This window comes from Bos indicus, chromosome 9 (assembly GCF_029378745.1).
Source record: "Bos indicus isolate NIAB-ARS_2022 breed Sahiwal x Tharparkar chromosome 9, NIAB-ARS_B.indTharparkar_mat_pri_1.0, whole genome shotgun sequence".
NCBI lineage: Eukaryota > Metazoa > Chordata > Mammalia > Artiodactyla > Bovidae > Bos > Bos indicus.
Window position 1 is genome coordinate 92,842,539 of NC_091768.1, and position 72,089 is coordinate 92,914,627.

The following is a 72,089-nucleotide window of genomic DNA, read 5'->3' on the forward strand; positions in this document are numbered from 1 at the left end:
ATCAAGGCATAGTTGACATACAGTAAAGTACATACTTTATACAGATACATAAAGTGTATGTAGGAGGTTTTGATATATACAGTATATATAGATGGTGACATTATCATCACAATTAAGATAATGAACATCTTTGTCATCTATAGCAACAAAACACATTTGTAACCTGATTTTCCCCTTTTACTTTTCCCTGGTGGCTTAGATGGTAAAGCATCTGTCTACAGTGTGAGAGACCTGGGTTCAATCCCTGGGTTGGGAAGATTCCCTGGAGAAGGAAATGGCAACCCACTCCAGTACTCTTGCCTTGAAAATCCCATGGACGGAGGAGCTTGGTGCAGACTACTATCCATGGGGTCGCAAAGAGTCGGACACGACTGAGCGACTTCACTTTCACTTTCTTCTTTCACTTTCCCCTTTTACATTCTGACTGTAAAGTGCCGGGACCAGCCCTGGCTGATCCAGGGTATTCGAAGCGGGGACGGCGTCGGCGAGGATCAGGAAACAACTGCTTAATTAAATGTTAATTAAGGATATAAAGAGTAATAGAATAAGGATAGCTCAGTAGGAAAATTCAGTGAAGAAAAGAGGCTGAATAATTCAGCCAGAAGGTAAGAGAAAGAACGACATGGTGAGACCAAGTTTCGGTGAACAAGGCCCGCACTTTATTTTCCAAAGTAGTTTTTATACCTTAAGTTATGTATAGAGGATAATGGGGGAAGGGGTAGAGTCATGCAGTAAGCCAGGCTTTCTTCCTGCAAACTTATCATATGTAACAGTTTAGGTGATTTGCATCATCTTCTGGCCCGGAGGCCTGTTAACATTTTAAGACCCTTTCTTCAGAAAACTTATTTTTCTCTAAAGGTGATAAGTCAAGCGCCACCCTCCAAAAGCATTAGATAAAGTTGCATTCCTACAGAGCAAAGGTGTGGTGGGCTATAACAAGAAAAAGAATTAACTCAAGGGTCCCAGGTTACAAACATTAAAGCTACTATTTACACCAATTATATTAATCAATACACTGCCAGGGACACAGCAGGTAAGGGATATGGAGACTTAGCAGCAAACATTGGCCCAACAAGTGAAAAACCCTTCACCAATACAATTTCTAATCAATCTTTTAACTGCTCAAAGGAATCTGTATTTAGACAGGTTAGAACATCTCATGCCTCTCACAGTTGGGAGGCTCTGAGCAATCACATGTGGCCGGAAAAACCTATTCAGGCAGGCTAGAGGACTTCCAAAGGAGTTTGTAGGTTGAAACACTGTCACACCCAGGAATTATTAACTGGAGCTGTAAGTTAACTCTTTTTTCAGAGAGAGGTAGTGGGGGACAGCCCCCCGTAAAGTCAGAGGTGTAGGTGAGAGCACAAAGCAGAAAGTAGGCAGAGATGCTCGAGAATTTCCAGGGGGACTCCTGAGGCTCGATCTCACCTTTGCCTATGCTGAGCCTCCTTCCTCATGACCTTTGTCATGGGTGGAGCTCCTCACGCTGGCTCCCGGCAGTGATAGAATTCCAGTTGAGCTATTCCAGATCCTGAAAGATGATGCTGTGCAAAGTGCTGCACTCAATATGCAATATGCACTCAGTATGTAATATGCCGGCTCCCGGCAGTAAAGCATCTGCCTGCAATGCAGGAGACCCAGGTTTGATCCATGGGTTGGGAAGATCCCTGGAGAAGGAAATGGCAACCCACTCCATGGAAAATCCCACGGACAGAGGACCCTGGTAGTCTACAGTCCATGGGGTCGCAAGGAGTTGGACACAACTGAGTGACTTCACTTTCTTTCTTTCTTTCTTTCTTTCTTTCTTTCCATCCTGTTCCCAACCCACCTTCTCAGTCTAGTCAGCTGTGTGATAGGACTCTTACCCTGGATAGCTGCAAGGCCAGCATACCCTACAAATGTGTTTTGTTTGACTATTACATTGTATTCAATTTTATAAATCAGCTTTTAGTGTTAAAAATTGGCAGGCTTCACATAACAATCCAGATTTCCGCTTTTTGCTTTTAAAATTCAAGCTCTGGAAATTTTTTTGGGGGGTCAGCTGTTCAGATTGCAGACACATGGTTGTCAGCCTCTCATGTTCTTCTGCTCCTTCGGTCCCCATGAGGCTTGCTTTACATGTTGATATTGTTTGTCTGGCCTTTGAATTCACCACTCCTGCCACTCAATTTGTCTCCTCTGTTTTAACACAGGCGCCCAACACTGGCTTATTTTTCAATCCAGTTCCCTTTTTAAAAGCATTTTGTGAATGCTGACTCCGTTCAAAAACTCTATAACCACTTGGAAAATCAAGAAATGAATAATATCTAGTCTGTCTCCTTGAGAATCCCACAATGCAGTGGGAACAACTGAAAAATACATGAACATTTTGGGTAATGAAAACAGCTCAAATAAAAACTCAGAGATTGGGACGTCAGCCAGAGTATTCATAGAACAGTTAAATATACTACTCCTGCCTTAAACACAGTTTTTGTGGAGCTGGGCATTAGGAAGTTAAATATGACATTGTAGAAAGTTTAAATATCAGAACTGAGGAGTTTGGGTTTGTATTGCATAGAGGTAATATGATCAGTTTCTTAGTTGTGTCCAGCTCTTTGAAACCACACGAACTGCAACCTACCAGGCTCCCCTGTCCATGGGATTCTCCAAGCAAGAATACTGTAGTGGGTTGCCATTTCCTTCTCCACATCTCTTGTGTCTTCTGCATTGGAAGGGGGATTCTTTATAACTGAGCCACCTGGGAAGATCATAGGGAGCCATTAAATTACATATTGTAAAGTAAGGACTCAAATTGGTAAGGAATGTTTGGACAGCCACTGTGTGTCAGGGTATCAACTCAGCATTTACACATAGAATTTTAATGTTACCATACATTTTGGTTTCTCAAGCAGATATTTGCTAAAGATAGTTTAAATTAGTGACAGGAAAGGAGAACAGGGCAGCAGAGGATGAGATGTTTAGATAGCATCATAGATTCAATGGACATGACTGTGAGCAAACTCCAGGAGATAGTGAAAGACAAGGAATCTTGGTGTGCTGCAGTCCATGAGGTCGCAAAAAGTTGGACATGACTTAGTGACTGAATAAAAATGACTAGACACCCATGGAAAACGAGCCATCACTGCAACCCAGAAATTTATGTCCCCAAGGATGATTTTGTAGCATGTTTGGGATGTAGTACTGAACACATTTTATTTTTTGAACAAATTTTGTTACATGTGTTTTGATGTTGCATAAAAAGCAACTCTGACCTGGTGACTGCTGGACCACTGAAGATATAGACTATGATACTTACTATTTGAGTGAATCCGGTTGTATTTAAAAGCCAAGCCTGCGAATCAGTAGATAGTGAGAGAAGCAGGGCTAAGACCCACAGGGTGATTGCATTTAGACATTTTTCCTGTCTTCTTCACCACTCTGATGGATGATAATCATTTTCTTTTTCCCTGCAGATAATAAATTTATGCTTTCTTCTATCAGTGTGTAAATGTTTCCAGAGTATTTTTTTTCTCAGATAAGCCTTGATAAAATGATCCTTTGGAGAAAGGTGATAGCATGATCTGCCCTGGCCCTTCAAGGTTGCACCTTTGGGACTGGGTTCTGCCCTACTCACAATACAAGGCAGAGATCAAGCCTTGAGACTCTCTTACCAAGCCGAGCATTCCTCCCATAGCCAGAGAGCCCAAGGTCATAGTCGATGACCAAGTGGGGAAGCAGATGGCAGAATTCCTGCTGAGGGGGCTCTGGGATGGGTCAGGAAGTCAAACAATGTAGCAGCCTGATGTCGCATGCAAGTCGAGATACTGGGCATTCTGATTTGCCATTCTGCTTCTAGTAGGAAGTCAGTGAAGGAATCTTGACCAAGGTTCTAAAGAATCTTCCTGGGCGCAATCTCTCCAAGAGCAGCCAGGCCAAGTCTTGGATGCTAACGCTGTCCAGATGGACCTGCGCATGCTCATTTTGTCCTTGTGTTCTGTGGCTGAGATGGGAATATGTGAAGCTGGGGATGGCAAAGGGATGGGAACTCAAGTATGACATTGTAGGAGGTTTAAATACCAGATGAGTGGTTTGGATTTTTATTGCATATAGGTAGTAGGGAACCATTAAAGATTGTAGAGTGAGGGTCCACCTCCCCCTACCTCTCACCCTGTGGATGTTTCCTGGCACTAAGCTATTTCACTTTGATTTAAAGGGCATTTTTTGACGTAGTTTTAGCTGGATACCTATTAAGTAGGGGGTAAGTTTTAAGTCCTTGACTGGGTCATATCACTGTATGATGGTGCAGTGGTAGAGAACCGGGAGCAACAGCAGCAGACAAAGAATCAAGACATTTTGAGAAGATTTAAAGAGAGCTCTGCTTTCCCAAGAGTTGCCCTTCTCTGGTCCCCGCAACTGACAAGGCGAGTATCATGAGTTTGCAGTGGAGAGGTTCCTGCATGGATGCATCGGTGATCTCACTCTACAGGAAAGAATTTCAATAAAAAAACTGTTAGGGAGAACCCCTAGCAGGAAAAGTTAAAATACTTAGGAACATAATTTTATAGCTGAAGAAACTATGAGCTGAATCTGCTCACAATGATAATTTGAGGTTTAATTAATTAATGACTAAGGTACTTTGGAAACACAAAGGACTATATAAATGCTAAATATTATTAAATGTTAATAGCCATGTTCTCAAATAACACTGATATTAATTTAAATTCCTAAACCTTATTATCAGAACAAAATGCATGCTAATGAGGCTTTCCTAATAAATATTTTGTTTATGATGTATTTGGAGTGGTATTACTGATCTTGCTAGAGCAAGTATAAATTACCGCACATGGCAAACGGGTTGCTGCCTTTTCTTCTTGATAATTAAAATGGAAATGTAGAGAAACATAATGAATACATTAGGCAAGAAAGTTATGTTAGAGCCATCGAGCTTCACTTTATGACCCAGCCAGTGATTTCATTTCTTCTTCAAGTAGTGGTTTTGGTATCTAGTTTGTCCTCCTTTGCCTTCTTAGACTCTCTTAACAGACCTTGATGAAATGTATTCAAATTTTAAAGAAATTGGATGAAGATCAAAATGTTCAAAGACTTTTCTGAAAGTCTCATGCCAGCCTTTGAGATCACTGCAGATATCCCAGCTGGTTGCCATCAAGCTTGGAGACTCCATGTTAATACTGCTTCTTGCCCGGGACAACTGACAGGTCACTCTCATCGTTACACAGATGGGAGGTGGGCTCCCTTGTTTGGCATTTCATGTATTGACTGAGTTATATCACTAGAGCTTGCTTCTTGGGGCATTGACTCATTTGTGCTTTACATGCTTTTTTCAAACTGCTGTGGCCACTTCTGTAAAGGATATAGTTGGCTTAGCCAGAACTGTCTTGAAGTTTGGAAGTCTGAAATTATACACAATCTGGGAACATAGGGAACAGAAAAGTTTTCATTTAATCCTCTCCTTAGTAGTACTGTGCTCTACTCTACATGCTTTATTTAATTCAATCCTCATGAAAACTCTGTAAAGCAGGTAATAATATGATCCCATTTAAAAAAAAGCCTAGTATACACATTTATCTAGCGAGATAGCACTCTAAGGAGTTTTAAAAGCTTAATTTTGAAAATAAATACATATTTACATTCTTTAGCTTTGGTTTAGAGCTATTCATTTAGAATTTACAGTAATATAGCTTCATTATTGCATAAAGGCATTTTACAAATTAAGGATAGTAAACCTTCTCTGTTATTTTGGGGTAAATAATTTCCTCATTTTTCTTCTGAATTTTAAAATTTTCAAAATGTTAAAGTTAAAAAACATGTTTACTCATATCTGATATTTTCCATAATGATCTCTTTCTTCCATTGTTGCTGAATTTAGAAAATCTTTCCCTAACCAAAGATCAGAAAGTTATTCACAAGTAAGTTTTTTCCTAGCTCTTTAATGATTTGAAATTGCTTATAGATTTTTTTCTTGTTTTTATATTTAACCCATTAATTTACCTGAATTTTATTATGATATATAATGTATGGCCAAGCTCCAAATAGATCTTATTTCTTCAAAGGATTAACCATTATTTCTAGAATTTTTGTAAAGCATGATTAGCACTTGCAGAAGAAATTGGGCCCAGCTGTGTACTAATAACTGTGTGAAGTATCTCTCTGCTGCATTTAACCAACACATTTCTGCAACACAGAATAGATCATACTCAAACAAAGACATGCTCTAAGTGGCTGCCCAGCTTGGATGTTTTGCCTGAATCCTCAGGAGGGGTGGGACTATGTTCTCAAGTCATTAGGTCTAATATTTGAATCTCTTGGGTGTGAACAGCAGAAATGGCTGCCCTAAGTGACCAAGAACCTTGGCTTTGTTGATGTTTTCATCATTTTCTTTCAAAGGCCAAGATTTAGAGTCACATATAGAGACAGAGCGCTGGGGGAAGTCTCCAGAGAGTATGTCAGCAACACATCCACCCAGGAGGGGCTGCAGGATAGGTGATCTTTTGTGTCAAATGCCACTTTGTGAAGCCACAATATTGGCTACAGTTTAGTCATACAGAAAATGGACTTGTGTTGCCTAATTGATTTTTTTTCCAAACCGTGGCAATTTTCAAGTTTCTAGGTAATTGCTTGCTGTTGAACTTGAGCAGAAAAAATGCTGATTTCTGGAATTATTACTCAGAGGAGATGAAAAAGAAATTAATGTGCATTACTTCGGGCATCTAGTAACATTGATAACAGCTGACATGCTCTGAAGCTCACTAGTGTCAGTGTGTGTACTGCACATTTTATTGTATTTTCCCACTCAACCTTCACAATAAGTCTGTGAAGTAGTGACTATTAGCGCCTGAAATAATTTATCTTCATTTTACAGATAGCTACCTATGAATTGGAGGATTGGGGATTTGAACTTGATTCCAGAGTCTATGCTGTCACTATACGGTCTATTTAAATTACATACAATAAGTAATTAATAAGATCTTAATAAATGAATAAGTTAATTAGTGAAGAAGTGTGTAAAATAACATCAGTTATAAATTTTTAAAAGCCAGAAGATTACTATAATTACCATAGAAGAATTTACTCATTTAATACAATATATAAAGTCTGTTTCAACAAGTTTAAAAAGTAAAAATATTGTACTGTTTAGTAAAAATACATCTTTGGCTGATAGGATAATTGAATAAACAATAAGTAAACTTCCCAGAATAGGCCATGTGCAATTGTCATAGCTTAATAACATCAATTCTGAAGAAAATAATTCAATTCAATTGGCTCACTTATAGATTTTTTTAAATGTATGTTATGAAAAACTACAAGACAGTGAAGCAACTGTGACTATCCTGATGAATGGCCAGCAAAATTTAGCTCCTCAAAGCAGCTGATCGTTTTTGTTGGATTTTCTCTTATTACATTTATGTATACATTAAAAGAAGTAAAGGATGCCTAAGAAAAATAAAAGCCAAGAAGTCTTCTGGAAGTGGACTATTTATAACCATTCAAATATAGGTGGAAAACTAATCAAAAAGTGGGTGACTTATAATCTTAAAGAAATACATAGAGTTCTACATAATATAAACATTTTGGAGTTTTATTTGCAAAATGTGATATGTAAATAATAATTATGTAAGCAAATAATTTTAAAAATACTTTTCACATAATCATAGAAAAATTATCCAAAGAAAAGGATGTAAAATTTTGACACAATGTCACTACAAGCTTTTAACTTCAACTATTTCCAAAGCATGTAGATTTCACATTAGAAATATAACTTTAAAAACTGAAACATGAAAAAGGGAAATAAGGAGTCATTATTCTATTCTTTATTGCTTGTCTAAACTTATAAATGGAGATTTGTGGTTCAAGGATTAGAAAATAAAGAACATAAATAAATCTGCTAAGGTCCCTAGCATGGTAGGTGATGATAGACATAGAGATATAGATACAGGAAAAATATTAAAGACTGAAAGAAGTGAAGTCGCTCAGTCATGTCTGACTCTTTGTGACCCCATGAACTGTAGCCTACCAGGCTCCTCTGTCCATGGGATTTTCCAGGCAAGAGTACTGGAGTGGGTTGCCATGTCCTTCTCCGGGAGATCTTCCCGACCCAGGGATCGAACCCAGGTCTCCCGCATTGTAGGCAGATGCTTTACCGTCTGAGCCACCAGGAAAGCATCATGATTAATAATGACAGGTAATCTCAAAAGGATGGTGATCAGTTAGTGATGCCACCATCTGACTATCAAGAAAGTAAGTCACAGCATCCTGATTGAAGTCTTTAAGCAGGGCTTAAGAAAAGAATTTTTCCATATTAGCCTAGTATTTTTCTGCAAATACAGCTCCTTGAAGATGTCACAACACTTTAAAGAGGCTACATGGAAAGAAAGGTAAATAATGTGTCTAAGGCAATTGTCATGTTTTATAATCTTGGGCAGATTCTTCTTTGTGCTTTTTTCTGTATTGCCAAAAATGCGTGTAGTGAAAATGTGGTTTTGGCAATTTATTTTTTAAAAGTTTGCCCTTTCATATAAATGATTAATCTTTTACCTTTAGTTTAATCTTTAACTTTAGTTTAAAGTTTAAAAAATTCCTAACCCTAGTCTTTCTAATCAATTATATGTATTCTATTCATTCAAAACATTCTGCTAAAAGTAGGTTCACAGTGTGCCAGATTCATTTGTCCTCTTGGGGCAGAAAGTCCCATAAGACAAAAATCCGGCTACACAGGAATTCTGAGTTTACTTGGGGAGATAGACATAAAGTAATCAGAAAAGAGTAAATGAAATATAAAGAAAGATTCAATGTTGAAATTAACTGTAGCAAAAAATTAAAAAGGGTATAGACAATTCCTTTCGGGTGGCTGAGGGAAGAAAATGCAGTGGAGAGACTCTTAAGCTGGAAAGAATGGGGTGCCAGTCACTGGTGGAGCAGGCATGAGAGATTCCCAAGAGCTGGAACATCACCCTGAACCTGGCGGGAGGAGCAGACAGCGGACATGGAGGAGAAATAAAAACAGAAGAGCCAGATACCGAAGCCACGTACTTAGGTGAAATCAATCACAGAGGGTATTTGAGGCACTAAGGCCACAGAGCTGAGAATGGAAATGTTGGGAACATATGTTTGTAAGTAGAGAAAGAGGAATAGCGAATATAGGAGACTGAAGAGCAATTTTCCAAAATGTAACATTTTTCAAGAATTTCTCTATGGCTTTAGATCAGGGATTAGACAAGTGTGGACTATGGGCCAAATCCAGCTTGTCAACTGTTAAGTTTAAAAAAGAGTTTTGTTGGAAGCCAGCCACACTCATTCATTTGCATATTGTCTATGGCACTTTCATGCTGCAAGGGCAGAGCTGAGTACTTGTGTAGCTGTGATGGAAACTGTGTGACCTACAAAGTCTCAAATATTTATAGCATTTTACAGAAAGCTGGCTGATTCCAACTTTAGACATGACACAATCACTATTTTTTCTTAAATATCAGCTATACAAAGAGTGGAGAGGACAACTTCAAGATCTTATCTGTATCTGTTGATCTTTGCAACCATTAGGAGAACAGAACTGTGATGGCTATACAATAAGTTCATCAATTCCATGGTAGACTGGGAACAAAAACAGGGGAAAAAAAAACAAAAGCACAAGATATTTTATCAAGATGGATGGTGACCTCACTAAATCAATGTCCCATTACATGAAGAATTAAACAGAATCTTATCTTTGGTTGGGTGGCATTCACTCAATTTTGGGCAACTGTACTTAAAGAGGCTCAGACAGTAAAGCGTCTGCCTGCAATGCAGGAGACCCGGTTTCGATTCCTGGGTCAGGAAGATCCCCTGGAGAAGGAAATGGCAATCCACTCCAGCACTCTTGCCTTGAAAATACCATAGAAGGAGGAGCCTGATAGGCTACAGTCCACGGGGTCGCAAAGAGTCAGACACAACTGAGCGACTTCACTTCACTTCTTCATACTTAAAGATGTTAAAACATGGAGGGTGCTATCTGAAGACACTGAATGTCTTAGGGAACATCAGAACAAGAGACTGAGAACAGTTTTAAAATGCCTATATATGAAAATCAGGAAATTGAAAATCTGGTTGTGAAGTTAATACACGTGTGTGCAAAGGCATAAGACAAGAAACTGATTAGCAGATGAAGCTGGTTGCTGTGTGCAAGGGTTAGCAACCACCTTCAATCTCTAATCAGTTTGTCAGGTTGGCAGCTAAATGCTCCAGTAAATTCTCCCAGTCCTCTTCCCCACCATGGTCCCAGGCTTCCATGTAATGCATTTTGACAATTAGGGACTAGAATTTTTTTTTTTTTTATCATGAATGTTGTTAGAAGAAACTATGATTTTTGCTTGTCACTGACAAAATACCTAAAATTTCCTGTTAAAATATCTAAAAGTATTTGGAACAACATTTGTGAAACAAAATAATCTATCTCCTTCGAAAGACACAAAAAAACTCAAGAGAATTCAATGAGCTGGCCTTGAACTTTCAGCCCTTCCTTTCCCACATCTGCTTTGAATATCTATGCTTAGAAGCTGGTGCTTATTGGTTGGGAAGAAGGAATACTAATAAATTCATTCTATTGAAAACTTTATATAATCACATCATCTATCACACCATAAAGGAATAAGTAGAAGGTTTCTTACTATTTCTTCTTGACAAGGCTGGCTATAGAATTTTTGAGATTCAGTGCAAAATGAAAATGCAGGGCCTCTTGTTCAAAATGGAAAAATACCACTAACGGTACTGATATATACTGCTTCTTCCTTTCTTCCATGATCTGTCTCTCCTTTTATCATGGTGTTTTTGTTATTTAATGCTTTTCTAAATAAAGAAAAATTAAAATTTTAAATCATTATCATGTACTGTTTATCTTTACTTTGTATATTACCAGTTGAACATGTAAAAATAAGTGCATTTAATTAGTATGCAGAATCACCAACATTACAAAAATAGTACATGCATATGTATTTTATTCTTATCAGAACAGTGGAAATTCTGCACAAAACTAAAGCAGCTGGTTTCATTTTCACTTTTTTATATGTACACATTCTAATAACATTCTGGTTTCAGCTCAGTGGTGAATAAGGAAGGACTCAAAGGGAAGGAACTCTGGATTTGCACAATCTTTTCTTGTCCTCTGACATCTCCATATGTGATTGGCTCATAGGGAATTAACATGTGTAATAAAGAATACTATAAGAATTCCTGGGTCACTAGAGACAACCATCACCTTCTTTCTGCATTTGAAGCAATCGCTGGTTCACATGAGGGATCCTTGGGATGGTTGGCATCGCCACTCAGTCAAAGCCATCACCGCTGGCCATCCTCCCATGGAGTCTCACACACCTCCCACCGATCGTGAATCCGCTGAGATTCTGTGCTCTGGGGGCCCTGAGTGCTCTATGTCAGCAGCAGGCATGCCTGTCATAGCGTGTGTCCCCTGCTCATGCCCATGCTGTATTATCCCATCGGACCTCACAAAACACAAGTTCCAAGATACAATTATGAAGACTTTTGCAACAGTGACAGCATCACCTTAATCCACTAAGTCCTTCTAAGTGAGGGCTCTGTGCGACTGTTCAGGACACGTGTCCCGAGAAACAGCTGTGCTTCAGGTTTCAATGAGAATCCGACTCAGACTGGCCAGTGTCATGTCATCTCCAGAGCCACTGGCAGCAATTAGGAGCCAATGATGCCTTGACTTCAGATCAATTCTCAGTCCTTAGCTCTGTGTCCACCTTCTCCACATCTTGCTCCAGGCAGCATAGGACACAGCCTCCCTCGGTCTCATAGCTGGCTTGCTGCTCAGTCCTTGCAGCTCTTTCAGAGATACCAAACAGTCCTTTCTAAATTGTTTCTGGCTCAAGTGGCTCTGATGAGGCTGAGACTGAGTCTGTCAAGAATCAACTAGAGGATTTTGGTCCTTAGGCACTCAGTTCCTCCAAAGAGAGATCCAGCCCCATGCCTGCCCCAGCAGCCAAGCAGAGCAAGAGCCCCCTGGGCACTTTGTCACTCCTGTCCCAGCTGGCTCTCATCCTACCAGAACATTGTGTTGCTCTGGTAAACTCACCCTTGCTCAGGCAGGCACAAGGATTCAGCACTCACACCCGCCTCTGCTTTGTGGTCCCCTTGCCCTGTAGTGGGCTTCTCAGGTGGCCCTTCAGTTCAGTCACTGAACTGAATTCACTGAGTTCAGTCACTCAGTTGTTTCTGACTCTTTGTGACCCCATGGACTGTAGCACGCCTGGCCTTCCTGTCCATCACCAACTTTCAGAGTTTACTCAAACTTATGTCCATTGAGTTGGTGATGCCATCCAATCATCTCATCCTCTGTCATCCCCTTCTCCTCTCACCTTCAATCTTTCCCAGCATCAGGATCTTTTCCAATGAGTCAGTTTTCGCATCAGGTGGCCAAAGTATTGGAGTTTCAGTTTCAACATCAGTCCTTCCAATGAACACCCAGGACTGATCTTTAGGTTTGACTGGTTGGATCTCCATGCAGTCCAAGGGACTCTCAAGAGTCTTCTCCAACACCACAGTTCAAAAACATCAATTCTTCCCCACTAAGCTTTCTTTATAGTCCAACTCTTACATCCATACATGACTACTGGAAAAACCATAGCTTTGACTAGATGGACCTTTGTTGGTAAAATAATGTCTTTGCTTTTTAATATGCTGTCTAGGATGGTAATAACTTTTCTTCCAAGGAGCAAACGTCTTTTAATTTCAAGGCTGCAGTCACCATCTTCAGTAATTTTGGTGGCCCTAGTGGTTGAGAAAGTGAAAGTGAAAGTCACTCAGTCATGTCTGACTCTTTGTGACCCCATTGACTTTAGCCCACCAGGCTCCACTGTCCGTGGAATTCTCCAGGTCAGTATACTGGAGTGGGTAGCTGTTCCCTTCTCCAAGTGATCTTTCCTAGCCAGGGATTGAACCCAGATTTCCCACATTGTAGGCGGATTCTTTACTGTCTGAGCCATCAGGGAAACCCACCTACCAATGCAGGAGATGTAAGAGACACCAGTTCAATTCCTGGGTTAGGAAGATCCCTTGGAGTCCTGTAGTGAAATAATGTGTGTGCATAGGTCCTGGAGTCTCCCACAAACAGTCACGTGTGGTTCATTGTTTATTAGGTACATCACAGTCTTTGGGGCTTCCCTGATGGTTCAGTGGTAAAGAATCCACCTGCCAATGCAGAAGACACAGGAGATGCATGTTCCATCTCTGGGTTGGAAAGATCCCCTGGAGGAGGAAATGGCAACCCACTCCCATGTTCTTGCTTGACAAATCCTATGCATAGAGGAGCCTTGTGGGCTACAGTCCATGGGGTCTCAAAGAGTTGGGAACAACTGAACAGAGGCCTTGAGCCCCCTCTGAGCTTATAACGTCTTATCTTCTGGGTTCTAAGTGTCTAGGATTTATCCACATTGTCACTCCAGAACATGCCATCTCAAAATATGCCACTTTGGCATAAGGATTATTTTGAATTGGAGGCAAATGGAAATCCATAGATGCAGATGTATCTGAGCAGGACCCTGTGGAGCCTTTCCCCATATCCTCTGCCTTAGCGCCTCTCTGAAGTACCTAGGTAATAGTACTTGATGCACATTTCTTGAATTATTTGGCAGATGCACCTCCCCCCTACCAAATGGAAGATATTAACTACTTAATGACCATGAGCACAAAGCCCCAGGCCTGGTGGAGCCTAAGAACTGATGTTAACTCCTGTGACCCCACACTGCAACCTCACCATCATCCAATCAGAGCCTTGAGCCGATCACTCACCTGAGTCGCCTGTGTTATAAAAGTGCTTTGCAAAACCTTTCAGGGGGCTTAAGGCTTTTCAGGACCTAAGCCACCTCCCCTTGCATGATCCTGAAATAGACATTTCTTTGCTCCAAACGCCAACATTTCAGTTTGTTTGGCCTTGCTGTGCTTTGGGTATCAGAACACAGAGAGATGCCTTCCTGGAGCATCCCCTGTCTGACCAAGAAGCAGAAACTTGTGAAAAATGGAGACTGCCGTCAACCTCCTCTCTGGGGAAACTGTATGGCCATGTGAAGAACGCAAAAGAGAGCTGACACCAAGATGGACCTGCACGAACCAACCTTGCTCCCTTTGTTCCCCCCACATTTACCTTCTCACAGTTTGCCATCCTTGGAAGCCTAGAGCTCTTTCCCTTTGTCTTGTCACTTCTCTACGAATTTATTATTTGGAAATGCTGAATAATCTCAAATCCTAACCACCGCTTTGAGTTAGTCATCATGAGGTTTCCCCACATCGGATGATGTGTTCTACAAACATTAATAAACTGTCTTGTACTCACCTGTCATTTGTCAGTCTAATGTTGTAAGGCTCCAGCTGGAGAACCTAAGAAAACAGGGGAAAAATAACCCTTTTCTTCCCCTAAACTGGCTTCCAAATTGCCTAGCCTAGTGCCTTTCAACCACTTCAGTACTCTTGCCTGGGCAGTCCCATGGGAGGAGTCTGGTAGGCTCCATGGGGTTGCTCAGAGTCAGACACGACTCGGTGGCTTCACTTTCACTTTTCACTTTCATGCACTGGAGAAGGAAATGGTAACCCACTCCAGTGTTCTTGCCTGGAGAATCCCAGGGACAGGGGAGCCTGATGGACTTCCGTCTATGGGGTCACACAGAGTCGGACACGACTGAAACGACTTAGCAGCAGCAGCAGTGCCTTTCAATTCCTCCTCATGTGTGTGTGTGTGTGTGTGTGTGTGTGTGATTGCCAGAGCATAAAATAGCAAAACAGGGTGTTCACTCTGAAACGTTGCTGGAATGATCAAACACTTGTTCTGATAACCATAAATCCATCTTCCATGAGTCTCTACCTTAAGTCTTACACAGCATTCATCAACTCTGCAATTCACATGCTTTTCCCTGAAGATTCTCTTGTGATGGTGAAGCGAACTGAGGGCAATGCTAGAAGCAGCTGCCTGGTGAAACTGCTTTGAAGTCTCAAGTTTTAATCTTATAAATTCATGTGAATTTTGCATTCTATCCATAAATAATCCAAATTTGTTTTTATAGAGACCTGCTTTAATTAACCCTGTTAAATTACTTTGACTTTCCTTTCGAACTTTTCAGGAAAGTTGATCCTCAAGATAGGTAATTACTCTGTGGCTTGATGTGTGTGCATGCATGCTAAGTCGCTTCAGTCATATCTGACTCTTCACAGCTCTATGGACTTGAAGCTCACCAGGCTCCTCTGTCCATGGGATTCTCCAGGTAAGAAGACTGGAGTGGGTTGCCATGCCCTCCTGCAGGGGATCTTCCTGACCCAGGGATCAAACCTACATCTCTTACATCTCCTGCGTTGGCAGGCAGGTTCTTTACCGCAAGCACCACCTGGGAAGCCCCTTGGCTTGGCATCACACACCTCAAATTTGTGAACTGTGGATGCACTTTATGTGTTCAATTTTTGATTTGTTTACCAAATATTAATTGAGCACTGGCTTCATAAAGGTAACATGCTGGGCACTGAGGATGCTGGGGTGAACAAACACAGATTCTTTCCCTGGCCTCCCAAAGCACAGGGTCTAGCATGATCCAAGGTGGGGGCCTGAGGCATGGCTAGGACTATTTCACTCAAGTCACAAAATAGGGTACCATTTTGTATTTTCCATAACTGATGCTCATATAAAACAAGAAGGCAGGTCTTCTGAAACCACTTGTTCAGAGGTCTTTCCAATCCTTAGTATTGACCCTACCACTCTTCCAATAAAATATGTCTTCGTGGGTGTGGTTGGGGGGGTGGGCAGCAAGAGTGAAGAGCATTTATTGCTCTGACCAGAGTTTCAATGTGGATTCATGAGTACAAATGAACTCCTTCTCTGGTCAGCTGAACTGAGTTTAATAGCTATGAAATAATTCAGTGCTGACGGGACGAGCCAAATGACCTTGTTCCTTGTATTCCATTTCTGGATTTTTATGAGACTTTTCCACCTCACTGGAGAGTCGTCTTAGTCAGTCAATTTTACATATTTGGTTTGGATCACTTTCCTTAGGTAGATTAAGATCCAAGTGTGCTTTTGTGTTTTTAACTTTATTAATTGCTTGATCGACTTCCATTTCGGAGAGGCTCAGTGAAGTGCCTCCTGCTTGCATCTGTGCTTCTTTGAAAGCTGCTTCTCTGCCATTTCCTTTTCATTGATTAACCCTGCACTTGCCATGCAAATTATACAAATTTTGCACTTTAGCAAGTAAATCACATTTATATTTGAATTCCGTTAGAAACTTCCATGCATGATTGACCTTGTTTATGTTCCTCCTTTCTGATCAAATGTGTCATATCTAAAATCTGTCCCTGACTCAATGGTCTAGCAAAGGAGCCTTATCCTTGCAAAATAATTTCTGAATAATTCAAAATACTAAAAACCTGGCTTAAAACTCAACATTAAAAAAACCAAGATCATGGCATCTGGCCCAATCACTTCATGGTAAAATAGATGGGGAAAAAGCGAAAGCTGTGGCAAATTTTCTTTTCTTGGGCTCCAAAATCACTGCAGACAGTGACTGCAGCCATGAAATTAAAAGACGCTTACTCCTTGGAAGGAAAGTTATGACAAATCTAGACAATGTATTAAAAAGCAGAAACACCACTTTGCCGACAAAAGCCCGTATAGTCGAAGACAAGGTTTTTCCAGTAGTCATGTATGGATGTGAGGGTTGGACCATAAAGAAGGCTGAGTACCGAAGAATTGATGCTTTTGAACTGTGGTGCTGGAGAAGACTCTTGAGAGTCCCTTGGACTGCAAGGAGATCCAACCAGTCCATCCTAAAGGAAATCAACCCTGAATATTCATTAGAAAGATTGATGCTGAAACTGAAATTCCAATATTTTGGCCACCTGATGCAAAGAATGGACTCATTAGAAAAAGACCCAGGTGCTGGGAAAGATTGAGGACAGGAAGAGAAGAGGGTGACAGAGGATAAGATGGTTGGATATCATCACCAACTCAATGCACAGGAGTTTGAGCAACCTCCAGATACGGAAGGACAAGGAAGCCTGGCATACTACCATCCATGGGTCACAAAGAGTTGGACATGACTGAGTGACTGAACAACAACAATTCAAAATAGGAAAAGAATGGGGGAGAAGTATCAAAAAAAAAATCAGACTTTTTTCATTTTAAGAGCAAATGAATTCTTAGAATTGATAAAGGTTTAATTAAGCATTTAGAAATAATCACCAGTAGAGACAGAGACATTACTTTGCCAACAAAGGTCCATCTAGTCAAGGCTATGGTTTTTCCTGTGGTCATGTATGGATGTGAGAGTTGGACTGTGAAGAAAGCTGAGTGCTGAAGAATTGATTTTTTTGAACTGTGGTGTTGGAGAAGACTCTTGAGAGTCCCTTGGACTGCAAGGAGATCCAACCAGTCCAATCTGAAGGAGATCAGCCCTGGGATTTCTTTGGAAGGAATGATGCTAAAGCTGAAACTCCAGTACTTTGGCCACCTCATGCGAAGAGCTGACTCATTGGAAAAGACTCTGATGCTGGGAGGGATTGGGGGCAGGAGGAGAAGGGGACGACAGAGGATGAGATGGCTGGATGGCATCACTGACTCGATGGACATGAGTTTGGGTGAACTCTGGGAGTTGGTGATGGACAGGGAGGCCTGGCGTGCTGCGATTCATGGGGTCGCAAAGAGTCGGACATGACTGAGCGACTGAACTGAGCTGACCTGAACTGAACCAATGAGAAAATAATATATGCAAAAACCATTTGTATATTCCTGATCCTTGTAACTGAAGTAGTGATGTTAACACTTAAAAATTATACACCTTTGAAGGGCAAAAGAGAACAATCAAATAGTTTCAGATGGATTTGGATAATCAGTAGGTCCATGTTATCAATAAGATTTGGCCTCAGTCTTATGTCAAATAAAGTAATATTCTCTGGTATCTATGTGTGTGTGCTTAGTCGCTCAGTTGTGTCAAACTCTTTGCTACCCCATGGACTGTAGCCCACCAGGTTCCTCTGTCTATGAAGATTCTCCAGGCAAGAATACTGGAGTGAGTTGCCATGCCCTCCTCCAGGGAATCTTCCTAACCCAGGGATGAAACCCAGGTCTCCCACAATCTCCTGCAGGCATCTCTCTTTACCATCTGAGCTGCTAGGGAAGCCCTTTTTAAGCAGATAACAAAGGATGAAATTAAGTGAAAATGGACAAATTCTTTCTGGAGAATTATAAATGATGATATTGTATGATTAAACAATCTATCTTTCATTTTGGTATAATATCACTATGTATGTTAAATATATTTTTAATATTCTAAAATAGCACATAATTAAGAATTAATTGATTTACCAAAGCATTTACAATTTTTATATTCTCTTACCAAAGAAATACAAATTACTTTGGAGATCTCTCCTTACAATAATGACTGTTCATTTGAGAAGAAAATCAAAGAACATTTAAAACATAATTGGCATCAGATGATAATTTGAACTTTCTCTAATTCCAGTTATGTAAGGCTAAATGCTTATTATTTCTCATGTCCTACCTCTAATCTCAAATTCTCAACAAAACATGATATCTTAAAAATGACCCAGACTTCCCTTTTCCAATCTGAAACTGAAATTTCAATACTTTGGCCACTGATGGCTACTCTGATCAAACTGTTAGTCCCCAAACACCTCCACATTTCTGCCTTCGTGTTGTGGCTCATGCATTTCCAACTGCCTACAGAAGATTCCCCAGGATCTATGCCTAACTATCCTTCAATCTACTCTTCTATTTCTCAACACCAATACCAGCTTCTTTGTGAAGTTGTCCTTGAAAGTTTTTTACCTCCCATCTTTGAAACACCATATTTGGAATATTCTGGAGTGCAATGTTAACAAAATATATAAACACATGGGTTTTGGAGTCAAGGGCTTCCCTTATTATATTATATATATTACATGTTATAATTATAATTCTTATAATATATTATATATGTTATATATATTCCCTCAGTTGGTAAAGAACCTGCCTGCAATGCAAGAGATCCCAGTTCAAGCCCTGGGTCGGGAAGATCCACTGAATAAGGGATAGGCTACCAGCTCCAGTATTCTAGGGCTTCCCTTATGGCTCAGCTGGTAAAGAATATGCCTGTAATGCAGGAGACCTGGGTTCGATCCCTGGGTTGAGAAGTTACCCTGGAGACGGGAACGGCTACCCACTCCAGTATTCTGGCCCGGAGAATTCCATGGACAGTGTAGTCCAAGGGGTTGCAAATAGTCGGACAGGACTGAGTGACTTCCACTTTGGAGTCAAACTCAGATTTTCATTGTAGCTGAACACTGGCTGTATTTCCTTGGAAGACTACCTCACCTCTAAGACTTCAAGTTCTCATCTGTAGGATAGGAACAACAACACACCTCTTCCTATGGTGAGGGTCAAATGGGGTAACTTATGTGGAACTTCTGGTCCAGTGTCAGGGAAACAGGAAGGACTCCAGATTCATAGATGCTATTAAAGTATTACTATGCCTCAGCTTTAAGCCATGACAAATTGTTTTACTTGGGAGAGGACAAGTCTATTTCCTTAACTAGATGCTTATCATAAGAAAAGTCTTATGTTTCTTTATTTTTATCCACCAAAATGTCTAATACAATGGTATGGCACTTAATAAAAATTTAAGTGATAATTTCTTCTGTGACTACTTTAAATGGCTACTCAAAAAAGAGAAAGAAAAGGGAAAAAGAAACCCAGACATTATTTCTCACATGTGTATTTGTGTGTGTGTGTGTTTGTGTGTGTGTGTGTGTGTGGCAACTTCTGTAATGGAAACTCAGTTAATTTTGCATTCCCATAGGAAAAATATCAGTGCTTATAAAGATTGGTCATTTCACCAATAAACAAGGGAATTAAAAGTGCCAATACTTTTAGATGACTACAGGTTAAAAATAGCTCAAAACAATGTTTCCTAATAATAAATCCTTAACAATTTAATCTAGTCAATGATATTTAGCTCAGTATCAAGTTTTCAGGCTTTTTTTAGCTTTAGAAAAATTATAATTTCTGAGTAACTAAAACTTGAGAAATAAAAGACATCTTGCTAGCATAATTTGTAAAGCATTCAGTGGTTAAAATAAGAAAAATTAGCCTTTGAGTGAAACTTAAAACACATTTGTCAAAAGCTAGCAGCCAAAACACAGGAAAGCAATTTATCCAAAATTAGATTGCTCTGAAATCCTAAGGTTAATGGAATTAAGAGAGGGAAAAGGTGGTGAGATAATTTGGCATCGTTAAAACCCTCAGTATAGATGGGAAATGATCTAAGTTAACTACATGAACATTAACTCATGTCTTAAAATGCTCCAAACAATTGGGAGCTGTTAGAAGTAGAGTGTAGAGTGATTTTCATATCTGTCTTTTAGAAGGATAATGTGAAGCCCATTGAAATACTTTTCTAGTAAAGGTGTTTTTAGCTTACAAATAACTAGACTGAAAATCCAAGTCTACAAGAGAACATGAGTTAATCCTAACACGAATACAAGTCCAATTTGCAGAATTACTTGAAAAAAGTTAGTTTTTTATTTGAGTCCCTGAAATGTATCTCTGAGTACTATTTAGGACTTCAGGAGTGACAGAAGGAAATGATGTAGAAATAAAACTAGGGCATTTGGCCATTAGTCAGTCTCATAAAAACTGCATCAGTTACTTATATTAATAGCATTCATCATTTTATTTATACTAATACATTCATTCATTTGTTCATATTCAAATGTTTAAATGTGTCCTAAGAGGCATTACTATTGCAGCAACTACAATAACAGCTAAATGGAATCATGAATTCTGCTTTCCTTACATGGAAATGAGTTTATGGATTAATGTTTTATGTTCCCTTGGGATGTACTTAGTATTTAATATTTTTAAGTCAAATAATCCTGTTAGAGTATATTTTCTCCACTGGAACTCCTAAGAAACTAGAAAAGTATAAATTAAATATACCAGTATCCAAAGATATAGCACTTATATTTTTTGAAAAGAGATCTTGTTTGGTCATTTATAAATGGTCACCTTTGTAAAGCGAGAAATAGCCTTGTTTAAAAAACCACTGACATTGTTGTTCTATTGTCACATGCTGGTAATTGAAAATGTGTTTCTGTCAGTTCTGGCTAAGATGGAATGTAATTCCATCTAAGATCTTGATCTTAAATTGGTAGCAAGAAAGCCAAAGAGGAAAAGCAAGAAGTCTTTACTTGTTCTTTGCACAAGTAATTTTGCACTGCCCTTTCTGATAATGTGAGTTATTATTCTTACTGACTCTTGGAAGAAAGCAATGCGCTTCTTTTTTTTTAATTTTTTTTTACAGCTCGCAGCTCTGTTTTACTCAATTGATATGGAAGTGGGTCTCCGCCTGGCTTTGGAACACACATTTGTAATGTTTATTTTAAAATAAAATCCAGATTGCTTTGTTAGAACAAGCGTCTACACACAGTAAATAGCTAAATCCTTGCCACAATCTTCTCAGGTTCATTTTTTTTTCCTGCAAGACCGTAGATTTGTTCTAGAACACGTGTAACCTTATAACCTAAAGTATAACAATGATTACAGGGAATTAGTCTTCATCTCAAAATCATGGCTTCAGAATAACTCAGACTGTTACCAGCCTCGACTGGATAACTACCCGAATCTGATGTTTCAGAATGATCACACCCTGAAATGCTTATCTGTATTTCAAGGAATGCAAACAGAATTTTAATTATACTTGTAACACTGCCTGAGGTAATCATATCACAGAAAATACTGAAGAGCTGTTCTGAAATTCCTTTTTTTTTTTTTTTCTATTTGAGGGAATACAGAGGACAGCCAGAAATGAGTAAAATTCTTTCCCAACCATCAGAGAATTGGAAAAATAAACAAACTTATTTGGAAGAGAATATACTCTCTCATCGTTTAAGGAGTCACTTGGAATTGGGATGAATTTATGAGGTCACATAAGTAAATCTTTGCACGAGAGCAACAATTCTATCTTTATGATTCTGGGTAGAGGTCACCCTGACTCTGATTAAACATTTCTAGAAACTGGGAGTTTCCTATTTAGCAAAGCAGTACAATCCAACCCTTTTATAAAGAATTTTAAATGTTCAAGATGGAAGCAAAAAACTTCATCTGCCCTAGTACTTCTTTTTATTGTTCTTCATTCTGTCCTGTGGAGTTAACAGAGTAAATCTAATTAACTCCTGTTTCACACGACAGTCTTTCAAATATTTGAAGACACCTCCCATGACCACTGTTCGTGGTGCAGTGGCTCAGCGCTGTTCATTTTATTTCTTTTGATTTCCTGCGCACTGCAGGGATCCAGGCATGGGGTTGGCTCCCACCTCCTTTGTCTTTTTAACCACAATGAAGGTGTCTTTTAAAAAGCTTATTCTTCTGTTGCCTTTGTATAAGCCCTTCGCTAAATATCATGCCCACTTTAAGCCCTTCAACATATATGATATTTTATATTTAAATATATACAGACTTTGATGTTTAAAGTGTGTAATCATGAGCCATATAAGCAATTGGACTTTTGAACAGAAAAGCTATCTTGATGACACCATGTATGAGACAAGTACACTCACAGTGTAGGTTAAAAACTAGAATCTTAAATGCCATAGTTTGTTGACATTTAAAAATTGGTTCTTGCGGCATACGGCTGTTGGAAATATAAATCTGAAGCTGAACTATCACATGTTCAACTTCTTCAAGGAAATATGATAAATAAGAAGCAGTGCTTATCTGCATACTCATTTATCTGGCTGTTAGTATAAGGAAGCCAGGTAGATATACGTGTAGGTGGATGTCAGATCTGCGGTATGTCATTCTCAAAAATGCAGATAAACATATAGTGTGTGTTTGGAAAGGTTTCTTGGTAAATTTATTTGCTGAGGCATTTTGACATCAACCTGGCTAAATGAATCATCTGAGCCCACAGGTATTCTTCTGAAACCTGACACCTCTCTGTGATAAGGATCAAAGAGAAAAGAGGGCAAGCAGGGGAGGGGGCAGCGGTGGCTTGAACTGGGAAAGGTAAAGAGGAGACTTTCTAAATTTTAAATTGTGACAGGTGGGTGGGCATTCATCAAACTAGTTGATAAATGCATCTCACTGTATATAAACCACACTTTGACTGGAAAATAAAATCTTAAAAGCCAAACAAATATTAAAGGGAACTTTCTGAGACCACCTTAGAGCATCAGGACATGGCTTTGCTTTCCTTGCAAATGAATCTTCATAAGTTGGTGTTTCAGAAGTTAATATCTGAAGACTGAAATACTCAAGACTGGAGGTACCTGGGAAAGAGGAAACTTTAATTTATTAGAGTCCTTCCACACATTCAGAGGATGAAACTTGATTTTGAGGCTGCAGTGGTGCATAAATCCCATAAAGCCAGTCAGCCATTGGCTAATGTCCTGAAATCCCTAAAGCATCAGTTAGAGCCCAAGAAAGAAGTCCCATTTAACTGGGCATCTAAGATGCTTTACTGATAAAGCAGGACCAACAGCTCTGTCTGAAGCATTGCAGCATAGAATTCCCTGAAACTAATGGGATCACCATACTTTTATTAGCCTTTCTTACAAAGTGTACATTTAATGAAGCTCTGGCGAGGAATTAACTTTTTTTTTCCCCTTTGGTGCCCAAAGAACTTCTAACTAGTTAAGGTCACTCCCCTTTAAAAGCATTTTCCACACTACCCCTCAAATGCATCAACAGAGCAGAGATCTCAATTTCTTGCCTCAATAAAATGCTGCAAGTCCCAAATGGGAGAGTTTGATAAACAATGCATGAAGAACACAGAAAATATGCAGAACCCAGGGTTTCCTGGACCAACTGTAAATACAGTCTCGTAAAGATTAATGATTAAAGAAAATGTTCAGTCAGATAAGATAGGAAGAGCAAGGACAACAATTCTCTTCTATATAAAATTGTCACACACAAAAATCCTATGGATGGCACCTACATCTATAATTTTCTCTTTCTTAAGTGATACTTAAAAAACGGACTCAAAACATACTAATATTTAGTATTTTCAAAGTTACTTCCATCAGAATTTTAGAGACTAGAATGTTAATATTAATCTAGAATCATCACAAGAATATGGCTTGCAGTTAAATGTATTACTCTTATGTGGTATCTGCCTTCATTGGGGAGCCAAGGTTGAGGAAATTAAGAAATATCAATTATTGATCATTAAGATATGGATTTAAATGCACAAAATAGAGGAGTTATATGACAAGATCCTTATTTCAAAGATATTGTCTGTTTAGGAGATTAAAGTACACAATCAATTTGAAATGATAATGAGATGAACATAGTGCTAAATAATCTGGTATTAAATATAGATGTAGAGGAGGTAAATTCTAAGAGAGGTGTCAGTAAGGATGAAGGAGACCATTTATCCAGATAGCTTTGGGGTTGCAATGAAGGAATGGGGCTTCTCAGTGTTGAAGAATGGAGGGAGATGTGAATGTTTTAAAGATGAAATGTTGGAGGGTCTTCAGTACCATGGGTCTTACCTGATGTAACAGATAACTTGGGAAGATTGCCAAGTAGGGAAGAAATAGGATGACAGTTGGTGGAGAAGGCAAAGCAGAGTAGAACAAGTCCTGCATTTAAATCCCAATGTCTGGGCAGAGCTTGATGTTTGCATGTCAGCATCAAGCAAAGTGAATGAAGGATGTCGACGACTGTTGTGGTTCAGTCCCTAAGTCACTTCTGACTCTTCGAAATCCCATGGACTGCAGTGCACCAGGCTTCCCTGTCCTTCACCATCTCCTGGAGTTTGCTCAAACTCATGTCCATTGAGTCGGTGATGCCACCCAACCATCTCATCCTCTGATGCCCCCTTCTCTTGCCCAATCTTTCCCAGCATCAGAGTCTTTTTGAATGAACTGGCTCTTTGCATCAGGTGCCCAAAGTATAGGGGCTTCAGCTTTCTCATCAGTCCTTTCAATGAGTATTCAGGGTTGTTTTCCTTTAGGATTGACTGATCCAATCTCCTTACAGTCCACGTGACTCTTGAGTCTTCTCTAGCACCACAGTTCAAAAGCATTCGTTCTTCAGTATTCAGCTTTCTTTGTGGTCTCTCACATCTGTACATGACTAGTGGAAAAACCATAGTTTTGACTACACTGACCTTTGTCAGCAAAGTGATGTCTCTGCTTTTTAATACTCTGTCTAGGTTTGTCATGGCTTTTCTTCTTAAGGAGAAGGTGTCTTTTCATTTCATAGCTGCAGTCACCATCCATAGTGATTTTGGAACTTAAAAAAAATAAAATCTGTCACTGCTTCCTCTTTTTCCCCATCTATTTACCATGAAGTGATGGTGACGGATGCCGTGATCTTAGTTTTTTGAATGTTGAGTTTTAGGCCAGTTTTTTCACCCTTCTATTTTACCCTCATCAAGAGAAGACTATGAATTATTAAGAGTACATACGGTGGTGATGTTTTAACATCCCTTTGGGAATACTATTGTGTTTGCACTTAGCTGCTCGGTCATGTCTGACTCTCTGCTATGCCGTGGACTGTAGCCCACCAGGCTCCTCAATCTATGGGATTTTTCGGGCAAGAATTCAGGAGTGGGATGCTGTTTCCTTCTCTAGGGAATAGTGTTGGCAGGAATTACATGGGTCCAGAGGCAGTTGAGCATTTGTGAATGAGGGAATGAGGAACTGGTCAAATCGATTCATGATTCAAGGTGGAACTGAGGACTTAAATATAGGAACTGAAATTATTTAATTCTGCATATTCCAACATCTGGTTTCTATCTAGTAAGGTAAGTATCTTTCCTGCTTTACTAATCTCAAATATACTTTAGGTCATAAGCTTGTAACTTCAGTAGCTGGTATTTTCTGTAAAAATCCCATTTGTCATAATTTGCTCAATTATTGTCTAGTGAAACATCACACAACTAACACTCCAAAAAGTCCACTGATGACAACTGTGACTATGTCTTACAAAAACATATATTCTAGCAATGTTCTTATAATTAAAAGTAGCTAAAAAGTGGTTTAGCCACCAAATAGCGATTAGTTAATAATGCTCTAGTTTCATTATTTTCATTTGAGGAAGAAAAGTGAGAGAATTTTCAAATGGGAAGGCATGAAGCATATTCTAAGGCTTTTCTACTTGACCAGACAAGAGAATGGAGATTATGACGATATATCCTTATAAAAAGAAAAAGAACATTTTATCCCTGAAGGAAAACTAGCAAAGACTACTTAAAAAAGAAAATTAGGAAAAAGAAATAAAGTCCTCTTTCAAATCCATATAAACTGCAGTGAGGCTGATGGTTGTGAACATAATTTGATGGCCCCTGTATATTTGCACATGTGCTGTCAGTGGCAAAAAAGTCAGGTGTGTACATTTTTTTCTTTATTTCAGAGAACCCTATAAATTTAAGACTGGCAAAGTCTATCACACAAGCTTGCAATAGCAGTAAGTGATAAGAACATGAGAAAAGGAAGGCCTTCCTGTAAAAAGTGCCTTAGAAATTTCTCATTGCACAAAACTGATAAAAACCCAACATGCACAGGACGCCAAGAATGCCAAGGGCTGAAATGAGATTGCTCCCCAAACAGAATGATATCTGGGGGAGTCAGCTTGTATCGAAGGATGCAGTAGGGTGAGCAAGCAGGATAACAGGAAAGTGTACTTAGTGGGAAAAAAGACACACGGAGAACAAATATCTCAGAGCTTTCAGCAGTGCAGCCAGCTCCCAGAGCAATGCTGAGATGCAAACCAATTAGAAGGGTTCCTCGCTAAGGCTCAGCTTTTCTCTTCAAGGACATTTCCAATCATCTGCTCTATACTTCTTAGTGCTTATTCGTATGCCAACCAAGTGAGTTGAATTGTGCCCCCCAAAAGATATGTTAACATTCTAACTGCTGGTAACTGGGAATGTGAGCTTATTTGGAAATAGTCTCTGGTGATGTAATTAATATATAAGGAAAGATCAAGTCCTACTGAAATAGGAAGGCCCTTAATCCGATATGACTGTAGTCTTCATAAGAAGAGAAGAAACAGACACACAGAGAGACACAGAGAGACTCCCACGTGATGATGAAGGCAGAGATTATAGTGATGAGCCAATACACCAAGGGATGTCAAGGATTTCTGGACAAGCATGAAGCTAAGAATAAGGCAGGGAACCAATGCTTCCCTAGAAACTTCAGAGAGCATAACCCTACAGACACATTGGCTTTAGACTTTTGGCCTCCGGACCTGTGAGAGAACACATTTCTATTGTCTGTGGCTTTTTGTTACAGCAGCCTTAAGAAACTAATATGTCAACCATGACTGATTATTAATTGTTTTATGTGTCTTTTTTTTTTAACGAGATGATACACTCCATGAAGCCAGGGTCCTTATACTACACTCTTTTCATTCATCCCACAACCCCAAGTGCCTAGCTCACTTTTACAATAGAAACCAAGCCCTTCATTCGAATTGCAGTTGCTATCAGTGTTCAAGAGCACAAAGTTAAGCCTACTGAACAGGTGGCAAATGGGAGCTAAAACCTGTCGCCTGCTAATTGCCAAATTGATGAAGCCTCTAGAGTGTATTTGTCCTAAAGCAAAATCACTGTATATTTTATTTCATAATTGTTTTCTAATGATTTCTATGTTGCCTATTCCCCTAAAATATTTTACTTTAGTGACACAGCTAACAAGCATGAAAATGGGACAACAAAATGGAAAACGCTGGAGAAAAAAGAAGGATAAGGAAAGGTCTACTTTCAGCCATGAGTTAATTATTACAGTTGAGGGCTAAATACCGCTCTGGGCTTACTGGCAGCCAAGGAAAGAATGGTTTTAAGGTAGGTGATGGAGAAAAGGGAAAACATGAAAAGTAAAATTTTCTCTTAACCTAAAACTAGAGTAAGTCCCCTACATTCAAAAAAGAGTGCATATGTAAGTTCAATTTGTTCGAAAGTCCAACAAAGTTAGCCTAGGGACCCAAGTAACACGATCAGCTATGTAGTACTGTACTGTGATAGGCTTATAATATTTTTCACACAAATGATACATAACAAACAACACAAAAATAAAGAGAAGAGTTTTAATCTTATAGTACAGCACCTTGGAAAATACAGTAGTGCCATACAACAGCTGGTATATAGAGGCTACTGGCATCAAGTGAACAGGAAAGAAAAGTTACTGCCTGGATACGGAGAAGAGGGAGGAGATAGTAGAGCTGAGAGACTGTCAGCAAAGGGGATGGAGGGCCAGCTGCAACTTCACTCATGCCTGGTGTTGATGAAATGCACGTTAGCATCTTTCAAAGTTTGCAACATGAAAGCTCATATATAAGGGACTTACTGAATTAGGAATTGTTTTTTAAGAATTCTCAATGTGACCTTTTATGTGAACTCAATACATATTCAAGAAACTAAGTTGTTAGTTTCTTTGATAACTATTTTGCAGAAGACGTTGACAAGTTTTGTGAATGAACATTTTCTATGTAACTCTTGAAAGAACATGGGGGATCTTTATAGGCTTAGTCATTCATTCATCTCACCAAAATTTTTAAATTTTAAAATATGTCAGGTGTTGTCAGATTAAGAAAGTGAAAATGGAAGCAAAAGTCACTCAGTTGTGTCTGACTCTTTGGGACCCCAAGGACTATACAGTCCATGGAATTCTCCAGGCCAGAATACTGGAGTGGGTAGCCTTTCCCTCCTCTAGGGGATCTTCCCAACCCAGGGATCGAACCCAGGTCTCCCTCATTGCAGGCAGATTCTTTACCAGCTGAGCCACAAGGGAAGCCCCTTGTTGTCAGGTTGCTGAGATCCAAATGCAGTCCTTGTCCTTAAAGAACCCTTTGATTAGTGAGAAGACAACTCATATGATATATACTATAATAAAACATAGTAGGTACAATAACAACAAAAACCAATAACCAACAAGATTCTACTGTATAGTAGAGGGAGCTCTGCTCAATATTATGTGTAACCTGGATGGGAGGGGAGTTTGGGGAAGAATGGATACATGTATATGTATGGCTGAGTCCCTTTACTGTCTACCTAAAACTATCACAACAGTGCTAATCAGCTATACTCCAATAGAAAATACAAAGTTAGAAAAAAACATGGTAGGTACAGTTACAACAAGAATATTGAGTTCCACTGAACATGGAATTTAGCCCAGGACATACAGGAAGATGTGATTTAAGATGCCATTCAATAGGAGCTAAAATTCTAAAGTCCAATTCTTCCTGGTAAGCTGGTAGTACTGAGGTGGGTCTAGAGAACACAGCAAAGGTGGAAAATTAACGATCTATGAGTCATATCTGATCGGTAGACATGCTTTATTTTACTCACACAATTTAGCATCTTTTGGTACATTTAAGCATTATTTTAAAATTAGATATCTGACTTCTTTAAAAATCAGAAGACCTTGTCTACACAGCAGGTCTAGGTTTGAAAAAGCACTGCGTTGGACAGTCTTGAGCAATCAAGAATCTTCAATCAACTCATGGAATTTGTGGAGCATATTCATATAGTCAGTAGATTCTGTAATGAACTCCAAGCATTAACACCTTGCTTTTCTAAAGTAACTTATGTTTGTAGATTGGAGACGTGCACATTGCACAGTTGTCATTCTGTTGTAAAAATGTAAGCTATGCTTTTATTAGTACCTGTGTGGAATGTCAAGTTACCATCAACCAAAATGAGCTGCAGGGATACCTGGAAAAGATGCATATGTTGCTTTTCCCTCAAAGGATAAGTTCAATCTGCTCCAACAATGAATGAGCAAGTGCTCCAAACTCCAGAGCTATATAGCGCCCAATAGGTCAAGTGGGTTTCAGATCACAAAGAATGGTAATGACAAAAGTCACTATTTTCTGAGTGTTTAATAATTTCAGGCCTTGTGTTTCAGGCTTTATCTACCTTTTCTCATTTAACCATCTCAACAAATGTACATAGTCTAAGTTATTTTCATTCTACCAACAAAGAACCTGAGGCTTAGCTAGAGATTCAGTAACTTTCCCAAGGTCAGAGAGCTGGTAAATGGCGAAGCTGGAGTTCATATCTAGGTCTGTCTGACACCAAAATCTGGACTCTCAAATCCTGAACTGTACACTATCTTCAAACTCAAATATCACCATACATATATGCATATATACAAACATACATAAGTGTATACAGAAACATCTACAGAAAATACCATGTGTGCTCAGTATTTTAACAGTTTTGACAGATACATCCTGTCTGAAGTAGTTTTCAGAATTATGTATTTGATGATATTGTGAAGCAAATGGAGTTACCACATTCCATTTACAAAGAGCTTGGTAATCTGGAGAATCATAAGTCAAAGGGGAAAGGTCAAATGGTTGAGGAGACAATATTGAGAAAACTGGTTTATTATATTGAAAATAATAAAATACCTAAGATTAAATGCAGATCCAAATAATAATGAAACCACACTTAGCATCTATTTTATAGGCTAAAATTAGAAAGCTTGAGAAAGCCAAGAGTTGATGAGGATGTGGAAATAAAGCAGATATTGTCAGCCTTATTTGCATATTGGAATCACCCTCCCCCACCCCAGAGATTCTGATTTAATTAATATGGGTTACAGCTTAGGTGGCTGAACTTCAAAATCCCCCTCCCATATGATTAGAGCCTGAGTGGCTGAGTACCACTGGGATTGAAAAACTCATGGGCTGCTGATGCCTGGGTACCAGTCTGGATAACAATTAGCACTACTTACATTATAGACACACAAACCACATGATCCAGAAACCCTATTGCTGGAACACCCATCCCAGAGAAGGTTACAGAACAGCTTAGGGGACACATACACAAAGGTGTCCATCCCAGTGTGGCTATAGGACTGCAGATAATCTGCATGCCCATTACAGAGGTGAATGAATAGCCAAGGGACACAGCAAGCAGGGTCTGGCAGACAGCGGGATGCTTGGGTGTGATGCAGTCATCAACGTGTTAGATGGCATCTAAAGCCACAGGACTTAAGGAGTCCACTTTGAGCTAGAATGTACACCCATGAGAGAGGCAAATGCTCAACCTTAGCTATTCCTACATTTCAGGAGATGGCACAAAGAAGAGGCCAACGAAAGACAATAAAATGGAGGGGCTGGTGAAGAGCGAGCAGAGGGAGACTGTGGGGTCAAGGGAGCAGAAAGCCTGAATGAGCAGGGAGTGGTCCTCCACAGCAAGACTCTGGTAGTGAATGTCGCGCAGTCGTCTCCGACTCTTTGTGACCCCATGGACTATACAGTCCATGGAATTCTCCTGGCTAGGATACTGGAATAGGTAGCCTTTCCCTTCTCTAGGAGATCTTCCCAACTCAGGGATCAAACCCAGGTCTCCCGCATTGCAGCAGATTCTTTACCAGGTGAGCCACAGAGAAGCCATAAGACTCTGGCAAGTTGCAGGTTATCCTCTGTGACCTAGATAAGGGCCATTTTGTGGGGGAAACAAAGCACAAAATAAAAATGCATGGGAAAGACTGGGAGCTAGGGAAGAGAAGGTAGTGAGTTGGTTGACCCTTCTGTGGAATCTTGTTAGGAAAGTTAAAGAAAAACAGGATGGTCTCTAACTGTTAGAGGATGACAGGGAACAAGATGAAGCTTGTTTTAAAAGATGTTTAAGACATGATTGACAGTGCCGGGGAAGGAAATATAAAGGTGATTTGATGGTGCTCCCAGAGAGCAAAGAAGCAAGGTTCTTGAGAAGTTGCGTGGGGATAGATTCCAATGCATATCTCCGGGACAACTTTGTAGCTGCTGGTGCACACTGGTTGGTGGAACGGGGGATGAAAGGAACCACTATTTGTTTCTCTTTTCTCTGTGAATGTGAAATATAGCCATCGGCCCAAAGTGAGAGGTTGGGGAATGTTGGAGATTTGCTAAGGGATAATTTGTGGTAGCTCAGCTGGTAAAGAATCAGCCTGCAGTGCAGGAGACTCTGGTTGGTTCAATTCCTGGGTTGGAAAGATCCCCTGGAGAAGGGAAAGGCTACCTACTCCAGTATTCTGGCCTGGAGAATTCCTTGGACTGTATAGTCCATGGGGTCCCAAAGAGTCAGACAGGACTGAGTGACTTTCACTTTCACCTCTTTTATGAAAGAAATATTGTGGTTGACTGTATCATTCCTGCCATGACAGAAATCACAGTCCACATGCTATTCTCCTAAGGCTCTTCTTAGCTGTTTCAGTATTTGTAGTCCTTACCACCTTATGTTGTAGTTATATTTATTTGCCCCCCAGGTTCCCTCTTACTGGACTTGCCTGGTGGCTCAGAGGGTAAAGCGTCTGCCTACAATGCCAGAGACCCGGGTTCAATCCCTGGGTCGGGAAGATCTCCTGGTAAAGGAAATGTCAACCTGCTCCAGTGTTCTTGCCTGAAAAATCCCATGGACAGAGGAGCCTGGTAGGCTACGGTCCATGGGGTCACAAAGAGTTGGACATGACAGAGCGATTTCACTTTCACTTTCCCTCTTACTACTTCCTCAGCCAGGAACTGGGTTCAGAATTAGAACACAGTGTACAGCTCACTGTTCTCTCCAGATAATTTTTTCTTTTTTTTTTTTTTTACTCAGTATCACTCAGTCATATCTGACTCTTTGTGACCCCATGAACCGCAGCACACCAGGCCTCCCTGTCCATCATCAACTCCTGGAGCCCACACAAACCCATGTCCATTGAGTCGGTGATGCCATCCAACCATCTCATCCTCTGACGTCCCCTTCTCCTCCTGCCGTCAATCCTTCCCAGCATCAGGATCAGGTGGCCAAAGTATTGGAGTTTCAGCTTCAACATCAGTCCTTTCAATGAACACCCAGGACTGATCTCCTTTAGGATGGACTGGTTGGATCTCCTTGCAGTCCAAGGGACTCTCAAGAGTCTTCTCCAACACCACAGTTCAAAAGCATCAATTCTTTGGCACTCAGCTTTCTTCACAGTCCAACTCTCACATGACCACTGGAAAAACAATAGCTTGACTGGATGGACCTTTGTTGGCAAAGTAATGTCTCTGCTTTTTAATATGCTATCTAGGTTGGTCATAACTTTCCTTCCAAGGAGTAAGCGTCTTTTAATTTCATGGCTGCAATCACCATCTGCAGTGATTTTGGAGCCCAGAAAAATAAAGTCAGCCACTGTTTCCCCATCTATCTACCATGAAGTGATGGGACCAGATGCCATGATCTTAGTTTTCTGAATGTTGAGTTTTAAGCCAACTTTTTCACTCTCCTCTTTCACTTTCATCAAGAGGCTCTTTATGGCATGTTTATGCCATAAGGGTGGTGTCATCTGCATATATGAGGTTATTGATATTTCTCCCAGCAATCTTGATTCCAGCTTGTGCTTCATCTAGTCCAGCATTTCTCATAATTTACTGTGCATATAATTTAAATAAGCAGGGTGACAATATACAGCCCTGACGTACTCCTTTTCCTATTTGGAACCAGTCTGTTATTCCATGTCCGGTTCTAACTGTTGCTTCCTGACCTGCATATAGGTTTCTCAAGAGGCAAGTCAGGTGGTCTGGTATTCCCATCTCTTTCAGAATTTTCCACAGTTTATTGTGATCCACAGAGTCAAAGGCTTTGGCATAGTCAAGAAAGCAGAAATAGATGTTTTTCTGGAACTCTCTTCCTTTTTTGATGATCCAGTGGATGTTGGAAATTTGATCTCTGGTTCCTATGCCTTTTCTAAAACCAGCTTGAATATCTGGAAGTTTATGGTTCACGTATTGCTGAAGCCTGGCTTTGAGAATTTTGAGCATTACTTTACCAGCGTATGAGATGAGTGCAACTGTGCGGTAATTTGAGCATTCTTTGGCATTGGAATGAAAACTGACCTTTTCTAGGCCTGTGGCCATTGCTGAGTTTTCCAAATTTGCTGGCATATTGAGTGCAACACTTTCACAGAATTATCTTTTAGGATTTGAAATAGCTCAACTGGAATCCCATCACCTCCACTAGCTTTGTTCATAGTGATGCTTCCTAAGGCCCACTTGACTTCACATTCCAGGATGTCTGGCTCCAGGTGAGTGATCACACCATCGTGATTATCTGGGTCATGAAGATCTTTTTTGTACAGTTCTTCTGTGTATTCTTGCCACCTCTTCTTAATATCTTCTGCTTCTGTTAGGTCCATACCATTTCTGTCCTTTATTGAGCCCATTTTTGCATAAAATGTTCCCTTGGTATCTCTAATTTTCTTGAAGAGATCTCTAGTCTTTCCCATTCTATTGTTTTCCTCTATTTCTTTGCATTGATTGCTGAGGAAGGCTTTCTTATCTCTCCTTGCTATTCTTTGGAACTCTGCATCCAAATGGGTATATCTTTCCTTTTCTCCTTTGCTTTTCACTTCCCTTCTTTTCACAGCTATTTTTAAGGCCTCCTCAGAAAGCCATTTTGCTTCTTTGCATTTCTTTTTCTTGGGGATCGTCTTGATTCCTGTCTCCTGTACAATGTCATGAACCTCCGTCCACAGTTTATCAAGCACTCTACTCAGTATTCTCCCCATATATTTTGTTTCTTCCCTCCCCGTGATCCCCCCGCCCCGACCTTTACCACTATTTTTGCCACATCTGTGGGATCTTATTTCCATTACTAGGAATACAACCTGTGGGATCTTAGACTAGGAATAGAACCCAGGCCCTCAGCGGGGAAATCGCTGAGTCCTAGCCACTGAACCAGCTTGGAATTCCTTCTCCACAGATATTTTGAATGAGCTGTTGTTACACATATATGGAAAGGTCCTCCATTAACAGAGATGATACCTGCTTCAGGTAGATTTTAAGACACAAATGATTCTTTTCAACCAAGTCTAAAAGTCCCCACTCAAGGATGGAAGTAAATACAAGCTAATTATTAAATGATCAATAATACTGTCATCTAGATTAAAGATTTAAGTATAATTCCTTCTTAAAACAATCCCACAAGTTGTTTTAAAATAATTGTAGGAATAATTGTATATAAACATATATTTATCTTTAACATTCAGCAAGTTAGTCATAGAGAAATTACTTACGAGGATGAAATATTCCCAATTCAGACTTTGTAGGGATAAAGTCTTAGCAAAGCCAGCACCTCTTAGCACTTAAGTCAGTGAGATAATGGTTAGAGTGAAATCGGTTCAGAAATATGTTACTTTATTCTAGACCTCCGTGGATTCCATATACTCTTGATAGACTGTATTTTTTTTCCCCAAGCTATATGCATATTTGGAGAAATGAATTATTATACTTTTCAACTAATCCTTTAACAACAAAAATCAGTGTGGGTAGCTGACACTTAGATGCCCTTAAAATTACTTTGCCTGAATGTTGGCTGTGAAACCATAGCTATATGCATGAAAAAACAATTTTAAGCTGGTTCTGTAATAAAAATTCTCTTTAGGTCCCACTCCTTTCACACCAGAAAAATTTTTTTTTAGCTATTAAAAATATGTCCCAATCACTTTCTAGATTAGAAGAAAAAATAAAACATTTGTCTTTTGGGGCTTAGAATTATATGTTAATATTTTAAAAGATCCAACTCAAGTATAGGCTTCTTTCTCTCCTCCTCTTCCCTCCTTCCCTTCCTTCTTTCTTTCCTTCCTCCATATCTTTCTTTCAATCAAACATTAATCAAGGATCTACTATGCACCAGAAACTGGGGATATAAAAACAAAATACATGAAACTGACACTTCCTGGGGAGAGAAGTATACACCAATGAATAAAACAGAGTAATATGTGTCACAAGAGAGAAATAGATAACGTTTTCCAAGAGAGCAGCAGGTGAAGGAATTCACAATTTCTAAATTAAGGTTAAAGAGCTGAAAAAGTCTTCAGGGAGAAAGTGACATCTGTGTTGGACCAGCTGACAAACATGTAGAAGGCTAGATTAAGGTACTTGATGTCAGTTTTTAAGAATCCTAAGGGAGATTTTGACGGGGTACAGTTGATTATTTAAAAGTCTGTTAATTCTCAAATATGTGATGTTTTTGAAAATATTTTTATTGTTATCAATTTCTAATACACTAATTTCTAATTTCTAATTCCACTCTGGTTAGAGATTTGGAAATTTATTAAAACTTACTTAATGGCCCAGCATATGGTCTATTTTGGTGAAAGTATATGCTCATTCGTAAATGATATGTAGTATGAAGTTGTTGAATGTATTGTCCTATATGCAATCTAAAAAAGTCAAATATATAGAAACAGAGAGGACAGTGGTTACCAGGGGCAAGGAGGTGGGAAAATGTGGAGACCAAAGGGTACAAGGCTGCAGTTATGTAAGATTACTACCTGTAGAAATTTAATGTACAGCGTTATGACTATTGCTAATACTACTGCATTGAATACTAGAAATTTGCTAAGTAGATTTCAGGTGCTCTCATCACACACTCACACACACGGTAAGTATGTGAAGTGATATGTTAATTCATTTGACTGTAGTAATCATTTCAATATATATATGCATATATGTACATCAAATCATCATGTTGTATGCCTTAAATATATGCAATTTTATTTAAAAAATAAAAACAAAATAAAAGAAAAAGGTTCAGGGTAAAAAAAATCAATTAAGTCATTGTGGTTGACAGTGAATTTTCAGGTCTTTAACTTCATTCTTGATACTTTTTCTCTACACAGGTGTTATTTAAAATCTTCATCAATGATTTTTATTTATTTCTTCCTTTAATTATCTGGAAAATTTTGCCTCATGTATTTTGAAGCTTTGTTATTACACATATGCTTATAATTGTTATATCTTCCCAAGGAATTGATCCTTTGTCATTTCAAAATATCTCTCTTACCTCTAATAATACTCTGTCTTGAAATTTATTTTATCTCACATTCATATGCTCATGGAATAATTCTCATGCTTAGTGTTTGCATAATGTGTATTTTCACCCTTTTACTTTCAAGCTATTTGTATCTTTATATTTAAAGTGTATCTGTTATAGGCAGCATATGGTGGAGTATTGCTCTTCTGTTCTGTTAATCTCTGACATTTAAGGGCTTAGCCATTTAACATTTACTATATGTTTGGATTTATGGCTAATGTTTTGCTGTTGTTTTTGGTTTCCATCCACTTTTTGTTCCTCTTTTCTTCCTTTCTGGATATCTTTGGTGTTAAATAATTATTTTAAAACTCAAATTTGTCTATTAGCTTTTTATAATGCTATACCTCTTTGCATGATTTTTAGCAATTGCAATAGAGATTACAATAATCTTTTAAAATTTTAACAGGATTTTAGAATCAACATTGTATTACTTAATGCCAAATGATGTAAGTCTATCTTTTACATAATCTTTTTTGCTATGTTTGACCTATTTATTACATTAATGTGTATTATAAATACAATTGTTTTTTAAGTAACCTACAATTTTAAAGATATTGAGAAGAAATTTTTCTTTAATATTTACCCATATTTTTATCATTATTTTTATTTTTTATGAAAATGTAACTTTCCTTCATTTCACTTAAACTTGAACAACTTCCATTTACAATTGGTTGTAGTACAGGTCTGATGATGATGAATTCTCTTCACCCTGATTTACATGCAAATTCCTCTATGTTTAAATTTATGACAGATACTTTTGCTGTGCATAGAATTTTGGGTTTTGGTTTCCTCTCTATTCCATCTACTACTACCTTGAAGGTATTCCACTGTGCTTTGACTTTCTTTAATGAGAAGGTTATTGATTCCTATTTTTTTCTATATTATTGTTTTTCTGGCAACAAGTTTCTGTTTTCAAGTTTTTCCCTTTATCTTGATTTTCAGCAGTTTGATGTGTCTAAGATATAATGTAGCTCTCTTTGTATATTTATGCATCTAGTTTGCTTGAGATTCACTCAGCTTCTTGAATTTGTAATTTATGCCTTTCATCATATTTAGAAAATTATGGCTATTACTTTTTCTAAGATTCACTCATTTTTCTCTCCTCTGTTTCTGGGATTTCAATCATTCTTTGATATTAATCAACAGGTACTGAGGGTCTGTTAATTTTTTTCTTTTTCTTTTCCTATTGTTAGAAATTTTCTATTGATGTATCTCCAAGATCACTGATTTTTTTTTCCCATCACCAATGCATCATTTTTTAAATTGTATTTTCAGTTCTAGAACTTACATTTAAGTCTTTTTCAAATGTCTTTATGAGGTACAGTTTACATCATTTCATGGGAAATAGATGGGGAAACAGTGGAAACAGTGTCAAACTTTATTTTGGGCTCCAAAATCACTACAGATGGTGACTGCAGCCATGAAATTAAAAGACACTTACTCCTTGGAACAAAAGTTTTGACCAACCTAGATAGCATATTGAAAAGCAGAGACATTACTTTGCCAACAAAGGTTCGTCTAGTCAAGGCTATGGTTTTTCCTGTGGTCATGTATGGATGTGAGAGTTGGACTGTGAAGAAAGCTGAGCGCCAAAGAATTGATGCTTTTGAACTGTGGTGATGGAGAAGACTCTTGAGAGTCCCTTGGACTGCAAGGAGATCCAACCAGTCCATTCTAAAGGAGATCAGTCCTGGGTGTTCTTTGGAAGGAATGATGCTAAAGCTGAAACTCCACTACTTTGGCCACCTCATGCAAAGAGTTGACTCATTGGAAAAGACCCTGATGCTGGGAGGGATTGGGGGCAGGAGGAAAAGGGGACGACAGAGGATGAGGTGGCTGGATGGCATCACCGACTCAATGGACGTGAGTCTGAGTGAACTCCAGGAGTTGATGATGGACATGGAGGCCTGGCGTGCTGTGATTCATGGGGTCACAAAGAGCTGGACATGACTGAGCAACTGAACTGAACTGAACTGAACTTACATCTAAGAGAAGTCATTCATTTTAACTATACAAGGTAACTCTACAAGCTAAGGGACTTCTCTTTTGGCTCAGCTTGTAGGGTTCTATCCTTGGGTTTGGAAGATCTCCTGGAGAAGGGAAAGGCTACCCACTCCAGTATTCTGGCCTGGAGAATCCCATGGACTGTATAGTCCATGGGGTCACAAAGAGTCACACACAGCTGAGTGCATTTCACTTTCACTTTCATACAAGGTAATGAATTTTAATATATTTACAGTTATGCAACTATCATTACAAATTAACTTTATAACATTTTCATCCCCAAAGCAACCTGATTTGTTCCATTCTTCTAGATGTTTATTCACATGCCAGTATTTTACCCTCTTGATTGTAGTAAGTCTTCCAAGTTTGTTTTTCTTTTTTAATTCTTTTCAATAGTTAAAAATAGTTTCTATCCCTCTGCTAAGATATTTTACTTGTTTATCATAGCTATATTTATATATGTTCCTAATAATTGTAATAGTTGCTTTATAACTCCTACCTGTAATCCCAGAATCTCAGGGTTTATCTCCACAATTACCTTTTCTCCTGAGACTTGGTCATCTTTTCCATTTTTTCATATGTCAACTAATCTCCAATGGTCTGGGCATTGTTCATGCTGCATTGTAAAGATCCTGAGTTCTTTTATATCCTTCAATTTTATCATCCAAATAAATGTAGAAATTCACTCTTTGAATCTCCTAATAAATAATTGATGCAGGTACCAATCATCAATGGATAAAATATCTATTACAGTAGGATTTGTTGTTGTTTTAGTCACTAAGTCATGTCTGATTCTTTTGTGACCTCATGGACTATAGCCCACCAGTTTCCTCTGTCCACGGGATTTTTCAGACAAGAATACTGGAGTGGGTTGCCATTTCCTTCTCCAGGACATCTTCCGACCCAGGGATCAAACCCACATCTCTTGTGTCTCCTGCATTGGCAGGTGGATTCTTTACTTCCGAGTCACCTGGGAAGCCCAGTAGGATAGTTGCATAGGATCTATATACAGAGTCACAGATGACTTGCTAATTACAAAGTGAAAAATGTAGTTTACAGAAAATAATCTTAATCCCTAACTCAAATGATCGAACGATTGCTGTATCTAGGTTGTGGGTGTATTAGTGCTCACCGTATGATTTTCTCAACTTTATGTTCAAAATTTTTAATAATGAACTATTAAAGGAAAGACATCTTTTCAGCACTTGCTCACCCAAGAGCTATCGGACTTCGAGGTAAGAACTGATCCCAACACACTTTTGCTGATTTGACTCCTACCAAGGCTTTCTTATTTCCTTTTTATTTGGAATTAATGCAAGGTAATTTCCATAGCAGCATCTGCCTGTATCTTTATCCAGATAAAGTATCAGATGTAGAAAAAAAAATGAGACTAAGAGAGAGATGCTTCCACTGTCTTTAGAGTCTTTCATCATAGTTGATAGACCTGATCTGATTTCCCAGTTGTCGGTCTAAGCATCCTGGCTTGCTGCTTGGTGCATCCTTGACCCGACAGTGCACAGTTCACACCTATGCTGACCAAGGGCATGCAGCATTATTCCAACTCAGCATTTTGAAGAGACGTCCTTTTGAGGGTATTCTGTCACTGATTCCATCTTTCTATTGCCCAGGAAGGTCCTCCCTGCACCACCTCCATCCTTTTATCCCTGAAATAAAAGCTGTTGAATAGTTCAATCAGCTTCATTAGGTGGCTGGTTCAAGTGCTATTATAATCTCTGATGTGATTTGATGATATTCCATCACTTTATTTTCCAGCTCCTAATTGCACCCTATACTTTTGACATCTCTATTGGACTGATGTTCATGTCAAGTTGTCCTGATTCATGTGGTCTATTGAAATCTGGTACTGAGACAGCTGAAAAAAATGAATCAGTTGAGGACTTTTTGAAGTGCTTTGCCTACAATCCTTTTTTTTTTTTTTTGACTTCTGTAGCACCTAGAAGTAGCTTTATTTTTGAGAAAAGAAAAAAGGCTTATGAGTTTGAAATTTCTCATGATGTTAAAAGTGCACCAACTAATGTTCAAATTAGAAAGGGAAAAAGCTTGAGAAGTAGTACAATAATACTTATAGCAAGTTTTTGAAGAAGTTAAAATAACTCAAAAAATTTTACACATACCCACATCCTGAAGATGCAAAGAAGTTCAAAAAAGAAAGTAAAATTTTACCATAAATAACTACCTCCTCATTTGTTATCTTATTATTGTACAACTTCAGACACTTTTTTGCATACAAATATCTACTTTTTCATTTTTTATACAGAAAATGCAGTAAGACAATAGACATTTATTTTACAATCTGCTTTATATACATTATATATCACTGGCTTTTTTCCTAACAGCAAATATAAATGTTTATTATTTTTGTGGCTTTGTATTGTTCCACTCTTTAGTAATTAAACTAATTCCCTACTTTTGAACATTTGCATTATTTGAAAAAAATTTCCTTGATATCATCATGTGTCTAAAAACCCACTATTCCTCACCTAAACCAAGCCCTCCAGCAGTCATATCTGTAGCCTTACTTTGTAAAACTCCAGCCTATTGCCTCCCAATTTGAGAGACTTGAATAATAATGGAAAGTGGTCCTTATTATCCATAGATTCTTGGGATTCTTAGTATGGTAATAATTGTTGGGAATCTATAGGAGAGGGATGTGGCAATAATCTATTTCCCAATCTCACTTCCTTACAGAACATTTTAAGGACATAATGTCCCATGGAAAGCACTTTAAGACACAGTGTTCTGGCCCCATGCAATCACTGACTTTGATTTATTTCTATTAGGCTGTTTTGCTACCAATTTAAGGTCAGGCTTCTTTTTCCCCAAGAGATTTAGAATTTTTATAATTATTAACTAATGAAAAAGTTCAGGTTCAGTTAAGGAGACATTTATTGAGTATCTACTACATGCCAGGCATTGTGTAAAGGTAAAAACACTCATAAAAGCCAAGTCAATGAGCTCCTTTATCACTGCACCCAAAGAATAATGAATAATTTTAGCAGACATTTATTGTTTTGCTGTCCGAATTCTGGCCAATCCGAAAGTCATCCAAGCTAGGCAGAGACTCAATTTGAGCCAGTTACATGTAATCTGGGGCTGTCCTCATTGCTAGGAAAGAAGTACTCTTTCCTGTGGATTTGAACTTGGGAGAAGCTGGTTATGGGGCTGCTGGCAGCTGTTTCTGTCACAAGTCAAGGTCTGAGGATCAAGTCAAATGAATAAATGTTAAGCCAAAAGACAGAGTGCAGGTCCCCATAAGCTGGATCCAACTGTTGTTGATCCACTTGAGGTTTAGTTGTGCTCAGTCACTTCAGTCATATCCAACTCTTTGTGACCCTTTGGATTGTAGCCCAGTAGGCTCCTCTGTCCATGGGATTCTCCAAGCAAGAATACTGGAGTGGGTTGCCATGCCCTCCTCCAGGGGATCTTCCCAACCCTGGGATCAAACCTGCCTCTCTTACCTCTTCTGTATTGGCAGGTGGGATAGTTACCACTAGGGCTGCCTGGGAAGCATAAGCCAATTTGGGTTGGGTTTTCTGTGACTTATATCCAAAAGGGTATACAACACTGCATTTCACTAATACAACACTGTGTTTCTTCCCTTGTGGAAAATCACTCAAAATACATTAGAAATTTTGTTGGCTGAGAATGAATATAATTTGATATAAAATGAATTCCTTTTTGATGATTTAGAAAAATATAGAGTGAATTCTAAAAATTGCTTTTTAACTAAACCTTTGATCTCAGCTTGTTTTCTTGTGTCTGACCTATTTTTCCTAAAAGTGGAAGCACAGTGAGCCATGATTAATTGAAGGTTTAGTTTTAATTGATAAAGGGCTCCTTATCTATAACCATCCCAGCAAATTATCAAATAACCTAGATAAGTTTATTTATAACTTCTCTGAAATGGAGGTAATTATTGTTACATGGGCTTCCCCACTGACTCAGTGGTAAAGAATCTGCCTGCCAATGCAGGAGATGCAGGAGACATGGGTTTGATCCCTGGGTTGACAAGAATCTCTGGAGGAGGAAATGCCAACCCACTCCAGTATTCTTTCTTGGAAAACCCCATGGACAGGGGAGCATGGTGGGCTACAGTTCCTGAAGTTGAAAAGAATCAGACAGGACTGAGGGACTAACATGCATTTTCACTTAATCTCATCTACAGATCCTATCTTTAATCTCATCTAAACTTCCTGCTCTAGTCATAGATCTTTGGGCTCTTTCTCCCCAAAGTTTAAACCCAGTATCTCTAATAACAACAAACCATTTGTCCATTTAGGCTTAGACTGACCATTTACAGACAGATTATAATAATGAAAAATGGTAAGTTGTTGTATTTGTCATCTCAGGTGATATTGGCCTACAGGTTTTAATGGTCTTATTAAAATAGCTGTGATAAACGTATAATTATATTTTGAGTCTATAATGCTAACTAGATAGGTCAAATTATGCCATCCTTGTAGATATAATAAGCAAGCTGGACTATGCCTCCTGACAGAGAAGGCAATGGCACCCCACTCCAATACTCTTGCCTGGAAAATCCCATGGACAGAGGAGCCTGGTAGGCTGTAGTCCATGGGGTCGCCAGAGTCAGACACAACTGAGCGACTTCACTTTCACTTTTCACTTTCATGCATTGGAGAAGGAAATGGCAACCCACTCCAGTGTTCTTGCCTGGAGAATCCCAGGGACGGGGGAGCCTGTGGGCTGCCATCTATGGAGTCACACAGAGTCGGACACGACTGAAGTGACTTAGCAGCAGCATGCCTCCTGATGTTGAAGATGCCTCTCCAAGAATGTGCCAGAAGAAGACCCAGAATGCAAAGTACCTTTTCCATTATTTTATCTAGGCCATAATATTTGTCTTCAAGAGATAAAGACTTTAAATAAAATAAATAAAAGTTCTCCCACTCCATGACCATTTATCCTTTTCCTTTCCTGATTCATGAGGAAAACATCCTGAATTTCATGTAAGGACAAACTATCTCGGAGCCATTGTATTTACAAAGTCATCTTGATTTGATTGCCCAGAGTAGAAACACGTGTTTTAATCTCTTTGCTCCACTCACCAAGTTGCAGAAAAAAGATCATATAGGTTTGTGGTCTGAATCTGACTATTTTCACAATAACCTATATATACTTTACAAGAGACTTCCAGAAAAACATCTACTTCTGCTTTATTGGCTACGCCAAAGCCTTTGACTGTGTGGATCACAATAAACAGTGGAAAATTCTGAAAGAGATGGGAATGCCAGACCACCTGACCTGCCTCCTGAAAAATCCGTACGCAGGTCAGGAAGGAACAGTTAGAACTGGACATGGAACAACAGACTGGTTTCAAATAGGAAAAGGAGTACATCAAGGCTGTATATTGTCACCCTGCTTATTTAATTTATATGCAGAGTACATCATGAGAAATGCTGGGCTGGAGGAACCACAAGCTGGAATCAAGATTGCTGGGAGAAATATCAATAACCTCAGATACACAGATGACACCACCCTTATGGCAGAAAGCAAGGAAGAAATAAAGAGCCTCTTTATAAAAGTGAAAGAGGAAAGTGAAAAAGTTGGCTTAAAACTCAACATTCAGAAAACGAAGATCACGGCATCTGGTCCCATCACTTCATGGCAAATAGATGGGGAAACAGTGACAGACTTTATTTTTTGGGGCTCCAAAATCACTGCAGATGGTGACTGCAGCCATGAAATTAAAAGATGCTTGCTCCTTGGAAGAAAAGCTATGATAACCTAGACAGCATATTAGAAAGCAGAGACATTACTTTGACAACAAAGATCTGTCTAGTCAAAGCTATGGTTTTTCCAGTACTCATGTATGAATGTGAGAGTTGGACTATAAAGAAAGCTGAGCACTTAAGAATGGATGCTTTTGAACTGCGGTGTTGGAGAAGACTCTTGAGGGTCCCTTGGACTGCAAGGAGATCCAATCAGTCAGTCCTAAAGGAAATCAGTCCTGAATATTTATTGGAAGGACTGATGCTGAAGCTGAAACTACAATACTATGGCCACCTGATGTGAAGAACTGATTCATTTGAAAAAACCCTAATGCTGGGAAAGATTGAAGGCGGGAGAAGAAGGTCACGACAGAGGATGAGATGACTGGTTGGCATCACTGATTCAATGGACATGAGTTTGAATAAACTCCAGGAGTTGGTGATGGACAGGGAGGCCTGGTGTGCTGCAGGGGTAGCAAAGAGTCGGACAGGACTGAATAACTGAACTGAACTTTACTTGCCCAGTTACTCTATGAGATTCAGATACCAGAATTATCCACCACAGCAATTATGTGGCCAGTGGCATCTCTGGCACAATAAGGAAATAAAAATTAGTTTCTTGATGGACTATTCTTCTAAGACAGAATTTCCCAAAGTCTACTCTATGAAATGTTATCCTTTTAGTTTGAACAAGAGTCAAGGAGAACAGCCACAACTATAAGGTAGAGGACAAAATGTAATGCCAGTGCAGCAAATGGAATATAGAAATACAAAAGGAGATGTTCAGTTGCCACTTAGAAAATTTTAACATTATCTTTTTGTTTTTCTTTTAAAAATTTGACAGAGCACTATTGAGCCTGATGAGAAATTTGTGGCTTTCTTCTTCCATTAAAGTTATATTTGGGGACAGAGTTGGATATGGTGTGATTTCAAAAGGTTGTAGAAACATGATCCTCATCAACATTGGGAGGCTGGTTTTTTTGACTGTGTTGTTACTATTTCCATTTTGTTAACATAAAAATTTGTGCCTTGTACACGTAGGTTGAAATTCTTTGGGCAAGAAAAGAGTGTAAGTTTGTGAATGTGATGTTGTCTGTTTATTTAAAACATATTAAAATAATGTTACCCATTTACTCTGTTAAGAATGAACATTTTAATTTGTTCATTTGCAATGTTTGAGATACTATTTACTGAAATTAACAAGCTGACAAAGAGCAGAACTAATACACAATAGGTCCAGCCACTAACAAATCTAAATTAATACTGATCGATTCAATCGATACGGGAACCGGAAATTAAATTGTATTAGCAAATGCCTGTTTGGATTGGTTTATACATGGGTGGATTTCTCTGGAATTCATCAATATCTTGTTTCTCATGCAAATAATCAGCTTATTTTCAGTGTCAGTGCTTAGACCACTTAAGAGATGGGAGCGGCCAGGTGGATCATGCAGTATGTGGCTGGGCAAGCAATTAGAAGAAGCTGTCTCCTCATTTCAGAAGGGAAACACTTCAAGCACTCATCATGCTTCATGAGCCGTTGTACCTACTATGGTAGAAGATGCTGGTATCGGAGTTCTAGTGGAATAATTTCAGGTACATGCTTGATTGGCTCTAATCCAATAAGCCTACTTAGTCATTTGGTTGCTTGACCCTAGACAGATGATTTTACAGTGTATTGGGAAAATGTAAACACAGTTGTGTTTTCAAAAGTAAATAATGTTGCATAGAAGCTTTTCTTTAAGTTTCATTTTATACCACTTCCCCCCTAAGCATTAACAAGATCTTTCTTACCCTTGGGCTTAAAATCTCCTGCTTCAGGAATGGATAAGACATTTCTTAGGGAGACTGCTGGCTTTAGCCTAGTTATTGAGAAAATTCATGTTGTACTAATAAAAGCATGAATTTGTCATTATAATATGTGAACACACAAACTTTTCTTTTTTATTTCTTTTTTAAAATTGAAATATAGTTAATTTGCAATCTTGTATAATTTTCTGGTATACAGCAGTTGTTATACATATATATATATTCTTTTCATATTATTTTGCATTATAGTTTATTATAAGATATTGAATATAGTTTCCTGAATATAGATTCCTATGGTAGGATCTTGTTGTTGATCTATTTTATATACAATAGTTTTAATGTATATAAAATATACAATATTGAACATGCAAACTTGGACAAGTCACTTGACTTGAACTTTAAGTTTCTTGTGGGAAGTATTAGGCTAATAATAACACCCTTTCAGGTTTTATATGGGTCAAATTAAATCATGGCCTTGAAACTTCTTTGTAAACTGGGAATAAGTTGGGAATTTTTGTTATCCTCAAAGAACGGTAACTTATCACTCATAGGCATTCACATACTGCATGTCTCAAGATAAACTAAGTTGCTGAAAATCAACTAATACAATACTAAAATTATATTTAAGTTTAATCCTCAAGATCTCAAATATGTGAAATACATTATTAAATTACATTCTATAGAAGAAAGAAAAAGCAGGAGGATGTTGGTAAGGTGTGAAATGTAGGGCTAGAATCCCTTTCTACATCCCAATAATAAAACAGTTGCAGAATACAGGGAAGCCAAATGGGAGGAGTTTTCTAGCTGTGAACACATTTTTGGAGAAGGCGCAAAGTGCCCAGAATTTACAGTTTTATGAAAGTATAATTATTTAAAACTTGGTTATAGTTGAAAAACTGCCATATTTATAGGCTACTCCTCTGGCATTAAACCTATTTCCTCTTTCCTCCCCATACAAAAGAAGACATTTAGTGATTTTTAAGAGGTTCCCCTGGATGAAATCTTCTGTACAATACTTGCTTAATGAGCTGATTAACAACTGTTACTGAGAATTAATGAATCAAATCACAGTGGTAATCACCATATTGCAAATCACTGTGTTGTATTAGGTTATGATGGAGCCATGCATTTTACAGTGATGGCTCTTTTGTATAATGAAGGTATCTGAACAGATTGCATCCCAGGTCTCACTGAAGGAACTCCAATAATATTTTGGATATAAGAAAGTCTTTTGAAATTCCCTAAACAGTAAGCAACAGAAAGACTCTATTAGGAGAATATTATTCCATTAAGTACAAAAAGCATTTTGATTTTAGATAATTATTCAGAGTGCTTTTGAAACCAGTTTTAGTCTTTATATATTTATCATTATCCAAACACATAGAAATCTTGCCATCTGATTAGGCCTCTGCTTTTACATGGTTTGCAGTGGAATGGCAAATAAAACATAAATGGCTACTGCAAAGGGACTTTAGTTTTGACAATTTGCTGCCTTGCCAGATAGTTTTTCAGTTCAGTATCTTTAATAAAAAAAATTTTTTTTTGCATTTAAGAGTTCTCAAAAATCTCTTACTGTTGAGTTTTTAATCCTATTAGAGAATGCTTTAATAATGAATAGTAATCTCAAAAGGTATTATAAACATAATGGAGAGATAACTATGACTGTTACCTAAGCAGCAAATAATGTGTAATCATGTGCTCATATTGAAATTAAAAGCGTAACCAATTGATTTCTGTGTAGAGGATTTTCTAAATATTTAGTTAAAAAACAGAACTTATATAAGTTTCAACAGCCTTATATAAGTTTCAACAATTCTTCTTTGTAGTAAAGCCTTATGGATTAATCATTTAAGAAAGCAATTCAAAATGACATGCTATCACATTGGGCAAAAATAGCTGATTCAATTAAAATATCTTTCCTTAATTAATATGTCCAACTAGGCTTACAGCTTAAAGAAAATACAAAGGAAATTTATCAGATTCAGAATATTTTAAACAAATTCAGCATTTATAATTTATTCTAATAAACACATAAGATTATATAACAAAAATTGTAAAGAAGGCTGAATACCAGCTTGGATTTCCTGGGAAAGATCCAGATACAAATTTTCCAGTTGAAGGTCAATTTATTTCAGTTGGCTGAAAGTCCCACGTACCCAGATTTTTAAACAACTGTATTTTTAAATTTTATACAGGCATTACTTCCAAAAAGATCTCTACCCTATATTATTATTCAGTTTAATATATTTTGAATATATATTAGTTTTTCTTCAAATTTACCCCAAAGCAAATTCACTTATCAATCAGATTAACCTACTCACTGTCTTCTAAACACACTATGGAAATTCCTCTTTGGAGTGTAGAAAATGAGAATGACTCTGGGTCCACATTCCCTGGGTTCAAATGCCCCCTCCATCAAATCCCAGTTGTGTGACCTGAGGCAAGGTACTTAACTTCTCTATGCTTCCTTTCTTCATTTATAAAGAATTAGTATCCATCTCAATAAACTGTATGTGGATGAAATAAGCCAATACAGACTTAGTGCTTGAGCACATCCAACCCAATTATTCCATAAGCATTAGCAAGTTAATGTAACAGAAGGAATGAGAAGTTAATATATGGCTTATTGCACTATTTCTAATTCTCACAAGAAGTCTGTAATCTAAGAAGTATTCCATTTTACTGATACAGTAACTGAGTTTCACTAAAGAAAAATTTTAAGAGTGTAATTGATATTCTTTGTTGTTTGGATTTCCCTGGTGACTCAGGAGGTAAAGAATCTGCCTGCAATGCAGGAGACCTGGGTTTGATCTCTGGGTTGGGAAGATCCCTGCAGGAGGACATGGAAACCCACTCCAGTAGTCCTGCCTGGAGAATCCTCATGGACAGAGGAGCCTGGTGGGCTACAGTCCATGGGGTCACAAAGAGTCGGACATGACTGAGCGACTAAGCACATAAAATCTGTCACTGCTTCCACTTCTGCTGTTGTTTAGTTGCTGACTCATTTCCAACTCTTTTGCAACCCTATCAACTGTAGCCCGCCAGGCTCCTCTGTTCATGGGATTTCCCAGGCAAGAATATTAGAGTGGGTCGCCGTTTCCTTCTCCAGGGGTTCTTCAAACTTGCATTGGTAAGTGGGTTCTTTACCACTGAGCCACCAGGGATGCCCATTGAAGTGCTTAGGAGAACATAAAACAAGCAAGTAAAATGCTTGATCAAAACTAAAGAAAGGAGAAGAATACAGAGAAAGAAACAAAGCACAAACGAAGAGAAAAGTTACAAGCATGGTATATATTAATCCAACTATCCCGACAATCACTTTAAATGTGACTGTCTTAAGTACACGACCTAGGGACTTCCCTGTGGCCCAGTATCTAAGACTCCACACTCCCAAGCAGGGAGGCCAGGTTCAGTCCTGGGTCAGAAACTAGATGCCGCATGCCACAGCTGAAATTCCCCCATGCCACAGCAAAGACTGAAGATCCCGAATGCTGCAACTAAGACCTGGTGCAGCCAAATAAATCAGTGTTTTACACACCCACAATTGTCATCTTTACAAATGAATAAATACACTAACAAAAGGAGCGAGACTGTTAGAAAGACGATTGAAAAAATAAGACCCAACTATATGTCTTCAACAGGAAACCGGTTTCTCAGACATGCCTTTAACTTTGACGGTTTTGAGAAGTACTGCTTAGATAGCTTGTAGAGTGTTTCTCCTTTTGGATTGGTCTATTGTTTTTCTCATGATGCGATGGGTTAATGAGCTTTAGAGAAAACCAAAGAAGTGGCATTCCATCACTAGTGTGGCTGTGCACTGATTGGTAATCCTCAGAATTATGAGATTATGAGTCAGTTAGTCTCAAAGGAAGACCTGGGAATCTGCGTTTTGGCAAGTGGTTCAAATGATTCTCATGGTCAGAAAAGTTGGGGAAATCCTGTACTAAAAACAGGCTTTGGTAAGAGAATATTTCTTGCTAGATCAGAACACACTTGCTTTCTTGGGGGTCACCAGGTAGAGGTGGGCTTCTAGCTCCCCCATCCTCTCTACACTCACTTTGCTGCCACAGTTACTGGCCACAGTGTGTTCAGGTGATGGCAGGCATGTAGTTGTCCTGAAATTGTCCACACTGCCGCTGACACATCCACAGTAGCTCATGTTGTATCCTTGCGCTGGCTCATTTTCTTTTCATGTCTTTTCTCAATCTCGCTAGATTTCCTCCTACCACGTCCACATGGCGAGGGACCCTGGCCTCCTACTTTCTTTCATCTGGCTATTGTGAATGGGGGTGTACAGTCTGGGGCCCAATTTATCATATGTAGCTTGAAATACAACACTTTTGCTTCATTGTCAGTATTTTCTTTTTCACTGAAGAGCTATATTGTTTCAGTCCTACCACTTGGCCTTTTTTACAGGATGCCTACAGGACTTAACCAACCATTTTTTCCCCCTTGTTTCTAGAGAAATTTCCAATAGATTTACAAGTAAACTTTGAAACACAGTTTTGTTCTAAACTAGGAACTCACTGCATTTACCAATCTAAATCTACATGGAGAGAAAGAACAGGAAGTAAATAATACGGTCCAATCATCAATAAAGCATAAGAGTAGCGGACCCTGAGCCTCTTGAATCCACCCATATGAGTACTGTGGTGAGGGGGGAACCAGGAGAAAGTCTCTCAAGGACACAGGGAGGCAGTCTGGAGGTGGCTGCATAGCCGTCATTAACTGGGAGGCAGCAGAGCTGACAGGAGGTGCTGGCACCCAGCCGTCAGCCATAGGGTGGTTTGGTTTCCACAATAAACCTCATGCTGATTATGCAGCAAGCGTGAGGAACCACGAGTGGCTGGGAGTGGCAACAGCCCTTAACTGAAGGCTGATAATGCTTGAATCAGTGTGAGAGGTGTTGGGTCACCCAGCAATAATCTTTTCAGAAACCATTCTAAATGTAGGAAGAAATAACACCAGCCACTCGCTGGCTTCTCAGTCTGAGAGATGACTTTATGCACAGTGATTTCAACAGGAAAAAAAAAAAAAGGATAATTTAGGATCCACTGCCCCTTTTGCAGCTATGCAAGTTATAAATTATAGGGTTACAAAGTGGAGCCGTTTTTGTTCCCAGTGGGTCTGGTTCTTTGTGTGTGTATTTATCCAATTGTCTGATTCACTTAAGTTTGTAACTACAGGGTCTTGCTCTGGGTTTTAGAAATGAATAGCTCTAAAAAGTCAAAGCAACAATCAATTCTTTAAAACCCAGATTTGTCCTGCTCGGAGTCACATAAGGATAGCACCATGATTATCCAAAACAGCACTAACCTGGAAAAGAGATGTTGGTAACTCTTCATGGCAACACAAATTGTGATTTTGCTATTTGCTTTGTGTTTCTCTCAGTCAGCAAAGACCTGCTCCAGGAGACATCGATCTTGTAGCCCTTGTTTAAAAGTGAGATGGCTGTGGTACATTTTGGGTGACAAGTAGATAAAGACTGTGAATTCCCCTTGAGAATAAATTAAAAAATAGCTCATCTGAACTTTCACCTGTTTCGCTCACAATAAGAGGAAGTTAATGTGAAAAAATTATCTTTCTTGCTCAGGCATTATAATGACTCACAAACCCTAAAACCTGCTTTTTCTCAGATTTTAATAATTTTTAAGCCACTGAAAGAACCATAGATCTTATTTTTTTCTTTATATCTGCCTCAGTCTAAAAATCATTGCTGCAAACTTCCAAGAAGAGACCATGCAGGATTTGTCCCTGGTACTCAGCTTGATATTTACAATCAAGCCTCACACCATCCAAATTCCTGAACATCTGTTTCATCTTTTTAATTGCGAATTTCAAACTACTAACATAAATTCGAGCTAACTTTTACAGATTGCATCAGCAGAATGCTTGCAAATCTGGACTGCAATAAAACAAGAATATTAAATAAAAAGCAGTTTGATTTTGATCATACTTTGGCCTTGCAATATAGCCAGCCAGTTGGGTTACTTGCTTGCTTGTGGCCTTACGTGTTCATTGGGCACTTGCTTTGTGCCAGGAGTTTGCCAGAGTCTTGAAATCATCTAAGAAAGAACAGACACATTCCGTCTTTTCTCACAGTCCAGGCACTGGTGATAAGAGGGAAACAAGCCAGCAATTGTGGTGCCATCTGTCTGATTCTTTGATAAGGTGAGTTCAGGATGTTCTAGACACAGAGAGCAAGGCACCACTGTCTGCTGGTCAGGGAAGGTCTTCCAAGCCTGATATCTGAGGGAACTAACACCAATTCCCCAGACTTCGGGTGTCCTAAACTCAACAGCAAGGAAAATCATTCCTTTAGTTGCTAACTTTTAAAAATTCCTATTGAAAAAAATAAGATGAAGATTATAGGGAGACCTCTTTGTCCTATTTTTGCAAGTTCTTAAGAATCTATATTTCCCCCACAAAAGTTAAAAAAAAGCAAATAGCACAAAAAATGTAACACTTTAGGGAATCTTCTGGAAACCACTTGTTGTCCAGGTCTGACTTTGTGGACGTGTAACCTCTGTAGTTACACAGGGTCTCTGTCAGAAGGATCCCACAATAAAGAACTCAGAAAGAGGGGACACTAGGCATTCAAAGGTGCACAATTATTTTTTGGAGAAGGAAATGGCACCCCACTCCAGTACTCTTGCCTGGAAAATCCCATGGACTGAGGAGCCTGGTAGGCTATAGTCCATGGGGTCGCAAAGAGTCGGACACAACTGAGCGACTTCACTTTCACTTTCAATTATTTTTGCCTACTTTAGTTGTGTCTAGGGCTGGTTCTGTCAATACAGAAATATTTAAAAAATAGACTGGGAGAAACTATATATTGCTCCTCATAATGATATCCGTGGCTTGTTTTTGTAATATGTCTTTCACTTTATAAATGCATGAAATGTTATATGATAATTGGGTTGTTAATTAGCCAGTAATAACTTTAATCTATTGCCATAATTATGGCCATAAACCTTCTTATGTATTTTGTGTATTGTGAAATGCTTACTATGAACTTAGAAGTTTCTTTTTGGAAGTGAAAGTGATTTTGCAGGAAAAGGAGATGCTTGGCAGATGTGGAAGGATGATAAGAGAAGAAGGTGAGGGAGAAGAAGAAAAAAGAGATAAGGAGGGAGATGAGGTGGAAGACAAGGTGGTTAAAGACCACTTCTCAGTGGAGGTGGCATTTGAGCAGAGATTTCTGTGAGGTGAGGAAGCAAGGTCCAGATCCCTGGGAAGAGAAGACCGGAGAGGCTGATGTGCACGGAGCACACTGCACAAGTGGGAGGATGGTGAGAAGTGAGGTCAGAGGGGTATCACAAGAGACCTGGTGGACTCAAATCAATCCAATTATTCTGATTTGAGAGCTGAAACGTAGTGCTGTAGATAAGTGATTTTGAATTATTAGCTCTAGTAAGCTAAAAAAATGTCAGGTCCTAATGACTGGCACCAGTAAATGTGACCTTCTAAAGAAAAAGTGTATTTGTGGATGTTATCAAGGACCTTGAGACGTGGATTATCTAGGTGGACCCAAAATGCCGTCACAAGTGCTGTTGTTAGAGAGGAAGAGGGAGATTTCCCACTCACAGAAGAGGAGGAAGCGATGTGGCCAGGGAGGCAAAGACTGGAGTGATGTAGTCACAATCCAAGGATCGCTGGTAACCCCAGAAACCGGGAGGGGCAAGGAAAGGGCTCTCCCCTGGGGGTGCCACTGGGGGGAGCACGGCTCTGCAGACTCTGATTTCAAGTCAGTGACACTGATTTTGAACTTCTGGTTTCCAGAACTGTGAAAGAAAAAAATTGTGTTGTTTTAAGCCACTAAACTGTTGGTAATTTGTTACAGCAGCCATAGGACACTAATACATCAGCCTATGGTTGATATTTAAGGACATGGGCTAGAGGAGGTGAGAAGGAAGGAGGGCAGAGAGAGAAGAGGTCAGGAGGTGAGCTCTGGGACCTACAGCGCCTAGAAAGAAGAGAGGAAGAACTGAGATGAATGGCCAAGTCCATATGTATGTGACATCATACATGTGAACGGGAAAAGGGTCAAACAGAACTGAATCACCAACACAGAGGAGATCATAAAATCTAGTTATCCTAAGAATTTGCAGGGTTCTTAGGAAATGTGAAGACTTTTCACAAATTATGGAAGATGAAATGTAATCTATCCCAAGTATATCTTAAAAGACAGGTCATTTAGCTAACATTTGAGTGATGTGGGTGGTGACTGATTTCTTTTTGTAACATGCATGTATGTCTATGTATAAATGTATTTAATACAAAACATTTATATCAAGTTTGAAAAAAAGCATAAGTAAAATGATTCATTATACTTTGATTCTATTTAAAGAATTAATTAAGAGTCTACAGAATATGTTTTAAAATATTGAGTTTAAGTCATAGCTTGAAATGGGAATTAGCATGATGTTATCAATCTGACAGCCTTGTGAATGTCATCATCTGATTCATGATTGAATAGACAGTAGTCTCTGGCGAATTTAATCTTCACCACAAAAATATGAGTCTTTTTGCTTGAGTCGATGGAGACTTCTTTAAACTTGGATGATGCATCATGTCATTTTCAGTAATTTGGGTTGATATTTTCTTTGAGCAAAGCAAAATTAAATGATGAAATAAGCAGTCCTTATATAAAAGAATGTGCTTAGGAACAAAATACCATGAATAAAAGTTAAATGAAAAGAAATCCTCCATATAAAAGTCCAATTACTTCTCCTGAAGTAAAAGGGATGTTTTGGGTGTGTCCACATGAGAAAAATTGAATTTATTCCTTGAGGTAATCAGTAGTTTATTACACTACAAACTCATACAGATTCATGGTACCAAAAAGTCTAATCGAAACAGAGACACCATGAGAGATGTCCTGCTGGATCTGGGTAGCAATTTCAAATTATTATTTTTTCCTTTCTCCTCCTTTCCTCCATCCCCACTCCGTTCTTCTGTTTCTTTCTCTAAAAAGATCCTGTTATCACAGACAAATGAGGCAAGTCAATAACATCCACCCAAACAGACAGGATATATATTGAGCCAATTCAAAGCTGGGTGAACAGCAGCTGTGGTCTTGCCTGTGAAATTAGTTCAGAGGTGGCTTCTGTGCAGTGAAGCATCAGAACTCTTTCATTTACACTTTCCTATAAACACTGAAAAATGTGGACTTATGTAAAAACCTATTTGGCAGGATTTTAACATTTAAGTCTGTGGGTATATATGGGCAAGAGAGGAAAAACAAGAGGAAGGGAGAGAGGAGATACTTTTCAATCTATTCTAAAGATTTTTAAAGCAGGCAGCAATGAAACAGATTGACCTTTTATTACTTCTGAATTGAGGACAGCTTCCTCCCTTTAAAGCTTCAATTATATTGCAGGTTTTTATGATTTTGGAAGATGCCATGGTAACTTAGGCACTGAACCCAAACCAGGCTGTTTGATGTGTTGAACTGTGTATCATAAACCTCTGCAGTTTTACCAATCTGGCACTGGAAATTACCCAATTACAGTGTTTTTAGCTCAGTTTTCCAAATGCAATTAGAATACACATCATAAAGAAAATGCTAGTTCAGATGAGAAGAAAAATAATAAAACAAGTATATGTAAATTCTAGATTAATTCACTTGAAATGTTTTCATTTAAATTCTGAAGAAAATCTTCAAAATTGTGTCAGATACTAAACCATTTATAAATCTATTGGTACTGTTTGCATTTCAGGAAGGATTTAGTCGTCTAAAATTAAGGTTTGCTGTTGGTTGTGGAAAATTATTTCATGACATGAAAAAGTGTTCATAATTAAGTTGGAGAGAAAAAACATTATAAAAACAGTAGATATTAAGTAAACAGTTTTATTTATATATACTTGTATGCAAATATATACATTCATATATACTAAAAGAGCAGACATATAAAGGGTTAAATAATTATCTGCAAATATTGGAATTACCAATGGTCTTTTTATACTTTTGTGTTTTCCTCTATTTTATAATGTGGCATTTTATCTGGGTATAGGAAGTCTAAAGTACACATACACACAACAACAACTCATTTTAAAAGAAAATAATTTCAAGTTCCAACAATATCAGAAAAATGTTCCTAGTGCTTACCATTTTACAAAGGCTATAAAATTGAAAAATGTGTATGAAACAATTGTTTGCTGGAAAATTGAGGTTGTGAACATTGAAAGGAAGGAAACATATAAGGTATGCTCAATATTAACTCCTACTTTCTGTCTAGGAACTTTGAAAATCCAACACTGGCACTTGAAGTCCAAACAGAGAGCAGTGATCTCTCTGGGTGGAGCAAACAGAGACCGGAACTGGAGGAGATGAGCAGGTTTGTTGAGAAACTAGGTCCCAGAGACAAGAAAACTGTATAGAGAAGAAGCCCTAGAAAACTGCATGGGGTCCCTTGAATCTTTGGCCAGATACTAAGCTAAGCATGTGTGGAATGACGAGATCTAGTAGAGAACAGCTACTTGGAGGCTACAGCCAGAGTGGAGGGTGAGGTCTCAAAAAGGCTGTCTCTTATGAAGAAGGCTATGGTAAGTCTTAGAGAAAACATAATCAAAGCCTCAGATCAGAACTCAATAGGATAAAGCATGCTAGAACAAAGAAAATCATTCCTTAAAAAAAGACAACCTAAAACTCAGTGTATAATGCAAATAATATTGAACATATAAACTAAAATTCCTAGACATACATAAGGAGCAAAGAAAAAACATATACACATTACATAAGCAAATAGCAAATCCAAATCACTAAATAAGAGCTATAGCAAATGAAGTGTTAGCATTTCAAAATAGAATTAAATGGTAATTGTACTGGATGGATTTAACAGCAAGCTGAACACCAGTGAAAAAAGATCAAAAATTTGAAAACAGTTATATCAGTATAGGTCTAGTAGAGACCACACAGTGCTTTAAACAGGAGGAAGATACACATGAAGAATTAAGCTATGGTGGAAGATCATAAAATGTAAACTAATCTATGGGACTAATAAAGGGTAGACAAAGAAGGACAAACTTGGAAGAGTCCCCTCCTGAGAACTGAGGTTCAGACCTTGATGATTGCAGCCTACTGAATGGTAGAGGAATTGGCTGAATTTTGCAGGCCAATGCTGGTCAACAGTCACCAAGCAATCATGAAATTACTGTAGTACAGGTAAGCCACAGATGATGAGCAAGTGTTTAGAGCAAGCCGGGTCTGCACTGGGAGGGCTGTGAGAGGCACAACTTTAGGGGATAAATAAGCTGCAACCAGTGAGATGGTACACAGAGTTGGGGTGCTGATGAAGATGAGGGGTTTTTAATGTGTAGCATCTGCAAAAAGAGCTCCACAGAAGATAAACGTCCAGGATGATGGGGTAAACGGGGAGGCACACAGAAGGTTGTTGCTGCATTCGGAAATCTTAGAGCATGTTGGGAGAGCTACCAGGCTGGAAAGAGATATGGGTTCAGTCTCTGGATTGGGAAGGTCCCCTGGAGGAGGGCATGGCATGGCAATGCACTTCAGTATTCTTGTTTGGAGAATCCCATGAACAGAGGAGCCTGGCAGGCTAGAGTCCATAGGGTCACACAGAGTCAGACACGACTGAAACGACTTATCATGCACACATTTTCATATATATAAACTTCTATGTATATAAACTTTCAATTATAAGATAAATAAGTACTAGGGATGGCTAATTAACACTGCTGTATGGTATATAGAAAAGTTGTTAAGAGGACATCCCTGGTGGTCTGGTGGCTAAGACACCATGCTCCCAATGCAGGGGGGCCCAGGTTCAACCCCTGGTTAGGGAACTAGGTCCCATATTCCACAGCTGAGCTCCCACGCCACAACTAAGACCTGGAGCTGTCAAATAAACAAAAACATTTACTTGAAAAAAGAAGAGTTGTTAAGAGAATAATCTGAAAAATTCTCATCAGGAGAAAATTATTTTTCTTTTCTTATTGTATTTATATGAGAAGACGGATGTTAGTTGAACTAACTGTGGTAATCATTTCACAATGTATGTAAGTAAAACCATCAAGCTGTATGCCTTAAACTTATACGGTGATATATATCAATTATTTTTCAATAAAACTTGAGAAAAAAGAATAATGGTTCATTTAATGTCAGAAGCAATGAAGGCTAGAAGGAAATGTTTAAAGAGCAGGAAAAAATACTGTCAATGAGAATTCCATATGCAGCAAAAATATTTTTCAAAAACTGAAAATGAAATAAGGATTCCATCAGATAGACAAAAGTTAAGTGAATTAATAACGGGCAGACCTGCACTAGGAGACATGTTGAAGAAAGATTTTCAGGCCAAAAGCATATGATCCTAAATTGAAGCCCAGAACTATAAAAATAAAATTTAAAAACATCAGGAAATGGAAAATATCATGATAAATATAAAATATCTTTTAATTATTTTTATTTTGTAATATCTTTGAGACCACTAATTATCAAAATAGAAACAATAAAAATATATTATAGGATTTATAATGTATATAGGAATACATGTTATAAGAACACACCAGAGGTCAGTGGCATTCAGTAAAGTTACAGTATAAGGTCCTTACATAGCAATGAAGGAAATGTCTTACATAAAACGTGAAGAAATATATTATTTGAAAATAGAGCATGTAAGTTAAAGATGCATATCGTAATTGCCAGAAGTTATTCAGTTCAGTTCAGTCCCTCAGTCGTGTCCGACTCTTTGTGATCCCATGAACTGCAGCACTCCAGGCCTTCCTGTCCATCACCAACTCCCGGAGTCCACCCAAACTCATGTCCATTGAGTCAGTGATGCCATCCCACTATCTAATTCTCTGACGTCCCCTTCTCTTCCTGCCCTCAATCTTTCCCAGCATCAGGGTCTTTTCAAATGAGTCAGCTCTTTGCATCAGGTAGCCAAAGTATTGGAGTTTTAGCTTCATCATCAGTCCTTCCAATGAATATTCAGGACTGATCTCCTTTAGGATGGACTGGCTGGATCTCCTTGCAGTCCAAGGGACTCTCAAGAGTCTTCTCCAACACCACAGTTCAAAAGCATCAATTCTTCGGCGCTCAGCTTTCCTTATACTCCAACTCTCACATCCATACATGACTACTAGAAAAAACATAGCCTTGACTAGATGGACCTTTGTTGTTAAAATGATTAAAAAAAAAAGAAAAAGGTATAGCTAAAAAGCCAAAAGAAGATGATGGATTCAATAATAAAATTATATGGATTATTCCAAAAAAGGTAGAAAAGGAGCAACAAAAACAAAGAACAGACAGAATAAGTGAAAAACAAATAGCAGGATGGAGGACTTAAAACATGAATATGTCAACAATTACATTAAATGTAAATGTAATACACACACCAATATAAAGGCACAGATAATAAGATTGTATAAAAAGTGCAAAACCCAAATGCATGCTGTAACTCATCATAAATATGGATACAAAAGTGCTGGAAAAAATATGAGGATACTAAGCTCAATTATATGAAAAAGAAAATACATCATTATCTACTGATATTCCTCCCAGGAAAGAAATGCTACTTTAACTTTCAAAAATCAATCTATATCCTTCACCACATTAACAGAATAAAAAATGTGAAGTCATCATATCATCTTAAATGACAAAGAAGCATTTTGATAATATTTAATGCACATTCATAATAAGAAACCAATAAAAAACACCTCTTACCACACTGGAAAAGAAGGGAACTTCCTCATTCTGATTTTAAAATCTATGAAAAACTTACAGCTGACATCATACATATTTCAAACATCGAATGCTTTCCCTGAGACTGGGAACAAGGCATGGATGAACCTTCTCACCAATTCTATTCAACGTTGAACTGGACATTCTAAACTGTTCAATGAGGCATAAAATAAATAAATAAATAAAATCTATATTAATTTTATACCATCTGATTGTGTGAGGAGAAAATCCTAAGAAATGTGCAAAGCGATGACTCGAAGTAGGGAATGAATTTAATAGGATATAGCATAAAGGCAGATTCTAATGATTTTCTATAGAACAGTTAATAAACAATTAGACAACGAAATAAAGAATGCCATTTAAAATAGAATAAAAAGAAATAGAAATACGTTTAATGTGACATGTGCAATACTTCTATAAAATTTACCAAAACTAATGCTGAAAATCAAAGAGATGTGACTACGTCAAAAGATATTCCATGTTCACGAAAAGGAAAATTCAGTGTTAACAAGATGCTTTTGCAATCTGATTTATAGATTCAACACAATCCCAACCATAATTTCACAAGATCTTTTTGGCAGAAAATGAAAATTTGATTCTAAAAACTAGTATGGAAATGCAGCCAAGAATAGTCGAAGCTATGCTGAAGAAGAATAGCAAGGTTGTATAATTTGCACTACCTAATTTCAAAACCTAAAATGACAGTACCTAGAGAGTGTGAGCCTGATGAGTGGATAGAAAGATCAATTATTGGATCAGACTTGTGTCTAAAGTAGTCATAGAGAAACATTTAATTTTTGACAGGGACAAATGCAATTTAATAGAAACAAACTTTTTCAGCAAATGGTGCTGGAGAAAGTAGATACTAATGTTCAAAAATAAAAAGAATTTCAGTTACTACCTCATTCCATATACAAAATGTAATTCTAAATAAAGTTCGAGAAAGTAAAAGCTTTCTAAAGGAAAACATCAAAGCATTTGTTTTGCAAACTATGGTTAGGCAATAACTTCTCTGAGAGAACAGGTAAAACATTTCATAAAAGGAAAAAAGTTGGGTAAGGTGGGTAAGAATTCACCACAATTAAAAGCTATTATCACAAGACACTGTTAAGAATAATGAACTAGAACACAACAAAATGTTTGACTGGAACTAAATTTGCAAAGAATATATCTTTAAAAGGATATATATCCAGAAAATATGAAAACTTTAATAGCTCAGTAATAAAGAAACAAAGCATCATTAAAATGGGCAAAATATTTAAACAGACATTTCAAGGAGAAAGAAACACAAATGGCTGGTAAGCACATAAAAATGAGATGAAAATCACTAGTTTTCGGAGAAATGCAAATTAAAACCACAACCAGATACCACTATGAACTCATTACAATGACTGAAAGTAAAAGACTACATGTTGGCAAGGATGCAGAATTGGAACTCTGCTACACTGATGGTAAGAAGTATAACGCTGTGATTATTTTGGAAAACGTGTTGATCGTTTCTTACAAAGAGAAAAATACATGTACACTATGATCCAGCACTTCTACTCCCAGACATTTTCTCAAAAGAAATGAAAAGAAACATCTATAAAAATTCATGTCCAATAATACTCGTAGATGCTTTTTTCTTAATAGTCCAAAACCCCAAAGTTTACCAACAGAAGGAAAGATAAAAATGCGTGATAGAGTCACAGAATAGAATGCTAATTACTAAAAACAGGAATGAACTACTGATGTATACAATAACATGGATGAGTCTCAAAAATCTTATGCTGAGCAAAAGAAGCCAGACACAAAAACTGTACATACTGTGTGATTCTATTTATATTAATCCAGCCAGCAAAATTAACACAGTGGAAAAATCCAGAAAAGCGGGTGCTTCTAAGAGAGCAGGATTGCTTCAGATGGGGCCTGAGACAATTTTATGAGGAGCTGAATGCTTTCTGTATTGTTTACATGGGTGTGTGCACCCAGGAAAGCAAACTGCATTGTACGCATATTTGTGCCTTTCGGTTTATGTTGGTATGTAGGCTACCTTTTAAAAAAGAACTGTAAAAAACTGAATTCTCATTAGTAGATTTCTATTTCATTGTATTATGGGTTAGCAATTCTGAAATGACTCTTTGCATTTTCTAGATTTGAACAAATGAGTGCATATATTAAAAATAATGAGAGACAGATTTCCCATCATAGGAGTACAGACTTTTAAATATGAAAGTATAGAATGTGTCCAGTAGTGTTGAGTTGGGACTGGAAGTATCAGTATAAACACAAGATTTTAAAGAGCTGACTATAGGTAAATCCATGTGCATGTGCCTGGATGTGTATGAATTTCCTAAATTGCATGCATCTCCTAAATCTTTCTACCGAGAGGACCTGGAAGCAAAGAGTTACCCATGGCAATGAGCATACTTAATGCTAAGATATTGGTTTCCAAATATTATCCTCTTCTAGAAAGGACCAGGGCTCCTTGAGTGAAATGTGATGTCCAAGGATGGAACAGGAAAAGTCTGCAACGTTTCTGGAACTTCTTTTGTGCCACAGAGTTAAGAAGGGGCTCAAAGAATTGCCAATCTGGAACAAATTAAAAATATAAATAATGATAGCATTGGGTTATAATCTACGTGATTAAAAAAATCCATTCTGACACAAATAATAAATGAACAAATATAGAAGCTAATAAGTAGGGCAAAGGAAGCCTCTTCCTTACAGCAGAATGCGAATTTATAAATATCAAAAGAGTGATGCATTTCGAGAATCATCAATTCATGCTAAAATTAGTAAGTATTTACAAAGAAGGGAATATTTATATTGCCTGAAGGTGTCTCCCCACAAATTATTTATTATTTACCAAAAGAAACAGTACCTTTACAGGGTGGAAACCTGTCAATTACCACTTTAACCAAACAATATAAATTACCTTTACCAAATTCACATCATAATGTATCCTTGTATTATTCACTGAGAAGGGCACAACATTTCATGGGTATTCCTGGCAAAAAATACATAATTATAATCTACTAATGAGGAAATTGAAGAAGGCAATGGCACCCCACTCCAGTACTCTTGCCTGGAAAATCCCATGGACGGAGGAGCCTGGTAGGCTGCAGTCCATGGGGTCGCTAAGAGTCAGACTTGACTGAGTGACTTCACTTGCACTTTTCACTTTCATGCATTGGAGAAGGAAATGGCAACCCACTCCAGTGTTCTTGCCTGGGGAATCCCAGGGACAGGGGAGCCTGGTAGGCTGCCATCTACGGGGTCGCACAGAGTCAGACACGACTGAAGCAACTCAGCAGCAGCAGCAGCAATGAGGAAACATCAGACAAACACATTGAGATACCTTCTATATAATATTTGGATGATAGTCTTCAAAACACTGAAGTCAAGACAGAGGCTGAGGAACTGTCTGTACATATTGAGGAGGCTTTAGATACACAACTAAATACAATACATGCCTCTCAATAAGATCCTGGACTGAGAAGTGTGCTCATATAATGTGTAATGTGTAAATAAGGGTGTATGTATGTTTACATACATACACATGCATATATGTGTGTGTGTATAAAACCACAAAAGATAATGCTAGAATGACTGGTATATGTATTGTAGCTTATAAAAATGCATTATATCAGTATTCAGTTCAGTTCAGTTGCTCAGTAATGTCTGACTCTTTGCGACCCCATGAATTGCAGCACGCCAGGCCTCCCTGTCCATCACCAACTCCCGGAGTTCACTCAGACTCATGTCCATCGAATCAGTGATGCCATCCAGCCATCTCATCCTCTGTCGTCCCCTTCTCCTCCTGCCCCCAATCCCTCCCAGCATCAGGGTCTTTTCCAATGAGTCAACTCTTCATATGATGTGGCCAAAGTATTGGAGTTTCAGCTTTAGCATCAGTCCTTCCAATGAACACCCAGGACTGATCTCCTTTAGGATGGACTGGTTGGATCTCCTTGCAGTCAAAGGGACTCTCAAGAGTCTTCAACACCACAGTTTTCATTCCAATCCCAAAGAAAGGCAATGCCAAAGAATGCTCAAATTACCACACAATTGCACTCATCTCACACGCTAGTAAAGTAATGCTCAAAATTCTCAAAGCCAAGCTTCAGCAATACATGAACTGTGAACTTCCAGATGTTCAAGCTGGTTTTAGTAAAGGCAGAGGAACCAGAGATCAAATTGCCAATGTCCGCTGGATCATTGAAAAAGCAAGAGAGTTCCAGAAAAACATCTATTTCTGCTTTATTGACTATGCCAAAGCCTTTGACTGTGTAGATCACAATAAACTGGAAAATTCTGAAAGAGATGGGAATACCAGACCACCTGACCTGCCTCTTGAGAAACCTATATGCAGGTCAGGAAGCAACAGTTAGAACTGGACATGGAACAGACTGGTTCCAAATAGGAAAAGAAGTACGACAAACCTCTATATTGTCACCTTGCTTAATTAACTTATATGCAGAGTACATCATGAGAAGCACTGGGCTGGAGGAAGCACAAGCTGGAATCAAGATTGCTGGGAGAAATATCAATAACCTCAGATATGCAGATGACACCACCCTTATGGCAGAAAGTGAAGAGGAGCTAAAAAGCCTCTTGATGAAAGTGAAAGAGGAGAGTAAAAAAGTTGGCTTAAAGCTCAACATTCAGAAAATGAAGATCATGGTATCTGGTCCCATTACTTCATGGGAAATAGATGGGGAAACAGTAGAAACAGTGTCAGACTTTATTTTGGGGGGGCCTCAAAATCACTGCAGATGGTGATTGCAGCCATGAGATTAAAAGACGCTTACTCCTTGGAAGGACAGTTATGACCAACCTAGATAGCATGTTCAAAAGCAGAGACATTACTTTGCCAACAAAGGTCTGTCTAGTCAAGGCTATGGTTTTTCCAGTGGTCATGTATGGATGTGAGAGTTGGACTGTGAAGAAAGCTGAACGCCGAAGAATTGATGCTGTTGAATGTGGAACGATGTTAGCATGAATAGCAATTACTGGAAATTGTATCCATCTCTTGCTTATACAGAGCAGAAATTTTTACTCAGTTAAAACCAATTAAATCAGAAACATGAAAAAAAAAAGAGGTTGCTCTACAACTTAGACTAATTGGAAGGAAAAAGCATTGCTCTTGAAAAGTTTAACTATATTAAAAGAGATATGGTGTTCTTGAACCATCTTTAGAAGAGGCTAGATTTTATTAAGAGTCAGAAGGAACAACCAGGTCACACATGAAGAGCTAAGCACAGTTTCAGTTGTATTCTTCACAGGAAATAGATTTTAGAGGAGAAAAGAATTGAAAGGAGCAATCTAAATATCAAAACTGGATGAACTGATTTCTCACGTTGCAAGAAGGATAAAGTCCTGAGAAAAGAAATGAATATTTATCAAACTACCAGTGGCTTTTGCAAATAGAGCATGCAGTAATCACCATAAAGTGCTTGTCCTAAGGGCTGGCCTTTGTCTTGTCTGAGACAAGACTTCCACTCCTCCTCACTTAGATTCCTTCACTTCTTCCAATTCAAGATCCTTTGTTGTTGGTGGGATCATGGGAACATGTCTGGAGATGAAAACTTATTTTTCTTCCTACTCTTATAGGAAACTCTTACGGGCCACCTCCAGAATATTTTCTGCTGAGGGATAGCTCTGACCTACTGCAGCTGTCGTTGTTTACTCTCTAAATCACATCTGACTATTTGAGACCCATGGACTGCAGCACGCCAGGCTTCCCTGTACTTCACTTAAACTCATGTCCATTGAGTCGGTGATGCCATCCAACCATCTCATCCTCTGCCGTCCCCTTCTCCTCCTGCCTTCAATCTTTCCCGGCATTAGGGTCTTTTCCAATGAGTCGGCTCTTCACATCAGGTGGCCATAATATTGGAGCTTCAGCTTCAGCATCAGTCCTTCCAATGAATATTCAGGGTTTATTTCCTTTAGGATTGATTGGTTTGATCTCCTTGCAGTCCAAGGGACTCTCAAGAGTGTTCTCCAGCACCACAGTTCAAAAGCATCAATTCTTTGGCGCTCAGCCTTCGTTATGGTCCAACGCTCACATCTCTACATCAGTGGGAACAAAAAATTTCCTCCACACCAAGGTGTTCCTGACTCTCCCCTCCCCCATATAGTGGCTTTGGCCCCAAACCCAACAAAGTGCAGACAACAGAGAGTAACCTTCAGGGCTGATCCAGTTTCAAAAAACCTGCTACTGAAGCCAGAAAACTTGAAACATTTGTCTGTTTTTAAAAATAATTTTTTAAAAATAATTTAAAATTCTCTCAAAATTTTAGCTTAGGGAAATGCTATTACTTGAAATATACTTTTACTCAATTGAAATCTTGACGGAACTATAACACTTGAGATACGTGTGCTATAGATAAGTATATATAAATAAGTTTTAAAGAAAATGATATCAAATGGAAGAGTGAATAAGGCCTTATGTGATTTTTTATAGGCATTTTTCAGGCAGCATGCAAATGCTGCTCTGGCTAAGCCCAGCGTTGGGATGTGAATGGAGAGGAAGTGACTCTAGCACGTGACTCATATCAGTTCTTGGTGTTTGGTACTGGCGGGTGATCCTCTTGCTCCACGTGATCGCTGCCTGGAATTAGAGCTCCTGTTTGTTTGCTGGGCAGATTCCACATATATGCTCCATTTGTGATTCATTTACAAACACTTGTCAACTGAGATTTGAGTCCTGTGGTGCTGGATGTGAGCAATGGAAAAGGACAAAGTGGCAGAGCTAAGTCACTCATGTGAAGGAGTCTCTTAGCTACTTATTCATAGGACTGAAGACAGTAGTCACTACAGTCGGCATTTCTGTGTGTGCTTCATAGTATAATTTAGATTCACTTCATAGATCATTTTATTTATATTTGATTTTCCCCAAAAGTTTGTCATAAATTCAAATGGAATATCAGCCCATATGTAAACTTTGGGGGGAGGAGAACATGAATCATCACACTTAATTCATTCGTCCATTTAAATGGGTTAAATTAAAAGTCCAAGAAAATCTAGCACTTAATAAGTGGAAAGTCTATTATTACAAAAAAGGGGGAGGGGGGAAGGGTATGATTTAAATAAGAGCCTCTACAAGATAAATAAATACTCCATGAGTACAAATGTTTAGTTCTTAGGATTGTTAAGTTTTCCCCATGGTTCTGAGTTGGAGGTGCGGAGAGCAACAATTTTGAATAAGAAAGAACTTGGAAAGGATATTGGAATATGTGACTAAAGAATCCTTGGAGGTGGAAAGCGGCAGATGGTGGGAAATACAATGGAGAGGATAATTTCCTGAGCGAGCCTTCAGGTGGCGCTATAATCCCTTCGGAACTCAGTTCCTGTCCAGTTGGCAGTGGCTCTGAGCTGGAGGAGAGCGTGAGAGTAAGAAAGGAATAGGTGTGGTTAGAAGAGGGGAAAGGTAAGAGGTATTGCTTTCGTAGGAGATAATAAACAAATCGTCTGAAACTTGGGGGAGTGTCTCTACACAGAAACCTCCCAGGAGAAAGTTTCTATAAATTGTATTGCTAAAATCATCTTTTTCTGATTAAAACAAAATCCTTTGAGCTTTTGGAAAGCAAGTTCTGATGTTTTTCTGATCTTTCATGTGTTTGATCTGGTGGATAGAGATCTGTGAGCAAAACAATGTACAATTGAATTTATAAGCTGACACATATAAGTGCACCTTTCTCTGGCCAGAATTGTATGCAAGCCAGTATTAAAACAAATTAACATGTAACTGCATGAACAGATTCTTATTTCTCTATTGTTTTGCTGCCCTTTTTCCTGTCCTGAAAGGAGGGATGGATCAGCCATTTTCAAAATCCATTTCCAGAGAGATCATAACAATTTCCTATCTGGTCGGTCTGTGTCATTAAGTATAAATGAGTCTGTGATGAGAAAAGTCAAACCTCCGTTTTATTAGTCTTAATTTTAGTTTTTTATTTTTAGATACCTAATTTGCTTTCGCATTTGATACCTTAGAGAGAAAAGCAAAGTCAATCGCTGATCTCTTGGTTTTCCCTGCAGCGACTGTAATTGGACACTCTTTAGCAGTGGTGCAACTGTTCACACGGATATCGCAAAGCAATGAAGGCTGCTAGATTAAAGAGAAATCTTTTAATATATTTGTGATTAACTGGCAACTATAATAAGAAATTGCAGGGGAACAGAAATAAACAGAAAAGGTTAACAAGGTAGGACACAGGATGATTGTTTGCTCGGGAGGAAGAAAGGCAAAACAACATTCAGGCTATCCACCTGACATCAACCTGTATGATAAATAAGTAATATTTAAAAGAATTTCCGCCCTCAGATTTATATATTTTGTGCTCTTCCAGCCCCGACCTTTGTGCATGGCCACAAATCTGATGCTAAAGAGCAAGTCTATGAATTATGGAAAATAGGAGATGATTTGAAGGGTGTGTGTTAGAAAAGATGAAACTGTGCTCTCTTTATTCTCTACTGAGGACACAAAGTTCTCCCTTAGTGTCTTATTGTTCTTAGAGCTTTGAGGAGATATATTTTAATTATCTTGACAACGTTGTTTACTCACTTACCATCCAAAAGATTGCCCAAAGGATGGTCCAGAAGAACGTGATTCTGCCTAAAGGATAGCAGAACTAATTGTTAGAATAAAAACTATCGTCATTATATCTATCATGGTTGTCATAAGCTAACATTTAGCTTTGTATCTTTGAGAGTCTATGCTGGATACATGACAGTCTAAAACAACGTGTTGGCCTGTTTCCAAAGGTGTCTGTCAGAAGGCTGAGCACCTGGAGGATGACATCCTTGACCAGAGTTTCACGTCGGCAAGTGACTAGCAATTGACCATGACTCTAGAATCTGAGTGACAGCCACCCAGTGATTCCTGGGAGCTGATTTCAATCATATTAAGAAAAAAGTGAAGTAAGATATAGCCAAACTTACAAAATGGGGAATAAAAGACCTGAAAACAAGAAAATTATCCAGACAAATAACACAGATATTAATTCTGTGAAACACAAGGCTTTAAACAACCCCACAACCCACCTAAAATAAGTTAATTACTCCTACTTTTTAGGAGGTAAGTGCGTAAAGAAAGTGGAAAGTGAACCTTCTTAAGCCGAACCCTTTATTTCCTTAACTATAATAAGTCTCCCTTTTTTAGCATTTAATGGGCCAAGTTTTGTACACATGATCCTTTTCTAAATTAACTAATGATTTTTCACCTTTACTAAGGTATAATAGACAAAATGGGTTGCCATTACCTTCTCTAGTGCATGAAAGTGAAAAGTGAAAATGAAATCGCTCAGTCGTGTCCGACTCTTAGTGACCCCATGGACTGCAGCCTACCAGGCTCCTCCATCCATGTGATTTTCCAGGCAAGAGTACTGGAGTGGGGTGCCATTGCCTTCTCCAAAATAAAATTATAAGATATTTAAAACATGTGTGTTAGTTGCTCAGTCTGACTCTTTGTGATGCATGAACTGTAGCCCCCCAGGCTCCTCTGTCCATGGAATTCTCCAGGCAAGAATACTGGAATGGGTTGCCATACCCTCCTCCAGGGGATCGTCCCAAGCCTGGGATTGAACCCAAATCTCTGTACTTTGGGTAGATTCTAACTATCATATCCGTCATCTCACATATTTACAGATTTCTTTTCTATTTAGTTTTTTAGATTCCACATATCAGTGATACTGTGGAGTATTTCTCTCTCTGCCTGGTTTATTTCACCTAGCCAAATACCCTCCAGTTTCTTCGATATTGTCCCAAATGACAGGAGTTCTTTTTTACACAAGGCTGAATAATATGTGCATGTGTATTATATTTTCTTTAGCCATTTCTGTGTGGATGGGCACTTAGGTTGCATCCATACCTTGCCTTTTGTGAATAAAGCTGCATTGAATGTGGGAGCACAGATAGCTTTTCAAAAGGATAACTGTGTTTTCATTTCCTTTGGCTATAAACCCAGAAGTGAGATTGCTGGGTCATATCGTTGTTCTGTCTTTAATTTCTTAAGGAGACTCCATACTGTTTTCCATCGTAGTTATACCAGCTTACAGGTTACATTCCCACCAATAGTGCACAAGGGTTTCCTCTTCCCCATATCCTTGCTAGCGATTGTTGTTTCTTGACTTTTTGATAACAGACATCCTTACAGATGTGAAGTGGTACCTCATTGTGACGTGTGCGCGTTCAGTCGCTCAGTCATGTCCAACTCTTTGTGACCCCTGGTCTATAGCCCATCAGGTCTCCCCCTGTCCATGGAATTTTCCAAGAAAGAATACTGGAGTGGGTTGCCATTCCCTTTTCAGGGGATCTTCCTGACCCAGGGATCAAGATTTTTACCATCTGAGCCCAGATAAGGAAACTGCATCACAGAGAATTGAAGCTACTTTCTTAAAGTCAATTAGATAAAATTAGTGTTCACATTTAGGCCAAACCCAGAATCCATAATCAATGTGGTCTTTATGCCTTATTTTCCCAGATAGCTTAGTCTCACACAATGGGCCACTACCCCTCTTTTTCTGGCAGGCAGCCAACCATGGTGCCATTCAGGAAGACAGCTTTTTAGCATCCCAGGACTGCTCTCCTTTCCAGAATGATCCTAGCAGTTGTCATCTTATGTCACTGCAAGGTGGTCACTGTTTATTCTCTTTCTCTGATCTCTTTATCTGAGACTTCTGTTATCAATGTATTTAGAAGGAAATGACAACCCTCTCCTGTGTTATTGCCTGGAGAATTCCATGGACAGAGGAGCCAGGTAAACTACAGTCCATGGGGTTGCAAAGAGCTGGACACGACTGAGTGACTAACACACAAGATTAACTGGTTTTCAAATCCTCTCTGCATCTGACGTTTATTATGTCTGTGATGCCTCATTGCCCCAGGCCCTCAGTGGGTAGAAACACCCCTCTTGACTGCTAAGATGCATGGATTTACACTCCTCAGTCCCATGGCACTTGAAATGACCTGCCCATTTCTGTGACCTTTGAAACATGGCTCCATTAGATTTGTGTTGGGGCCGGGCTTTGATTACGTATCTTGCAAAAGTAAAAATCTATAATTAGACCAAAATAAAACCTGGGGGTTTCTAAGTCTCTATGGAGAAAACCACAAATCTATTCACTTGTTCCACTTAATTTTGACTCAGCCAGTAATATTTATAGAGCGGCCATTAGACTCACAAAACTGTCTACCAGGAGCTTGAATCATGATACCTAATAAAAATGGGTTTCAAATACTCCAAGATCTACGAGAACAATCAGGGGATTTTAAAACATTAAGGATCATTTATTAGAACAACAATAAACAATGTTTGGAGGATACTGAGAGTTTCTCTTCTGTATATTAACATCAAGGTCTTATAGCATGGCCCAAATAATCAATATAAATTACATTATATTTAACTTTCTTTTTTGCTTGCATAATTATAAATTACTTGGCAACGCATAAATCAGAAATACACCCATTTGGGCACAGGCTGAGAAACTGCAGGACAAACAGACTCAGCAATGATCCCTAGGCTTTAGTTCCAAATTTGTGACCAAGTGGTCCACTTAGATCTCAGTGTTTCTACTTCAGTACTGAGTCAAGATTTTTTTTTTTTTAACTCTGGCCCTTGTAAACAAAAGATTGGGATCTAAGATAATGATACAAGAAAAATATTTCAGTGTTTTCCACTCACATCTATCACTATGTTGTGTATGCTAAGGTATGACTCAATTTGGTCCTTGGCATGACTCCCAAAGGATTGGTAAATGCACACAATCACGATGTCCAGAAGCAAGTTCTCTATTTCCGGTCTTCCTCACCCTCTCCTTGGATGACCTGGCCAAATTGGTCATTGTCTGTCTTATGGTAAAGATTCCAAAATGAACAGCATAACATTAATGGGCTTCAACTACTAAATGGGGTTAATAAATATCATTCAAACTGTTTGGTTATGTTACGACCAAACTTATGCTCAGAAAAATGAAGAGACCTGCTTACAGAGACAAAGGGACTGCGTTCCTGTGTTGGGTGTTACGTTCA